The sequence below is a fragment of the Leptodactylus fuscus genome, chromosome 1, assembly GCF_031893055.1.
Source record: "Leptodactylus fuscus isolate aLepFus1 chromosome 1, aLepFus1.hap2, whole genome shotgun sequence".
Lineage (NCBI taxonomy): Eukaryota > Metazoa > Chordata > Amphibia > Anura > Leptodactylidae > Leptodactylus > Leptodactylus fuscus.
Genome location: NC_134265.1, coordinates 181,424,966 through 181,497,054, shown reverse-complemented (window position 1 = coordinate 181,497,054; position 72,089 = coordinate 181,424,966). Strand labels below are relative to the sequence as shown.

The 72,089-nt window shown below is 38.7% G+C and overlaps 2 protein-coding genes across 2 annotated transcripts; one reads left to right on the top strand and one right to left on the bottom strand.

Annotated features, from left to right (window-relative positions):
• Positions 1–39,441: 39,441 nt before the first annotated feature.
• EXOSC3 (exosome component 3) lies at positions 39,442–46,514 on the top strand. Its single transcript, XM_075263869.1, has 4 exons — positions 39,442–39,720; positions 41,698–41,847; positions 43,641–43,792; positions 46,295–46,514. The coding sequence occupies exons 1-4, from the start codon at positions 39,475–39,477 to the stop codon at positions 46,491–46,493; spliced, it is 747 nt and encodes a 248-aa protein (XP_075119970.1). The 5' UTR covers positions 39,442–39,474; the 3' UTR covers positions 46,494–46,514.
• A 6,991-nt stretch (positions 46,515–53,505) lies between these two features.
• On the bottom strand, positions 53,506–61,974 carry TRMT10B (tRNA methyltransferase 10B). The gene is made up of 8 exons (XM_075263859.1): positions 61,740–61,974; positions 60,316–60,430; positions 59,432–59,559; positions 58,876–59,028; positions 57,262–57,340; positions 56,609–56,676; positions 54,488–54,611; positions 53,506–53,640 (listed from the first exon to the last, which is right to left on the bottom strand). Exons 1-8 carry the CDS (start codon positions 61,935–61,937, stop codon positions 53,510–53,512), a joined length of 996 nt encoding a protein of 331 aa, XP_075119960.1. The 5' UTR covers positions 61,938–61,974; the 3' UTR covers positions 53,506–53,509.
• Between the last annotated feature and the right edge of the window lie 10,115 nt (positions 61,975–72,089).

Here is a 72,089-nt window from a genome sequence, read left to right as displayed (position 1 = left end):
ATCTGTTTCTATGGAATATATGCTCATTCCACTATAGACTACAGATATATCCTGTTCATTCCTGTTGTATCTAGCACAGGAAAAGTGTTATACATCTGTTTCTATGGAATATATGCTCATTCCACTATAGACTACAGATATATCCTGTTCATTCCTGGTGTATCTAGCACAGGAAAAGTGTTATACATCTGTGTCTATGGAATATATGCTCATTCCACTATAGACTACAGATATAACCTGTTCATTCCTGGTGTATCTAGCACAGGAAAAGTGTTATACATCTGTTTCTATGGAATATATGCTCATTCCACTATAAACTACAGATATATCCTGTTCATTCCTGTTGTATCTAGCACAGGAAAAGTGTTATACATCTGTTTCCATGGAATATATGTTCAGTCCACTATACACTACAGATATATCCTGTTCATTCCTGGTGTATCTAGCACAGGAAAAGTGTTATACATCTGTTTCTATGGAATATATGTTCATTCCATTAATCACTACAGATATATCCTGTTCATTCCTGGTGTATCAAGCGCAGGAAAAGTATTATACATCAGTTTCTATGGAATATATGTTCATTCCACTATACACTACAGATATATCCTGTTCACTCCTGGTGTATCTAGCACAGAAAAAGTGTTATACGTCTGTTTCTTTGGAATATATGTTCATTCCACTAGAGGCTACAGATATATCCTGTTCATTCCTGGTGTATCTAGCGCAGGAAAAGTGTTATACTTCTGTTTCTTTGGAATATATGTTCATTCCACTAGAGGCTACAGATATATCCTGTTCATTCCTGGTGTATCTAGCGCAGGAAAAGTGTTATACGTCTGTTTCTTTGGAATATATGTTCATTCCACTAGAGGCTACAGATATATCCTGTTCATTCCTGGTGTATCTAGCGCAGGAAAAGTGTTATACTTCTGTTTCTTTGGAATATATGTTCATTCCACTAGAGGCTACAGATATATCCTGTTCATTCCTGGTGTATCTAGCACAGGAAAAGTGTTATACATCTGTTTCTATGGAATATATGCTCATTCCACTAGAGACTACAGATATATCCTGTTCATTCCTGGAGTATCTAGCACAGGAAAAGTATTGTATCTAGCACAGGAAAAGTATTATACATCTGTTTCTATGGAATATATGCTCATTCCACTATAGACTACAGATATATCCTGTTCATTCCTGGCGTATCTAGCACAGGAAAAGTATTATACATCTGTTTCTGTGGAATATATGCTTATTCCACTATAGACTACAGATATATCCTGTTCATTCCTGGTGTATCTAGCACAGGAAAAGTATTATACATCTGTTTCTATGGAATATATGCTCATTCCACTATAGACTACAGATATATCCTGTCCATTCCTGGCGTATCTAGCACAGGAAAACTGTTATACATTTGTTTCTATGGAATATATGTTCATTCCACTATACACTACAGATATATCCTGTTCATTCCTGGTGTATCTAGCACTGGAAAAGTGTTATACATCTGTTTCTAAGGAATATATGTTCATTCCACTATACACTACAGATATATCCTGTTCATTCCTGGTGTATCTAGCACAGGAAAAGTGTTATACATCTGTTTCTATGGAATATATGCTCATTCCACTATAGACTACAGATATATCCTGTTCATTCCTGGTGTATCTAGCACAGAAAAAGTGTTATATATCTGTTTCTATGGAATATATGTTCATTCCACTAGAGACTACAGATATATCCTGTTCATTCCTGGTGTATCTAGCACAGGAAAAGTGTTATACATCTGTTTCTATGGAATATATGTTCATTCCACTATAGACTACAGATATATCCTGTTCATTCCTGGTGTATCTAGCACAGGAAAAGTGTTATACATCTGTTTCTATGGAATATATGTTCATTCCACTATAGACTACAGATATATCCTGTTCATTCCTGGTGTATCTAGCACAGGAAAAGTGTTATACATCTGTTTCTATGGAATATATGTTCATTCCACTAGAGACTACAGATATTTCCTGTTCACTCCTGGTGTTTCTCGCACTGGAAAAGTGTTATACATCTGTTTCTATGGAATATATGTTCATTCCACTATACACTACAGATATATCCTGTTCATTCCTGGTGTATCTAGCGCAGGAAAAGTATTATACATCTGTTTCTATGGAATATATGTTCATTCCACTAGAGACTACAGATATATCCTGTTCATTCCTGATGCATCTAGCACAGAAAAAGTATTATACATCTGTTTCTATGGAATATATGTTCATTCCACTAGAGACTACAGATATATCCTGTTCATTCCTGGTGTATCTAGCGCAGGAAAAGTATTATACATCTGTTTCTATGGAATATATATTCATTTCACTATAGACTACAGATATATCCTGTTCATTCCTGGTGTATCTAGCACAGGAAAAGTGTTATTCATCTGTTTCTATGGAATATATGCTCATTCCACTATAGACTACAGATATATCCTGTTCATTCCTGGCGTATCTAGCACAGGAAAAGTGTTATACATCTGTTTCTATGGAATATATGCTCATTCCACTAGAGACTACAGATATATCCTGTTCATTCCTGGTGTATCTAGCACAGGAAAAGTGTTATACATCTGTTTCTATAGAATATATGTTCATTCCACTATACACTACAGATATATCCTGTTCATTCCTGGTGTATCTAGCACAGGAAAAGTGTTATACATCTGTTTCTATGGAATATATGCTCATTCCACTATAGACTACAGATATATCCTGTTCATTCCTGTTGTATCTAGCACAGGAAAAGTGTTATACATCTGTTTCTATGGAATATATGCTCATTCCACTATAGACTACAGATATATCCTGTTCATTCCTGGTGTATCTAGCACAGGAAAAGTGTTATACATCTGTGTCTATGGAATATATGCTCATTCCACTATAGACTACAGATATAACCTGTTCATTCCTGGTGTATCTAGCACAGGAAAAGTGTTATACATCTGTTTCTATGGAATATATGCTCATTCCACTATAAACTACAGATATATCCTGTTCATTCCTGTTGTATCTAGCACAGGAAAAGTGTTATACATCTGTTTCCATGGAATATATGTTCAGTCCACTATACACTACAGATATATCCTGTTCATTCCTGGTGTATCTAGCACAGGAAAAGTGTTATACATCTGTTTCTATGGAATATATGTTCATTCCATTAATCACTACAGATATATCCTGTTCATTCCTGGTGTATCAAGCGCAGGAAAAGTATTATACATCAGTTTCTATGGAATATATGTTCATTCCACTATACACTACAGATATATCCTGTTCACTCCTGGTGTATCTAGCACAGAAAAAGTGTTATACGTCTGTTTCTTTGGAATATATGTTCATTCCACTAGAGGCTACAGATATATCCTGTTCATTCCTGGTGTATCTAGCGCAGGAAAAGTGTTATACATCTGTTTCTATGGAATATATGTTCATTTCACTATACACTACAGATATATCCTGTTCATTCCTGGTGTATCTAGCACAGGAAAAGTGTTATACATCTGTTTCTATGGAATATATGCTCATTCCACTAGAGACTACAGATATATCCTGTTCATTCCTGGAGTATCTAGCACAGGAAAAGTATTGTATCTAGCACAGGAAAAGTATTATACATCTGTTTCTATGGAATATATGCTCATTCCACTATAGACTACAGATATATCCTGTTCATTCCTGGCGTATCTAGCACAGGAAAAGTATTATACATCTGTTTCTGTGGAATATATGCTTATTCCACTATAGACTACAGATATATCCTGTTCATTCCTGGTGTATCTAGCACAGGAAAAGTATTATACATCTGTTTCTATGGAATATATGCTCATTCCACTATAGACTACAGATATATCCTGTCCATTCCTGGCGTATCTAGCACAGGAAAACTGTTATACATTTGTTTCTATGGAATATATGTTCATTCCACTATACACTACAGATATATCCTGTTCATTCCTGGTGTATCTAGCACTGGAAAAGTGTTATACATCTGTTTCTAAGGAATATATGTTCATTCCACTATACACTACAGATATATCCTGTTCATTCCTGGTGTATCTAGCACAGGAAAAGTGTTATACATCTGTTTCTATGGAATATATGCTCATTCCACTATAGACTACAGATATATCCTGTTCATTCCTGGTGTATCTAGCACAGAAAAAGTGTTATATATCTGTTTCTATGGAATATATGTTCATTCCACTAGAGACTACAGATATATCCTGTTCATTCCTGGTGTATCTAGCACAGGAAAAGTGTTATACATCTGTTTCTATGGAATATATGTTCATTCCACTATAGACTACAGATATATCCTGTTCATTCCTGGTGTATCTAGCACAGGAAAAGTGTTATACATCTGTTTCTATGGAATATATGTTCATTCCACTATAGACTACAGATATATCCTGTTCATTCCTGGTGTATCTAGCACAGGAAAAGTGTTATACATCTGTTTCTATGGAATATATGTTCATTCCACTAGAGACTACAGATATTTCCTGTTCACTCCTGGTGTTTCTCGCACTGGAAAAGTGTTATACATCTGTTTCTATGGAATATATGTTCATTCCACTATACACTACAGATATATCCTGTTCATTCCTGGTGTATCTAGCGCAGGAAAAGTATTATACATCTGTTTCTATGGAATATATGTTCATTCCACTAGAGACTACAGATATATCCTGTTCATTCCTGATGCATCTAGCACAGAAAAAGTATTATACATCTGTTTCTATGGAATATATGTTCATTCCACTAGAGACTACAGATATATCCTGTTCATTCCTGGTGTATCTAGCGCAGGAAAAGTATTATACATCTGTTTCTATGGAATATATATTCATTTCACTATAGACTACAGATATATCCTGTTCATTCCTGGTGTATCTAGCACAGGAAAAGTGTTATTCATCTGTTTCTATGGAATATATGCTCATTCCACTATAGACTACAGATATATCCTGTTCATTCCTGGCGTATCTAGCACAGGAAAAGTGTTATACATCTGTTTCTATGGAATATATGCTCATTCCACTAGAGACTACAGATATATCCTGTTCATTCCTGGTGTATCTAGCACAGGAAAAGTGTTATACATCTGTTTCTATAGAATATATGTTCATTCCACTATACACTACAGATATATCCTGTTCATTCCTGGTGTATCTAGCACAGGAAAAGTGTTATACATCTGTTTCTATGGAATATATGCTCATTCCACTATAGACTACAGATATATCCTGTTCATTCCTGTTGTATCTAGCACAGGAAAAGTGTTATACATCTGTTTCTATGGAATATATGCTCATTCCACTATAGACTACAGATATATCCTGTTCATTCCTGGTGTATCTAGCACAGGAAAAGTGTTATACATCTGTGTCTATGGAATATATGCTCATTCCACTATAGACTACAGATATAACCTGTTCATTCCTGGTGTATCTAGCACAGGAAAAGTGTTATACATCTGTTTCTATGGAATATATGCTCATTCCACTATAAACTACAGATATATCCTGTTCATTCCTGTTGTATCTAGCACAGGAAAAGTGTTATACATCTGTTTCCATGGAATATATGTTCAGTCCACTATACACTACAGATATATCCTGTTCATTCCTGGTGTATCTAGCACAGGAAAAGTGTTATACATCTGTTTCTATGGAATATATGTTCATTCCATTAATCACTACAGATATATCCTGTTCATTCCTGGTGTATCAAGCGCAGGAAAAGTATTATACATCAGTTTCTATGGAATATATGTTCATTCCACTATACACTACAGATATATCCTGTTCACTCCTGGTGTATCTAGCACAGAAAAAGTGTTATACGTCTGTTTCTTTGGAATATATGTTCATTCCACTAGAGGCTACAGATATATCCTGTTCATTCCTGGTGTATCTAGCGCAGGAAAAGTGTTATACTTCTGTTTCTTTGGAATATATGTTCATTCCACTAGAGGCTACAGATATATCCTGTTCATTCCTGGTGTATCTAGCGCAGGAAAAGTGTTATACGTCTGTTTCTTTGGAATATATGTTCATTCCACTAGAGGCTACAGATATATCCTGTTCATTCCTGGTGTATCTAGCGCAGGAAAAGTGTTATACTTCTGTTTCTTTGGAATATATGTTCATTCCACTAGAGGCTACAGATATATCCTGTTCATTCCTGGTGTATCTAGCGCAGGAAAAGTATTATACATCTGTTTCTATGGAATATATATACATTTCACTATAGACTACAGATATATCCTGTTCATTCCTGGTGTATCTAGCACAGGAAAAGTGTTATACATCTGTTTCTATGGAATATATGCTCATTCCACTATAGACTACAGATATATCCTGTTCATTCCTGGTGTATCTAGCACAGGAAAAGTGTTATACATCTGTGTCTATGGAATATATGCTCATTCCACTATAGACTACAGATATAACCTGTTCATTCCTGGTGTATCTAGCACAGGAAAAGTGTTATACATCTGTTTCTATGGAATATATGCTCATTCCACTATAAACTACAGATATATCCTGTTCATTCCTGTTGTATCTAGCACAGGAAAAGTGTTATACATCTGTTTCCATGGAATATATGTTCATTCCACTATACACTACAGATATATCCTGTTCATTCCTGGTGTATCTAGCACAGGAAAAGTGTTATACATCTGTTTCTATGGAATATATGCTCATTCGACTATAGACTACAGATATATCCTGTTCATTCCTGGTGTAACTAGCACAGGAAAAGTATTGTATCTAGCACAGGAAAAGTATTATACATCTGTTTCTATGGAATATAGGCTCATTCCACTATAGACTACAGATATATCCTGTTCATTCCTGGCGTATCTAGCACAGGAAAAGTATTATACATCTGTTTCTGTGGAATATATGCTCATTCCACTATAGACTACAGATATATCCTGTTCATTCCTGGCGTATCTAGCACAGGAAAAGTGTTATACATCTGTTTCTATGGAATATATGCTCATTCCACTATACACTACAGATATATCCTGTTCATTCCTGGTGTATCTAGCACAGGAAAAGTGTTATACATCTGTTTCTATGGAATATATGCTCATTCCACTATACACTACAGATATATCCTGTTCATTCCTGGTGTATCTAGCGCAGGAAAAGTATTATACATCTGTTTCTATGGAATATATGTTCATTCCACTATACACTACAGATATATCCTGTTCATTCCTGGTGTATCTAGCGCAGGAAAAGTATTATACATCTGTTTCTATGGAATATAAGTTCATTCCACTAGAGACTACAGATATATCCTGTTCATTCCTGATGCATCTAGCACAGGAAAAGTATTATACATCTGTTTCTATGGAATATATATTCATTTCACTATAGACTACAGATATATCCTGTTCATTCCTGGTGTATCTAGCACAGGAAAAGTGTTATTCATCTGTTTCTATGGAATATATGCTCATTCCACTATAGACTACAGATATATCCTGTTCATTCCTGGCGTATCTAGCACAGGAAAAGTGTTATACATCTGTTCCTATGGAATATATGCTCATTCCACTAGAGACTACAGATATATCCTGTTCATTCCTGGTGTATCTAGCACAGGAAAAGTGTTATACATCTGTTTCTATGGAATATATGTTCATTTCACTATACACTACAGATATATCCTGTTCATTCCTGGTGTATCTAGCACAGGAAAAGTGTTATACATCTGTTTCTATGGAATATATGCTCATTCCACTAGAGACTACAGATATATCCTGTTCATTCCTGGAGTATCTAGCACAGGAAAAGTATTGTATCTAGCACAGGAAAAGTATTATACATCTGTTTCTATGGAATATATGCTCATTCCACTATAGACTACAGATATATCCTGTTCATTCCTGGCGTATCTAGCACAGGAAAAGTATTATACATCTGTTTCTGTGGAATATATGCTTATTCCACTATAGACTACAGATATATCCTGTTCATTCCTGGTGTATCTAGCACAGGAAAAGTATTATACATCTGTTTCTATGGAATATATGCTCATTCCACTATAGACTACAGATATATCCTGTTCATTCCTGGCGTATCTAGCACAGGAAAACTGTTATACATTTGTTTCTATGGAATATATGTTCATTCCACTATACACTACAGATATATCCTGTTCATTCCTGGTGTATCTAGCACTGGAAAAGTGTTATACAACTGTTTCTAAGGAATATATGTTCATTCCACTATACACTACAGATATATCCTGTTCATTCCTGGTGTATCTAGCACAGGAAAAGTGTTATACATCTGTTTCTATGGAATATATGCTCATTCCACTATAGACTACAGATATATCCTGTTCACTCCTGGTGTATCTAGCACAGAAAAAGTGTTATATATCTGTTTCTATGGAATATATGTTCATTCCACTAGAGACTACAGATATATCCTGTTCATTCCTGGTGTATCTAGCACAGGAAAAGTGTTATACATCTGTTTCTATGGAATATATGTTCATTCCACTATAGACTACAGATATATCCTGTTCATTCCTGGTGTATCTAGCACAGGAAAAGTGTTATACATCTGTTTCTATGGAATATATGTTCATTCCACTATAGACTACAGATATATCCTGTTCATTCCTGGTGTATCTAGCACAGGAAAAGTGTTATACATCTGTTTCTATGGAATATATGCTCATTCCACTAGAGACTACAGATATTTCCTGTTCACTCTTGGTGTTTCTCGCACTGGAAAAGTGTTATACATCTGTTTCTATGGAATATATGTTCATTCCACTATACACTACAGATATATCCTGTTCATTCCTGGTGTATCTAGCGCAGGAAAAGTATTATACATCTGTTTCTATGGAATATATGTTCATTCCACTAGAGACTACAGATATATCCTGTTCATTCCTGATGCATCTAGCACAGAAAAAGTATTATACATCTGTTTCTATGGAATATATGTTCATTCCACTAGAGACTACAGATATATCCTGTTCATTCCTGGTGTATCTAGCGCAGGAAAAGTATTATACATCTGTTTCTATGGAATATATATTCATTTCACTATAGACTACAGATATATCCTGTTCATTCCTGGTGTATCTAGCACAGGAAAAGTGTTATTCATCTGTTTCTATGGAATATATGTTCATTCCACTATAGACTACAGATATATCCTGTTCATTCCTGGTGTATCTAGCACAGGAAAAGTATTATACATCTGTTTCTATGGAATATATGCTCATTCCACTATAGACTACAGATATATCCTGTTCATTCCTGGCGTATCTAGCACAGGAAAAGTGTTATACATCTGTTTCTATGGAATATATGCTCATTCCACTAGAGACTACAGATATATCCTGTTCATTCCTGGTGTATCTAGCACAGGAAAAGTGTTATACATCTGTTTCTATAGAATATATGTTCATTCCACTATACACTACAGATATATCCTGTTCATTCCTGGTGTATCTAGCACAGGAAAAGTGTTATACATCTGTTTCTATGGAATATATGCTCATTCCACTATAGACTACAGATATATCCTGTTCATTCCTGTTGTATCTAGCACAGGAAAAGTGTTATACATCTGTTTCTATGGAATATATGCTCATTCCACTATAGACTACAGATATATCCTGTTCATTCCTGGTGTATCTAGCACAGGAAAAGTGTTATACATCTGTGTCTATGGAATATATGCTCATTCCACTATAGACTACAGATATAACCTGTTCATTCCTGGTGTATCTAGCACAGGAAAAGTGTTATACATCTGTTTCTATGGAATATATGCTCATTCCACTATAAACTACAGATATATCCTGTTCATTCCTGTTGTATCTAGCACAGGAAAAGTGTTATACATCTGTTTCCATGGAATATATGTTCAGTCCACTATACACTACAGATATATCCTGTTCATTCCTGGTGTATCTAGCACAGGAAAAGTGTTATACATCTGTTTCTATGGAATATATGTTCATTCCATTAATCACTACAGATATATCCTGTTCATTCCTGGTGTATCAAGCGCAGGAAAAGTATTATACATCAGTTTCTATGGAATATATGTTCATTCCACTATACACTACAGATATATCCTGTTCACTCCTGGTGTATCTAGCACAGAAAAAGTGTTATACGTCTGTTTCTTTGGAATATATGTTCATTCCACTAGAGGCTACAGATATATCCTGTTCATTCCTGGTGTATCTAGCGCAGGAAAAGTGTTATACTTCTGTTTCTTTGGAATATATGTTCATTCCACTAGAGGCTACAGATATATCCTGTTCATTCCTGGTGTATCTAGCGCAGGAAAAGTGTTATACGTCTGTTTCTTTGGAATATATGTTCATTCCACTAGAGGCTACAGATATATCCTGTTCATTCCTGGTGTATCTAGCGCAGGAAAAGTGTTATACTTCTGTTTCTTTGGAATATATGTTCATTCCACTAGAGGCTACAGATATATCCTGTTCATTCCTGGTGTATCTAGCGCAGGAAAAGTATTATACATCTGTTTCTATGGAATATATATACATTTCACTATAGACTACAGATATATCCTGTTCATTCCTGGTGTATCTAGCACAGGAAAAGTGTTATACATCTGTTTCTATGGAATATATGCTCATTCCACTATAGACTACAGATATATCCTGTTCATTCCTGGTGTATCTAGCACAGGAAAAGTGTTATACATCTGTGTCTATGGAATATATGCTCATTCCACTATAGACTACAGATATAACCTGTTCATTCCTGGTGTATCTAGCACAGGAAAAGTGTTATACATCTGTTTCTATGGAATATATGCTCATTCCACTATAAACTACAGATATATCCTGTTCATTCCTGTTGTATCTAGCACAGGAAAAGTGTTATACATCTGTTTCCATGGAATATATGTTCATTCCACTATACACTACAGATATATCCTGTTCATTCCTGGTGTATCTAGCACAGGAAAAGTGTTATACATCTGTTTCTATGGAATATATGCTCATTCGACTATAGACTACAGATATATCCTGTTCATTCCTGGTGTAACTAGCACAGGAAAAGTATTGTATCTAGCACAGGAAAAGTATTATACATCTGTTTCTATGGAATATAGGCTCATTCCACTATAGACTACAGATATATCCTGTTCATTCCTGGCGTATCTAGCACAGGAAAAGTATTATACATTTGTTTCTGTGGAATATATGCTCATTCCACTATAGACTACAGATATATCCTGTTCATTCCTGGCGTATCTAGCACAGGAAAAGTGTTATACATCTGTTTCTATGGAATATATGCTCATTCCACTATACACTACAGATATATCCTGTTCATTCCTGGTGTATCTAGCACAGGAAAAGTGTTATACATCTGTTTCTATGGAATATATGCTCATTCCACTATACACTACAGATATATCCTGTTCATTCCTGGTGTATCTAGCGCAGGAAAAGTATTATACATCTGTTTCTATGGAATATATGTTCATTCCACTATACACTACAGATATATCCTGTTCATTCCTGGTGTATCTAGCGCAGGAAAAGTATTATACATCTGTTTCTATGGAATATATGTTCATTCCACTAGAGACTACAGATATATCCTGTTCATTCCTGATGCATCTAGCACAGGAAAAGTATTATACATCTGTTTCTATGGAATATATATTCATTTCACTATAGACTACAGATATATCCTGTTCATTCCTGGTGTATCTAGCACAGGAAAAGTGTTATTCATCTGTTTCTATGGAATATATGCTCATTCCACTATAGACTACAGATATATCCTGTTCATTCCTGGCGTATCTAGCACAGGAAAAGTGTTATACATCTGTTCCTATGGAATATATGCTCATTCCACTAGAGACTACAGATATATCCTGTTCATTCCTGGTGTATCTAGCACAGGAAAAGTGTTATACATCTGTTTCTATGGAATATATGTTCATTTCACTATACACTACAGATATATCCTGTTCATTCCTGGTGTATCTAGCACAGGAAAAGTGTTATACATCTGTTTCTATGGAATATATGCTCATTCCACTAGAGACTACAGATATATCCTGTTCATTCCTGGAGTATCTAGCACAGGAAAAGTATTGTATCTAGCACAGGAAAAGTATTATACATCTGTTTCTATGGAATATATGCTCATTCCACTATAGACTACAGATATATCCTGTTCATTCCTGGCGTATCTAGCACAGGAAAAGTATTATACATCTGTTTCTGTGGAATATATGCTTATTCCACTATAGACTACAGATATATCCTGTTCATTCCTGGTGTATCTAGCACAGGAAAAGTATTATACATCTGTTTCTATGGAATATATGCTCATTCCACTATAGACTACAGATATATCCTGTTCATTCCTGGCGTATCTAGCACAGGAAAACTGTTATACATTTGTTTCTATGGAATATATGTTCATTCCACTATACACTACAGATATATCCTGTTCATTCCTGGTGTATCTAGCACTGGAAAAGTGTTATACATCTGTTTCTAAGGAATATATGTTCATATCACTATACACTACAGATATATCCTGTTCATTCCTGGTGTATCTAGCACAGGAAAAGTGTTATACATCTGTTTCTATGGAATATATGCTCATTCCACTATAGACTACAGATATATCCTGTTCATTCCTGGTGTATCTAGCACAGAAAAAGTGTTATATATCTGTTTCTATGGAATATATGTTCATTCCACTAGAGACTACAGATATATCCTGTTCATTCCTGGTGTATCTAGCACAGGAAAAGTGTTATACATCTGTTTCTATGGAATATATGTTCATTCCACTATAGACTACAGATATATCCTGTTCATTCCTGGTGTATCTAGCACAGGAAAAGTGTTATACATCTGTTTCTATGGAATATATGTTCATTCCACTATAGACTACAGATATATCCTGTTCATTCCTGGTGTATCTAGCACAGGAAAAGTGTTATACATCTGTTTCTATGGAATATATGTTCATTCCACTAGAGACTACAGATATTTCCTGTTCACTCCTGGTGTTTCTCGCACTGGAAAAGTGTTATACATCTGTTTCTATGGAATATATGTTCATTCCACTATACACTACAGATATATCCTGTTCATTCCTGGTGTATCTAGCGCAGGAAAAGTATTATACATCTGTTTCTATGGAATATATGTTCATTCCACTAGAGACTACAGATATATCCTGTTCATTCCTGATGCATCTAGCACAGAAAAAGTATTATACATCTGTTTCTATGGAATATATGTTCATTCCACTAGAGACTACAGATATATCCTGTTCATTCCTGGTGTATCTAGCGCAGGAAAAGTATTATACATCTGTTTCTATGGAATATATATTCATTTCACTATAGACTACAGATATATCCTGTTCATTCCTGGTGTATCTAGCACAGGAAAAGTGTTATTCATCTGTTTCTATGGAATATATGTTCATTCCACTATAGACTACAGATATATCCTGTTCATTCCTGGTGTATCTAGCACAGGAAAAGTATTATACATCTGTTTCTATGGAATATATGCTCATTCCACTATAGACTACAGATATATCCTGTTCATTCCTGGCGTATCTAGCACAGGAAAAGTGTTATACATCTGTTTCTATGGAATATATGCTCATTCAACTAGAGACTACAGATATATCCTGTTCATTCCTGGTGTATCTAGCACAGGAAAAGTGTTATACATCTGTTTCTATAGAATATATGTTCATTCCACTATACACTACAGATATATCCTGTTCATTCCTGGTGTATCTAGCACAGGAAAAGTGTTATACATCTGTTTCTATGGAATATATGCTCATTCCACTATAGACTACAGATATATCCTGTTCATTCCTGTTGTATCTAGCACAGGAAAAGTGTTATACATCTGTTTCTATGGAATATATGCTCATTCCACTATAGACTACAGATATATCCTGTTCATTCCTGGTGTATCTAGCACAGGAAAAGTGTTATACATCTGTGTCTATGGAATATATGCTCATTCCACTATAGACTACAGATATAACCTGTTCATTCCTGGTGTATCTAGCACAGGAAAAGTGTTATACATCTGTTTCTATGGAATATATGCTCATTCCACTATAAACTACAGATATATCCTGTTCATTCCTGTTGTATCTAGCACAGGAAAAGTGTTATACATCTGTTTCCATGGAATATATGTTCAGTCCACTATACACTACAGATATATCCTGTTCATTCCTGGTGTATCTAGCACAGGAAAAGTGTTATACATCTGTTTCTATGGAATATATGTTCATTCCATTAATCACTACAGATATATCTGTTCATTCCTGGTGTATCAAGCGCAGGAAAAGTATTATACATCAGTTTCTATGGAATATATGTTCATTCCACTATACACTACAGATATATCCTGTTCACTCCTGGTGTATCTAGCACAGAAAAAGTGTTATACGTCTGTTTCTTTGGAATATATGTTCATTCCACTAGAGGCTACAGATATATCCTGTTCATTGCTGGTGTATCTAGCGCAGGAAAAGTGTTATACTTCTGTTTCTTTGGAATATATGTTCATTCCACTAGAGGCTACAGATATATCCTGTTCATTCCTGGTGTATCTAGCGCAGGAAAAGTGTTATACGTCTGTTTCTTTGGAATATATGTTCATTCCACTAGAGGCTACAGATATATCCTGTTCATTCCTGGTGTATCTAGCGCAGGAAAAGTGTTATACTTCTGTTTCTTTGGAATATATGTTCATTCCACTAGAGGCTACAGATATATCCTGTTCATTCCTGGTGTATCTAGCGCAGGAAAAGTATTATACATCTGTTTCTATGGAATATATATACATTTCACTATAGACTACAGATATATCCTGTTCATTCCTGGTGTATCTAGCACAGGAAAAGTGTTATACATCTGTTTCTATGGAATATATGTTCATTCCACTATACTCTACAGATATATCCTGTTCATTCCTGGTGTATCTTGCACAGGAAAAGTGTTATGCATCTGTTTCTTTGGAATATATGTTCATTCCACTAGAGGCTACAGATATATCCTGTTTATTCCTGGTGTATCTAGCACAGGAAAAGTGTTATACATCTGTTTCTATGGAATATATGCTCATTCTACTATAGACTACAGATATATCCTGTTCATTCCTGGTATATCTTGCACAGGAAAAGTGTTACACATCTGTTTCTTTGGAATATATGTTCATTCCACTAGAGGCTACAGATATATCCTGTTCATTCCTGGTGTATCTAGCGCAGGAAAAGTATTATACATCTGTTTCTATGGAATATATGCTCATTCCACTATAGACTACAGATATATCCTGTTCATTCCCGGCGTATCTAGCACAGGAAAAGTGTTATACATCTGTTTCTATGAAATATATATTCATTTCACTATAGACTACAGATATATCCTGTTCATTCCTGGTGTATCTAGCACAGGAAAAGTGTTTTACATCTGTTTCTATGGAATATATGTTCATTCCACTAGAGACTACAGATATTTCCTGTTCACTCCTGGTGTATCTCGCACTGGAAAAGTGTTATACATCTGTTTCTATGGAATATATGTTCATTCCACTATACACTACAGATATATCCTGTTCATTCCTGGTGTATCTAGCGCAGGAAAAGTATTATACATCTGTTTCTATGGAATATATGTTCAATCCACTAGAGACTACAGATATATCCTGTTCATTCCTGATGCATCTAGCACAGAAAAAGTATTATACATCTGTTTCTATGGAATATATGTTCATTCCACTAGAGACTAAAGATATATCCTGTTCATTCCTGGTGTATCTAGCGCAGGAAAAGTATTATACATCTGTTTCTATGGAATATATATTCATTTCACTATAGACTACAGATATATCCTGTTCATTCCTGGTGTATCTAGCACAGGAAAAGTGTTATACATCTGTTTCTATGGAATATATGTTCATTCCACTATACACTACAGATATATCCTGTTCATTCCTGGTGTATCTAGCACAGGAAAAGTGTTATACATCTGTTTCTATGGAATATATGCTCATTCCACTATAGACTACAGATATATCCTGTTCATTCCTGTTGTATCTAGCACAGGAAAAGTGTTATACATCTGTTTCTATGGAATATATGCTCATTCCACTATAGACTACAGATATATCCTGTTCATTCCTGGTGTATCTAGCACAGGAAAAGTGTTATACATCTGTGTCTATGGAATATATGCTCATTCCACTATAGACTACAGATATAACCTGTTCATTCCTGGTGTATCTAGCACAGGAAAAGTGTTATACATCTGTTTCTATGGAATATATGCTCATTCCACTATAAACTACAGATATATCCTGTTCATTCCTGTTGTATCTAGCACAGGAAAAGTGTTATACATCTGTTTCCATGGAATATATGTTCATTCCACTATACACTACAGATATATCCTGTTCATTCCTGGTGTATCTAGCACAGGAAAAGTGTTATACATCTGTTTCTATGGAATATATGCTCATTCGACTATAGACTACAGATATATCCTGTTCATTCCTGGTGTAACTAGCACAGGAAAAGTATTGTATCTAGCACAGGAAAAGTATTATACATCTGTTTCTATGGAATATAGGCTCATTCCACTATAGACTACAGATATATCCTGTTCATTCCTGGCGTATCTAGCACAGGAAAAGTATTATACATCTGTTTCTGTGGAATATATGCTCATTCCACTATAGACTACAGATATATCCTGTTCATTCCTGGCGTATCTAGCACAGGAAAAGTGTTATACATCTGTTTCTATGGAATATATGCTCATTCCACTATACACTACAGATATATCCTGTTCATTCCTGGTGTATCTAGCACAGGAAAAGTGTTATACATCTGTTTCTATGGAATATATGCTCATTCCACTATACACTACAGATATATCCTGTTCATTCCTGGTGTATCTAGCGCAGGAAAAGTATTATACATCTGTTTCTATGGAATATATGTTCATTCCACTATACACTACAGATATATCCTGTTCATTCCTGGTGTATCTAGCGCAGGAAAAGTATTATACATCTGTTTCTATGGAATATATGTTCATTCCACTAGAGACTACAGATATATCCTGTTCATTCCTGATGCATCTAGCACAGGAAAAGTATTATACATCTGTTTCTATGGAATATATATTCATTTCACTATAGACTACAGATATATCCTGTTCATTCCTGGTGTATCTAGCACAGGAAAAGTGTTATTCATCTGTTTCTATGGAATATATGCTCATTCCACTATAGACTACAGATATATCCTGTTCATTCCTGGCGTATCTAGCACAGCAAAAGTGTTATACATCTGTTCCTATGGAATATATGCTCATTCCACTAGAGACTACAGATATATCCTGTTCATTCCTGGTGTATCTAGCACAGGAAAAGTGTTATACATCTGTTTCTATGGAATATATGTTCATTTCACTATACACTACAGATATATCCTGTTCATTCCTGGTGTATCTAGCACAGGAAAAGTGTTATACATCTGTTTCTATGGAATATATGCTCATTCCACTAGAGACTACAGATATATCCTGTTCATTCCTGGAGTATCTAGCACAGGAAAAGTATTGTATCTAGCACAGGAAAAGTATTATACATCTGTTTCTATGGAATATATGCTCATTCCACTATAGACTACAGATATATCCTGTTCATTCCTGGCGTATCTAGCACAGGAAAAGTATTATACATCTGTTTTTGTGGAATATATGCTTATTCCACTATAGACTACAGATATATCCTGTTCATTCCTGGTGTATCTAGCACAGGAAATGTATTATACATCTGTTTCTATGGAATATATGCTCATTCCACTATAGACTACAGATATATCCTGTTCATTCCTGGCGTATCTAGCACAGGAAAACTGTTATACATTTGTTTCTATGGAATATATGTTCATTCCACTATACACTACAGATATATCCTGTTCATTCCTGGTGTATCTAGCACTGGAAAAGTGTTATACATCTGTTTCTAAGGAATATATGTTCATTCCACTATACACTACAGATATATCCTGTTCATTCCTGGTGTATCTAGCACAGGAAAAGTGTTATACATCTGTTTCTATGGAATATATGCTCATTCCACTATAGACTACAGATATATCCTGTTCATTCCTGGTGTATCTAGCACAGGAAAAGTGTTATATATCTGTTTCTATGGAATATATGTTCATTCCACTAGAGACTACAGATATATCCTGTTCATTCCTGGTGTATCTAGCACAGGAAAAGTATTGTATCTAGCACAGGAAAAGTATTATACATCTGTTTCTAAGGAATATATGTTCATTCCACTATACACTACAGATATATTCTGTTCATTCCTGGTGTATCTAGCACAGGAAAAGTGTTATACATCTGTTTCTATGGAATATATGTTCATTTCACTATACACTACAGATATATCCTGTTCATTCCTGGTGTATCTAGCACAGGAAAAGTGTTATACATCTGTTCCTATGGAATATATGCTCATTCCACTATAGACTACAGATATATCCTGTTCATTCCTGGTGTATCTAGCACAGGAAAAGTGTTATACATCTGTTTCTATGGAATATATGTTCATTCCACTAGAGACTACAGATATATCCTGTTCATTCCTGGTGTATCTAGCACCGGAAAAGTATTGTATCTAGCACAGGAAAAGTATTATACATCTGTTTCTATGGAATATATGCTCATTCCACTATAGACTACAGATATATCCTGTTCATTCCTGCCGTATCTAGCACAGGAAAAGTATTATACATCTGTCTCTGTGGAATATATGCTTATTCCACTATAGACTACAGATATATCCTGTTCATTCCTGGTGTATCTAGCACAGGAAAAGTATTATACATCTGTTTCTATGGAATATATGCTCATTCCACTATAGACTACAGATATATCCTGTTCATTCCTGGTGTATCTAGCACAGGAAAAGTGTTATACATCTGTTTCTATGGAATATATGTTCATTCCACTGTACTCTACAGATATATCCTGTTCATTCCTGGTGTATCTTGCACAGGAAAAGTGTTATGCATCTGTTTCTTTGGAATATATGTTCATTCCACTAGAGGCTACAGATATATCCTGTTTATTCCTGGTGTATCTAGCACAGGAAAAGTGTTATACATCTGTTTCTATGGAATATATGCTCATTCTACTATAGACTACAGATATATCCTGTTCATTCCTGGTATATCTTGCACAGGAAAAGTGTTACACATCTGTTTCTTTGGAATATATGTTCATTCCACTAGAGGCTACAGATATATCCTGTTCATTCCTGGTGTATCTAGCGCAGGAAAAGTATTATACATCTGTTTCTATGGAATATATGCTCATTCCACTATAGACTACAGATATATCCTGTTCATTCCTGGCGTATCTAGCACAGGAAAAGTGTTATACATCTGTTTCTATGAAATATATATTCATTTCACTATAGACTACAGATATATCCTGTTCATTCCTGGTGTATCTAGCACAGGAAAAGTGTTTTACATCTGTTTCTATGGAATATATGTTCATTCCACTAGAGACTACAGATATTTCCTGTTCACTCCTGGTGTATCTCGCACTGGAAAAGTGTTATACATCTGTTTCTATGGAATATATGTTCATTCCACTATACACTACAGATATATCCTGTTCATTCCTGGTGTATCTAGCGCAGGAAAAGTATTATACATCTGTTTCTATGGAATATATGTTCATTCCACTAGAGACTACAGATATATCCTGTTCATTCCTGATGCATCTAGCACAGAAAAAGTATTATACATCTGTTTCTATGGAATATATGTTCATTCCACTAGAGACTAAAGATATATCCTGTTCATTCCTGGTGTATCTAGCGCAGGAAAAGTATTATACATCTGTTTCTATGGAATATATATTCATTTCACTATAGACTACAGATATATCCTGTTCATTCCTGGTGTATCTAGCACAGGAAAAGTGTTATACATCTGTTTCTATGGAATATATGTTCATTCCACTATACACTACAGATATATCCTGTTCATTCCTGGTGTATCTAGCACAGGAAAAGTGTTATACATCTGTTTCTATGGAATATATGCTCATTCCACTATAGACTACAGATATATCCTGTTCATTCCTGTTGTATCTAGCACAGGAAAAGTGTTATACATCTGTTTCTATGGAATATATGCTCATTCCACTATAGACTACAGATATATCCTGTTCATTCCTGGTGTATCTAGCACAGGAAAAGTGTTATACATCTGTGTCTATGGAATATATGCTCATTCCACTATAGACTACAGATATAACCTGTTCATTCCTGGTGTATCTAGCACAGGAAAAGTGTTATACATCTGTTTCTATGGAATATATGCTCATTCCACTATAAACTACAGATATATCCTGTTCATTCCTGTTGTATCTAGCACAGGAAAAGTGTTATACATCTGTTTCCATGGAATATATGTTCATTCCACTATACACTACAGATATATCCTGTTCATTCCTGGTGTATCTAGCACAGGAAAAGTGTTATACATCTGTTTCTATGGAATATATGCTCATTCGACTATAGACTACAGATATATCCTGTTCATTCCTGGTGTAACTAGCACAGGAAAAGTATTGTATCTAGCACAGGAAAAGTATTATACATCTGTTTCTATGGAATATAGGCTCATTCCACTATAGACTACAGATATATCCTGTTCATTCCTGGCGTATCTAGCACAGGAAAAGTATTATACATCTGTTTCTGTGGAATATATGCTCATTCCACTATAGACTACAGATATATCCTGTTCATTCCTGGCGTATCTAGCACAGGAAAAGTGTTATACATCTGTTTCTATGGAATATATGCTCATTCCACTATACACTACAGATATATCCTGTTCATTCCTGGTGTATCTAGCACAGGAAAAGTGTTATACATCTGTTTCTATGGAATATATGCTCATTCCACTATACACTACAGATATATCCTGTTCATTCCTGGTGTATCTAGCGCAGGAAAAGTATTATACATCTGTTTCTATGGAATATATGTTCATTCCACTATACACTACAGATATATCCTGTTCATTCCTGGTGTATCTAGCGCAGGAAAAGTATTATACATCTGTTTCTATGGAATATATGTTCATTCCACTAGAGACTACAGATATATCCTGTTCATTCCTGATGCATCTAGCACAGGAAAAGTATTATACATCTGTTTCTATGGAATATATATTCATTTCACTATAGACTACAGATATATCCTGTTCATTCCTGGTGTATCTAGCACAGGAAAAGTGTTATTCATCTGTTTCTATGGAATATATGCTCATTCCACTATAGACTACAGATATATCCTGTTCATTCCTGGCGTATCTAGCACAGCAAAAGTGTTATACATCTGTTCCTATGGAATATATGCTCATTCCACTAGAGACTACAGATATATCCTGTTCATTCCTGGTGTATCTAGCACAGGAAAAGTGTTATACATCTGTTTCTATGGAATATATGTTCATTTCACTATACACTACAGATATATCCTGTTCATTCCTGGTGTATCTAGCACAGGAAAAGTGTTATACATCTGTTTCTATGGAATATATGCTCATTCCACTAGAGACTACAGATATATCCTGTTCATTCCTGGAGTATCTAGCACAGGAAAAGTATTGTATCTAGCACAGGAAAAGTATTATACATCTGTTTCTATGGAATATATGCTCATTCCACTATAGACTACAGATATATCCTGTTCATTCCTGGCGTATCTAGCACAGGAAAAGTATTATACATCTGTTTTTGTGGAATATATGCTTATTCCACTATAGACTACAGATATATCCTGTTCATTCCTGGTGTATCTAGCACAGGAAATGTATTATACATCTGTTTCTATGGAATATATGCTCATTCCACTATAGACTACAGATATATCCTGTTCATTCCTGGCGTATCTAGCACAGGAAAACTGTTATACATTTGTTTCTATGGAATATATGTTCATTCCACTATACACTACAGATATATCCTGTTCATTCCTGGTGTATCTAGCACTGGAAAAGTGTTATACATCTGTTTCTAAGGAATATATGTTCATTCCACTATACACTACAGATATATCCTGTTCATTCCTGGTGTATCTAGCACAGGAAAAGTGTTATACATCTGTTTCTATGGAATATATGCTCATTCCACTATAGACTACAGATATATCCTGTTCATTCCTGGTGTATCTAGCACAGGAAAAGTGTTATATATCTGTTTCTATGGAATATATGTTCATTCCACTAGAGACTACAGATATATCCTGTTCATTCCTGGTGTATCTAGCACAGGAAAAGTATTGTATCTAGCACAGGAAAAGTATTATACATCTGTTTCTAAGGAATATATGTTCATTCCACTATACACTACAGATATATTCTGTTCATTCCTGGTGTATCTAGCACAGGAAAAGTGTTATACATCTGTTTCTATGGAATATATGTTCATTTCACTATACACTACAGATATATCCTGTTCATTCCTGGTGTATCTAGCACAGGAAAAGTGTTATACATCTGTTCCTATGGAATATATGCTCATTCCACTATAGACTACAGATATATCCTGTTCATTCCTGGTGTATCTAGCACAGGAAAAGTGTTATACATCTGTTTCTATGGAATATATGTTCATTCCACTAGAGACTACAGATATATCCTGTTCATTCCTGGTGTATCTAGCACCGGAAAAGTATTGTATCTAGCACAGGAAAAGTATTATACATCTGTTTCTATGGAATATATGCTCATTCCACTATAGACTACAGATATATCCTGTTCATTCCTGCCGTATCTAGCACAGGAAAAGTATTATACATCTGTCTCTGTGGAATATATGCTTATTCCACTATAGACTACAGATATATCCTGTTCATTCCTGGTGTATCTAGCACAGGAAAAGTATTATACATCTGTTTCTATGGAATATATGCTCATTCCACTATAGACTACAGATATATCCTGTTCATTCCTGGTGTATCTAGCACAGGAAAAGTGTTATACATCTGTTTCTATGGAATATATGTTCATTCCACTGTACTCTACAGATATATCCTGTTCATTCCTGGTGTATCTTGCACAGGAAAAGTGTTATGCATCTGTTTCTTTGGAATATATGTTCATTCCACTAGAGGCTACAGATATATCCTGTTTATTCCTGGTGTATCTAGCACAGGAAAAGTGTTATACATCTGTTTCTATGGAATATATGCTCATTCTACTATAGACTACAGATATATCCTGTTCATTCCTGGTATATCTTGCACAGGAAAAGTGTTACACATCTGTTTCTTTGGAATATATGTTCATTCCACTAGAGGCTACAGATATATCCTGTTCATTCCTGGTGTATCTAGCGCAGGAAAAGTATTATACATCTGTTTCTATGGAATATATGCTCATTCCACTATAGACTACAGATATATCCTGTTCATTCCTGGCGTATCTAGCACAGGAAAAGTGTTATACATCTGTTTCTATGAAATATATATTCATTTCACTATAGACTACAGATATATCCTGTTCATTCCTGGTGTATCTAGCACAGGAAAAGTGTTTTACATCTGTTTCTATGGAATATATGTTCATTCCACTAGAGACTACAGATATTTCCTGTTCACTCCTGGTGTATCTCGCACTGGAAAAGTGTTATACATCTGTTTCTATGGAATATATGTTCATTCCACTATACACTACAGATATATCCTGTTCATTCCTGGTGTATCTAGCGCAGGAAAAGTATTATACATCTGTTTCTATGGAATATATGTTCATTCCACTAGAGACTACAGATATATCCTGTTCATTCCTGATGCATCTAGCACAGAAAAAGTATTATACATCTGTTTCTATGGAATATATGTTCATTCCACTAGAGACTAAAGATATATCCTGTTCATTCCTGGTGTATCTAGCGCAGGAAAAGTATTATACATCTGTTTCTATGGAATATATATTCATTTCACTATAGACTACAGATATATCCTGTTCATTCCTGGTGTATCTAGCACAGGAAAAGTGTTATACATCTGTTTCTATGGAATATATGTTCATTCCACTATACACTACAGATATATCCTGTTCATTCCTGGTGTATCTAGCACAGGAAAAGTGTTATACATCTGTTTCTATGGAATATATGCTCATTCCACTATAGACTACAGATATATCCTGTTCATTCCTGTTGTATCTAGCACAGGAAAAGTGTTATACATCTGTTTCTATGGAATATATGCTCATTCCACTATAGACTACAGATATATCCTGTTCATTCCTGGTGTATCTAGCACAGGAAAAGTGTTATACATCTGTGTCTATGGAATATATGCTCATTCCACTATAGACTACAGATATAACCTGTTCATTCCTGGTGTATCTAGCACAGGAAAAGTGTTATACATCTGTTTCTATGGAATATATGCTCATTCCACTATAAACTACAGATATATCCTGTTCATTCCTGTTGTATCTAGCACAGGAAAAGTGTTATACATCTGTTTCCATGGAATATATGTTCATTCCACTATACACTACAGATATATCCTGTTCATTCCTGGTGTATCTAGCACAGGAAAAGTGTTATACATCTGTTTCTATGGAATATATGCTCATTCGACTATAGACTACAGATATATCCTGTTCATTCCTGGTGTAACTAGCACAGGAAAAGTATTGTATCTAGCACAGGAAAAGTATTATACATCTGTTTCTATGGAATATAGGCTCATTCCACTATAGACTACAGATATATCCTGTTCATTCCTGGCGTATCTAGCACAGGAAAAGTATTATACATCTGTTTCTGTGGAATATATGCTCATTCCACTATAGACTACAGATATATCCTGTTCATTCCTGGCGTATCTAGCACAGGAAAAGTGTTATACATCTGTTTCTATGGAATATATGCTCATTCCACTATACACTACAGATATATCCTGTTCATTCCTGGTGTATCTAGCACAGGAAAAGTGTTATACATCTGTTTCTATGGAATATATGCTCATTCCACTATACACTACAGATATATCCTGTTCATTCCTGGTGTATCTAGCGCAGGAAAAGTATTATACATCTGTTTCTATGGAATATATGTTCATTCCACTATACACTACAGATATATCCTGTTCATTCCTGGTGTATCTAGCGCAGGAAAAGTATTATACATCTGTTTCTATGGAATATATGTTCATTCCACTAGAGACTACAGATATATCCTGTTCATTCCTGATGCATCTAGCACAGGAAAAGTATTATACATCTGTTTCTATGGAATATATATTCATTTCACTATAGACTACAGATATATCCTGTTCATTCCTGGTGTATCTAGCACAGGAAAAGTGTTATTCATCTGTTTCTATGGAATATATGCTCATTCCACTATAGACTACAGATATATCCTGTTCATTCCTGGCGTATCTAGCACAGCAAAAGTGTTATACATCTGTTCCTATGGAATATATGCTCATTCCACTAGAGACTACAGATATATCCTGTTCATTCCTGGTGTATCTAGCACAGGAAAAGTGTTATACATCTGTTTCTATGGAATATATGTTCATTTCACTATACACTACAGATATATCCTGTTCATTCCTGGTGTATCTAGCACAGGAAAAGTGTTATACATCTGTTTCTATGGAATATATGCTCATTCCACTAGAGACTACAGATATATCCTGTTCATTCCTGGAGTATCTAGCACAGGAAAAGTATTGTATCTAGCACAGGAAAAGTATTATACATCTGTTTCTATGGAATATATGCTCATTCCACTATAGACTACAGATATATCCTGTTCATTCCTGGCGTATCTAGCACAGGAAAAGTATTATACATCTGTTTTTGTGGAATATATGCTTATTCCACTATAGACTACAGATATATCCTGTTCATTCCTGGTGTATCTAGCACAGGAAATGTATTATACATCTGTTTCTATGGAATATATGCTCATTCCACTATAGACTACAGATATATCCTGTTCATTCCTGGCGTATCTAGCACAGGAAAACTGTTATACATTTGTTTCTATGGAATATATGTTCATTCCACTATACACTACAGATATATCCTGTTCATTCCTGGTGTATCTAGCACTGGAAAAGTGTTATACATCTGTTTCTAAGGAATATATGTTCATTCCACTATACACTACAGATATATCCTGTTCATTCCTGGTGTATCTAGCACAGGAAAAGTGTTATACATCTGTTTCTATGGAATATATGCTCATTCCACTATAGACTACAGATATATCCTGTTCATTCCTGGTGTATCTAGCACAGGAAAAGTGTTATATATCTGTTTCTATGGAATATATGTTCATTCCACTAGAGACTACAGATATATCCTGTTCATTCCTGGTGTATCTAGCACAGGAAAAGTATTGTATCTAGCACAGGAAAAGTATTATACATCTGTTTCTAAGGAATATATGTTCATTCCACTATACACTACAGATATATTCTGTTCATTCCTGGTGTATCTAGCACAGGAAAAGTGTTATACATCTGTTTCTATGGAATATATGTTCATTTCACTATACACTACAGATATATCCTGTTCATTCCTGGTGTATCTAGCACAGGAAAAGTGTTATACATCTGTTCCTATGGAATATATGCTCATTCCACTATAGACTACAGATATATCCTGTTCATTCCTGGTGTATCTAGCACAGGAAAAGTGTTATACATCTGTTTCTATGGAATATATGTTCATTCCACTAGAGACTACAGATATATCCTGTTCATTCCTGGTGTATCTAGCACCGGAAAAGTATTGTATCTAGCACAGGAAAAGTATTATACATCTGTTTCTATGGAATATATGCTCATTCCACTATAGACTACAGATATATCCTGTTCATTCCTGCCGTATCTAGCACAGGAAAAGTATTATACATCTGTCTCTGTGGAATATATGCTTATTCCACTATAGACTACAGATATATCCTGTTCATTCCTGGTGTATCTAGCACAGGAAAAGTATTATACATCTGTTTCTATGGAATATATGCTCATTCCACTATAGACTACAGATATATCCTGTTCATTCCTGGCGTATCTAGCACAGGAAAAGTGTTATACATCTGTTTCTATGGAATATATGCTCATTCCACTAGAGACTACAGATATATCCTGTTCATTCCTGGTGTATCTAGCACAGGAAAAGTGTTATACATCTGTTTCTATGGAATATATGTTCATTCCACTATACACTACAGATATATCCTGTTCATTCCTGGTGTATCTAGCACAGGAAAAGTGTTATACATCTGTTTCTATGGAATATATGCTCATTCCACTATAGACTACAGATATATCCTGTTCATTCCTGGTGTATCTAGCACAGGAAAAGTGTTATACATCTGTTTCTATGGAATATATGTTCATTCCACTATAGACTACAGATATATCCTGTTCATTCCTGGTGTATCTAGCACAGGAAAAGTGTTATACATCTGTTTCTATGGAATATATGTTCATTCCACTATAGACTACAGATATATCCTGTTCATTCCTGGTGTATCTAGCAGAGGAAAAGTGTTATACATCTGTTTCTATGGAATATATGTTCATTCCACTAGAGACTACAGATATTTCCTGTTCACTCCTGCTGTATCTCGCACTGGAAAAGTGTTATACATCTGTTTCTATGGAATATATGTTCATTCCACTATACACTACAGATATATCCTGTTCATTCCTGGTGTATCTAGCGCAGGAAAAGTATTATACATCTGTTTCTATGGAATATATGTTCATTCCACTAGAGACTACAGATATATCCTGTTCATTCCTGATGCATCTAGCACAGAAAAAGTATTATACATCTGTTTCTATGGAATATATGTTCATTCCACTAGAGACTACAGATATATCCTGTTCATTCCTGGTGTATCTAGCGCAGGAAAAGTATTATACATCTGTTTCTATGGAATATATATTCATTTCACTATAGACTACAGATATATCCTGTTCATTCCTGGTGTATCTAGCACAGGAAAAGTGTTATTCATCTGTTTCTATGGAATATATGTTCATTCCACTATAGACTACAGATATATCCTGTTCATTCCTGGTGTATCTAGCACAGGAAAAGTATTATACATCTGTTTCTATGGAATATATGCTCATTCCACTATAGACTACAGATATATCCTGTTCATTCCTGGCGTATCTAGCACAGGAAAAGTGTTATACATCTGTTTCTATAGAATATATGCTCATTCCACTAGAGACTACAGATATATCCTGTTCATTCCTGGTGTATCTAGCACAGGAAAAGTGTTATACATCTGTTTCTATGGAATATATGCTCATTCCACTATAGACTACAGATATATCCTGTTCATTCCTGTTGTATCTAGCACAGGAAAAGTGTTATACATCTGTTTCTATGGAATATATGCTCATTCCACTATAGACTACAGATATATCCTGTTCATTCCTGGTGTATCTAGCACAGGAAAAGTGTTATACATCTGTGTCTATGGAATATATGCTCATTCCACTATAGACTACAGATATAACCTGTTCATTCCTGGTGTATCTAGCACAGGAAAAGTGTTATACATCTGTTTCTATGGAATATCTGCTCATTCCACTATAAACTACAGATATATCCTGTTCATTCCTGTTGTATCTAGCACAGGAAAAGTGTTATACATCTGTTTCCATGGAATATATGTTCATTCCACTATACACTACAGATATATCCTGTTCATTCCTGGTGTATCTAGCACAGGAAAAGTGTTATACATCTGTTTCTATGGAATATATGCTCATTCCACTATAGACTACAGATATATCCGGTTCATTCCTGGTGTAACTAGCACAGGAAAAGTATTGTATCTAGCACAGGAAAAGTATTATACATCTGTTTCTATGGAATATAGGCTCATTCCACTATAGACTACAGATATATCCTGTTCATTCCTGGCGTATCTAGCACAGGAAAAGTATTATACATCTGTTTCTGTGGAATATATGCTCATTCCACTATAGACTACAGATATATCCTGTTCATTCCTGGCGTATCTAGCACAGGAAAAGTGTTATACATCTGTTTCTATGGAATATATGCTCATTCCACTATACACTACAGATATATCCTGTTCATTCCTGGTGTATCTAGCGCAGGAAAAGTATTATACATCTGTTTCTATGGAATATATGTTCATTCCACTATACACTACAGATATATCCTGTTCATTCCTGGTGTATCTAGCGCAGGAAAAGTATTATACATCTGTTTCTATGGAATATATGTTTATTCCACTAGAGACTACAGATATATCCTGTTCATTCCTGATGCATCTAGCACAGGAAAAGTATTATACATCTGTTTCTATGGAATATACATTCATTTCACTATAGACTACAGATATATCCTGTTCATTCCTGGTGTATCTAGCACAGGAAAAGTGTTATTCATCTGTTTCTATGGAATATATGCTCATTCCACTATAGACTACAGATATATCCTGTTCATTCCTGATGCATCTAGCACAGGAAAAGTGTTATACATCTTTTCCTATGGAATATATGCTCATTCCACTAGAGACTACAGATATATCCTGTTCATTCCTGGTGTATCTAGCACAGGAAAAGTGTTATACATCTGTTTCTATGGAATATATGTTCATTTCACTATACACTACAGATATATCCTGTTCATTCCTGGTGTATCTAGCACAGGAAAAGTGTTATACATCTGTTTCTATGGAATATATGCTCATTCCACTAGAGACTACAGATATATCCTGTTCATTCCTGGTGTATCTAGCACAGGAAAAGTGTTATACATCTGTTTCTATGGAATATATGTTCATTCCACTAGAGACTACAGATATATCCTGTTCATTCCTGGTGTATCTAGCACAGGAAAAGTATTGTATCTAGCACAGGAAAAGTATTATACATCTGTTTCTATGGAATATATGCTCATTCCACTATAGACTACAGATATATCCTGTTCATTCCTGGCGTATCTAGCACAGGAAAAGTATTATACATCTGTTTCTGTGGAATATATGCTTATTCCACTATAGACTACAGATATATCCTGTTCATTCCTGGTGTATCTAGCACAGGAAAAGTATTATACATCTGTTTCTATGGAATATATGCTCATTCCACTATAGACTACAGATATATCCTGTTCATTCCTGGCGTATCTAGCACAGGAAAAGTGTTATACATCTGTTTCTATGGAATATATGCTCATTCCACTAGAGACTACAGATATATCCTGTTCATTCCTGGTGTATCTAGCACAGGAAAAGTGTTATACATCTGTTTCTATGGAATATATGTTCATTCCACTATACACTACAGATATATCCTGTTCATTCCTGGTGTATGTAGCACAGGAAAAGTGTTATACATCTGTTTCTATGGAATATATGCTCATTCCACTATAGACTACAGATATATCCTGTTCATTCCTGTTGTATCTAGCACAGGAAAAGTGTTATACATCTGTTTCTATGGAATATATGCTCATTCCACTATAGACTACAGATATATCCTGTTCATTCCTGGTGTATCTAGCACAGGAAAAGTGTTATACATCTGTGTCTATGGAATATATGCTCATTCCACTATAGACTACAGATATAACCTGTTCATTCCTGGTGTATCTAGCACAGGAAAAGTGTTATACATCTGTTTCTATGGAATATATGCTCATTCCACTATAGACTAAAGATATATCCTGTTCATTCCTGTTGTATCTAGCACAGGAAAAGTGTTATACATCTGTTTCCATGGAATATATGTTTATTCCACTATACACTACAGATATATCCTGTTCATTCCTGGTGTATCTAGCACAGGAAAAGTGTTATACATCTGTTTCTATGGAATATATGCTCATTCCACTATAGACTACAGATATATCCTGTTCATTCCTGGTGTAACTAGCACAGGAAAAGTATTGTATCTAGCACAGGAAAAGTATTATACATCTGTTTCTATGGAATATATGCTCATTCCACTATAGACTACAGATATATCCTGTTCATTCCTGGCGTATCTAGCACAGGAAAAGTATTATACATCTGTTTCTGTGGAATATATGCTCATTCCACTATAGACTACAGATATATCCTGTTCATTCCTGGCGTATCTAGCACAGGAAAAGTGTTATACATCTGTTTCTATGGAATATATGCTCATTCCACTATACACTACAGATATATCCTGTTCATTCCTGGTGTATCTAGCACAGGAAAAGTGTTATACATCTGTTTCTATGGAATATATGCTCATTCCACTATACACTACAGATATATCCTGTTCATTCCTGGTGTATCTAGCGCAGGAAAAGTATTATACATCTGTTTCTATGGAATATATGTTCATTCCACTATACACTACAGATATATCCTGTTCATTCCTGGTGTATCTAGCGCAGGAAAAGTATTATACATCTGTTTCTATGGAATATATATTCATTTCACTATAGACTACAGATATATCCTGTTCATTCCTGGCGTATCTAGCACAGGAAAAGTGTTATACATCTGTTCCTATGGAATATATGCTCATTCCACTAGAGACTACAGATATATCCTGTTCATTCCTGGTGTATCTAGCACAGGAAAAGTGTTATACATCTGTTTCTATGGAATATATGTTCATTTCACTATACACTACAGATATATCCTGTTCATTCCTGGTGTATCTAGCACAGGAAAAGTGTTATACATCTGTTTCTATGGAATATATCCTCATTCCACTAGAGACTACAGATATATCCTGTTCATTCCTGGTGTATCTAGCACAGGAAAAGTATTGTATCTAGCACAGGAAAAGTATTATACATCTGTTTCTATGGAATATATGCTCATTCCACTATAGACTACAGATATATCCTGTTCATTCCTGGCGTATCTAGCACAGGAAAAGTATTATACATCTGTTTCTGTGGAATATATGCTTATTCCACTATAGACTACAGATATATCCTGTTCATTCCTGGTGTATCTAGCACAGGAAAAGTATTATACATCTGTTTCTATGGAATATATGCTCATTCCACTATAGACTACAGATATATCCTGTTCATTCCTGGCGTATCTAGCACAGGAAAAGTGTTATACATTTGTTTCTATGGAATATATGTTCATTCCACTATACACTACAGATATATCCTGTTCATTCCTGGTGTATCTAGCACTGGAAAAGTGTTATACATCTGTTTCTAAGGAATATATGTTCATTCCACTATACACTACAGATATATCCTGTTCATTCCTGGTGTATCTAGCACAGGAAAAGTGTTATACATCTGTTTCTATGGAATATATGCTCATTACACTATAGACTACAGATATATCCTGTTCATTCCTGGTGTATCTAGCACAGGAAAAGTGTTATATATCTGTTTCTATGGAATATATGTTCATTCCACTAGAGACTACAGATATATCCTGTTCATTCCTGGTGTATCTAGCACAGGAAAAGTATTGTATCTAGCACAGGAAAAGTATTATACATCTGTTTCTAAGGAATATATGTTCATTCCACTATACACTACAGATATATTCTGTTCATTCCTGGTGTATCTAGCACAGGAAAAGTGTTATACATCTGTTTCTATGGAATATATGTTCATTTCACTATACACTACAGATATATCCTGTTCATTCCTGGTGTATCTAGCACAGGAAAAGTGTTATACATCTGTTCCTATGGAATATATGCTCATTCCACTATAGACTACAGATATATCCTGTTCATTCCTGGTGTATCTAGCACAGGAAAAGTATTGTATCTAGCACAGGAAAAGTATTATACATCTGTTTCTATGGAATATATGCTCATTCCACTATAGACTACAGATATATCCTGTTCATTCCTGGCGTATCTAGCACAGGAAAAGTATTATACATCTGTTTCTGTGGAATATATGCTTATTCCACTATAGACTACAGATATATCCTGTTCATTCCTGGTGTATCTAGCACAGGAAAAGTGTTATACATCTGTTTCTATGGAATATATGCTCATTCCAGTATAGACTAAAGATATATCCTGTTCATTCCTGTTGTATCTAGCACAGGAAAAGTGTTATACATCTGTTTCCATGGAATATATGTTTATTCCACTATACACTACAGATATATCCTGTTCATTCCTGGTGTATCTAGCACAGGAAAAGTGTTATACATCTGTTTCTATGGAATATATGCTCATTCCACTATAGACTACAGATATATCCTGTTCATTCCTGGTGTAACTAGCACAGGAAAAGTATTGTATCTAGCACAGGAAAAGTATTATACATCTGTTTCTATGGAATATATGCTCATTCCACTATAGACTACAGATATATCCTGTTCATTCCTGGCGTATCTAGCACAGGAAAAGTATTATACATCTGTTTCTGTGGAATATATGCTCATTCCACTATAGACTACAGATATATCCTGTTCATTCCTGGCGTATCTAGCACAGGAAAAGTGTTATACATCTGTTTCTATGGAATATATGCTCATTCCACTATACACTACAGATATATCCTGTTCATTCCTGGTGTATCTAGCACAGGAAAAGTGTTATACATCTGTTTCTATGGAATATATGCTCATTCCACTATACACTACAGATATATCCTGTTCATTCCTGGTGTATCTAGCGCAGGAAAAGTATTATACATCTGTTTCTATGGAATATATGTTCATTCCACTATACACTACAGATATATCCTGTTCATTCCTGGTGTATCTAGCGCAGGAAAAGTATTATACATCTGTTTCTATGGAATATATATTCATTTCACTATAGACTACAGATATATCCTGTTCATTCCTGGCGTATCTAGCACAGGAAAAGTGTTATACATCTGTTCCTATGGAATATATGCTCATTCCACTAGAGACTACAGATATATCCTGTTCATTCCTGGTGTATCTAGCACAGGAAAAGTGTTATACATCTGTTTCTATGGAATATATGTTCATTTCACTATACACTACAGATATATCCTGTTCATTCCTGGTGTATCTAGCACAGGAAAAGTGTTATACATCTGTTTCTATGGAATATATCCTCATTCCACTAGAGACTACAGATATATCCTGTTCATTCCTGGTGTATCTAGCACAGGAAAAGTATTGTATCTAGCACAGGAAAAGTATTATACATCTGTTTCTATGGAATATATGCTCATTCCACTATAGACTACAGATATATCCTGTTCATTCCTGGCGTATCTAGCACAGGAAAAGTATTATACATCTGTTTCTGTGGAATATATGCTTATTCCACTATAGACTACAGATATATCCTGTTCATTCCTGGTGTATCTAGCACAGGAAAAGTATTATACATCTGTTTCTATGGAATATATGCTCATTCCACTATAGACTACAGATATATCCTGTTCATTCCTGGCGTATCTAGCACAGGAAAAGTGTTATACATTTGTTTCTATGGAATATATGTTCATTCCACTATACACTACAGATATATCCTGTTCATTCCTGGTGTATCTAGCACTGGAAAAGTGTTATACATCTGTTTCTAAGGAATATATGTTCATTCCACTATACACTACAGATATATCCTGTTCATTCCTGGTGTATCTAGCACAGGAAAAGTGTTATACATCTGTTTCTATGGAATATATGCTCATTACACTATAGACTACAGATATATCCTGTTCATTCCTGGTGTATCTAGCACAGGAAAAGTGTTATATATCTGTTTCTATGGAATATATGTTCATTCCACTAGAGACTACAGATATATCCTGTTCATTCCTGGTGTATCTAGCACAGGAAAAGTATTGTATCTAGCACAGGAAAAGTATTATACATCTGTTTCTAAGGAATATATGTTCATTCCACTATACACTACAGATATATTCTGTTCATTCCTGGTGTATCTAGCACAGGAAAAGTGTTATACATCTGTTTCTATGGAATATATGTTCATTTCACTATACACTACAGATATATCCTGTTCATTCCTGGTGTATCTAGCACAGGAAAAGTGTTATACATCTGTTCCTATGGAATATATGCTCATTCCACTATAGACTACAGATATATCCTGTTCATTCCTGGTGTATCTAGCACAGGAAAAGTGTTATACATCTGTTTCTATGGAATATATGTTCATTCCACTAGAGACTACAGATATATCCTGTTCATTCCTGGTGTATCTAGCACAGGAAAAGTATTGTATCTAGCACAGGAAAAGTATTATACATCTGTTTCTATGGAATATATGCTCATTCCACTATAGACTACAGATATATCCTGTTCATTCCTGGCGTATCTAGCACAGGAAAAGTATTATACATCTGTTTCTGTGGAATATATGCTTATTCCACTATAGACTACAGATATATCCTGTTCATTCCTGGTGTATCTAGCACAGGAAAAGTATTATACATCTGTTTCTATGGAATATATGCTCATTCCACTATAGACTACAGATATATCCTGTTCATTCCTGGCGTATCTAGCACAGGAAAAGTGTTATACATTTGTCTCTATGGAATATATGCTCATTGCACTAGAGACTACAGACATATCCTGTTCATTCCTGGTGTATCTAGCACAGGAAAAGTGTTATACATCTGTTTCTATGGAATATATGTTCATTTCACTATACACTACAGATATATCCTGTTCATGCCTGGTGTATCTAGCACAGGAAAAGTGTTATACATCTGTTTCTATGGAATATATGCTCATTCCACTAGAGACTACAGATATATCCTGTTGATTCCTGGTGTATCTAGCACAGGAAAAGTATTGTATCTAGCACAGGAAAAGTATTATACATCTGTTTCTATGGAATATATGCTCATTCCACTATAGACTACAGATATATCCTGTTCATTCCTGGCGTATCTAGCACAGGAAAAGTATTATACATCTGTTTCTGTGGAATATATGCTTATTCCACTATAGACTACAGATATATCCTGTTCATTCCTGGTGTATCTAGCACAGGAAAAGTATTATACATCTGTTTCTATGGAATATATGCTCATTCCACTATAGACTACAGATATATCCTGTTCATTCCTGTTGTATCTAGCACAGGAAAAGTGTTATATATCTGTTTCTATGGAATATATGTTCATTCCACTAGAGACTACAGATATATCCTGTTCATTCCTGGTGTATCTAGCACAGGAAAAGTATTGTATCTAGCACAGGAAAAGTATTATACATCTGTTTCTAAGGAATATATGTTCATTCCACTATACACTACAGATATATTCTGTTCATTCCTGGTGTATCTAGCACAGGAAAAGTGTTATACATCTGTTTCTATGGAATATATGTTCATTTCACTATACACTACAGATATATCCTGTTCATTCCTGGTGTATCTAGCACAGGAAAAGTGTTATACATCTGTTCCTATGGAATATATGCTCATTCCACTATAGACTACAGATATATCCTGTTCATTCCTGGTGTATCTAGCACAGGAAAAGTGTTATACATCTGTTTCTATGGAATATATGTTCATTCCACTAGAGACTACAGATATATCCTGTTCATTCCTGGTGTATCTAGCACAGGAAAAGTATTGTATCTAGCACAGGAAAAGTATTATACATCTGTTTCTATGGAATATATGCTCATTCCACTATAGACTACAGATATATCCTGTTCATTCCTGGTGTATCTAGCACAGGAAAAGTATTATACATCTGTTTCTATGGAATATATGCTCATTCCACTATAGACTACAGATATATCCTGTTCATTCCTGGCGTATCTAGCACAGGAAAAGTGTTATACATTTGTCTCTATGGAATATATGTTCATTCCACTATACACTACAGATATATCCTGTTCATTCCTGGTGTATCTAGCACTGGAAAAGTGTTATACATCTGTTTCTAAGGAATATATGTTCATTCCACTATACACTACAGCTATATCCTGTTCATTCCTGGTGTATCTAGCACAGGAAAAGTGTTATACATCTGTTTCTATGGAATATATGCTCATTCCACTATAGACTACAGATATATCCTGTTCATTCCTGTTGTATCTAGCACAGGAAAAGTGTTATACATCTGTTTCTATGGAATATATGCTCATTCCACTATAGATTACAGATATATCCTGTTCATTCCTGGTGTATCTAGCACAGGAAAAGTATTGTATCTAGCACAGGAAAAGTAATATACATCTGTTTCTATGGAATATATGTTCATTCCACTATAGACTACAGATATATCCTGTTCATTCCTGGTGTATCTAGCACAGGAAAAGTATTATACATTTGTTTCTATGGAATATATGTTCATTCCACTATACACTACAGATATATCCTGTTCATTCCTGGTGTATCTAGCACAGGAAAAGTGTTATACATCTGTTTCTATGGAATATATGCTCATTCCACTATAGACTACAGATATATCCTGTTCATTCCTGTTGTATCTAGCACAGGAAAAGTGTTATACATCTGTTTCTATGGAATATATGCTCATTCCACTATAGACTACAGATATATCCTGTTCATTCCTGGTGTATCTAGCGCAGGAAAAGTGTTATACATCTATTTCTATGGAATATATGTTCATTCCACTACACTCTACAGATATATCCTGTTCATTCCTGGTGTATCTAGCGCAGGATAAGTATTATACATCTGTTTCTATGGAATATACCGTATTTTACGGACTATAAGGCACACTGGACTATAAGGCACATTGCCCATGAGCGCCTTATAGTCCGTCTCGGTTCATATATAAGGCGCACCGGAGTATAAGCCGCAGTCCGGTGCGCATTATATGTTATTGAAAGCGGCGGCAGGCAGACTTTGCCAGCGGCCGCTTAACCCCCCGCGTGCCAGCCGCTTCTATTGGAAGCGCTCGGCAGGCGAGGAGGGGCTCTATCAGCAAAATCATGCTGATAGAGCCCAACCGTAAAAGTTAGATTAAACTACCCCCCGTTTTAAAATAAAAGCCTGAAACAGAATGTGAAACTTACCGAGCGGTGCAGGGTGGGCGGGCATTCAGGCCTCCTCTTCCTCCGATGTTCCGTCCTCCTCCTCCGCCGCTCGCTAACTGATAATGGCCTGGGCGCATGCGCAGTAGCCGTAGTAGAAGCATTATGATATTGCGCATGCGCCCAGGCCATTATCAGATCGCGAGCGCCGGAGGAAGTGGTCAGGACATCGGAGGAAGAGGAGGCCTGAATGCCCGCCCGCCCTGCACCGCTCGGTAAGTTTCACGTTCTGTTTCAGGCCGGCGTGACAGCAGGGCTGCCGGACACTTCCCATTCATTTCTATGGGAGCCGGCATGCCAGCGCTCCCCAGAGAAATGAATGGACTGCTTTTTTCCATTCATTTCTATGGGGAGCGCTCGCATGCCGGCTCCCATAGAAATGAATAGGAAGTGTCCGGCAGCCCTGCTGTAACGCCGGCGTTCCGTAGTGTGAATGCCCCCTTACGGTGCCTTTTATGTATGTATGGAAGTGGCACGCAGACTTTGCCGCCGCTTCCATCCATATATAAGGCGCACTGGACTATAAGCCGCACTTACGATTTCTGAGGAAATCGTAGGCTTTTATGTGCGCCTTATAGTCCGGAAAATACGGTATGTTCATTTTACTATTCACTACAGATATATCCTGTTCATTCCTGGTGTATCTAGCGCAGGAAAAGTATTATACATCTCTTTCTATGGAATATATGTTCATTCCACTAGAGACTACAGATATATCCTGTTCATTCCTGATGCATCTAGCACAGGAAAAGTATTATACATCTGTTTCTATGGAATATATGTTCATTCCACTAGAGACTACAGATATATCCTGTTCATTCCTGGTGTATCTGGCACAGGAAAAGTATTATACATCTGTTTCTATGGAATATATGCTCATTCCACTATAGACTACAGATATATCCTGTTCATTCCATTTCTTTTAAACCTAGAAAGCTCACTAAATCTTTATTTTACATCTTTCCCCATTGGTAATAATGTTCATTCTTTTTATTTATTCTTTTTCTTCATTCTTTTTAGTATGTCCCTACGGCTCTCCATCTGTTGCAAAACTACAACTCCCAGCATGCATACTTGCTCTGCTGTTCTTGGAACTCCCATGGAAGTGAATGGAGCATGCTGGGAGTTGTAGTTCCACAGCAGCTGGAGAGCCGAAGGTTCCCTATCCCTGCACTAGAGCAACACAGCTTGTGCCCTACTCCTCCCACACGTGACTGATCACATGGTCATGACGTCATCACAGGTCCTTTAGTTTCGCAGGTACTGGCAGCATGTTGTCTACGCCAGTTCAGGATGCTGTGGGGCAGATTGTATTGCCGGGTGATGTGCTCTTACTGCCAGGCCAGGATGCAGATGCCCCTCTGTCCCTATCAGCTGCCTCCTCAAGCACAAAGCGGATGCAGGTGTTGTGTGGGCCCGGCCTGACGCGCCAGGGAGAGGACCTGCAAGTAACCAAGTGTGGACTCCTCAGACATCGGGAGCCGGCAGTGTACTGGGTGGACTCACAACAGAAGAGGGTAATGCTCTCTGCGCCGCGTGCACTACATAGTCTGTGTGTAATCTGATTGCTTCTCCCCCCCCAAATACCACGTGTTTAGTATAGTGTTGTCACGTGACGTGAATGTCTCCCATTGAAACCTAGAATAGAGTGGTTTAAATCAGGTGTGTAGTGGATCCAGTAGGTGGCGCTGTCTCTGTGCCCCCAGCCACCCCATTATAGCTAGCATACAAGGTTCCTCAGCATTTTCAGGTTTTGCACTATGCCACTACAACCCTAACCCGCCGGGTTTGACGCCACCTACTGGACACACAGCATATTAGGTTTTACTCACTCCAGTCTCCCATCTACGTTGAAACCTCTGGGATGCTACTTTCACATAACCAGGCCTTGCAGAAGCATGAAGCTATACCCTTAACCCTTTTCTGCTGAAGCCATTTTTTTTTAATCCCCACTTTGAAAAAGTGCATACATTTTAGTTTTTCTGACCACAGAGCTGTATGTTGGCATTATTTTTTGTGGGAGAGATTATAGATCCTGCTGGTACAATTTAGTGTTCTGTAAGATGTACCGAGAAGCTGCTAAAAACCCAAACAAAAACATTCAGGCTGATGGAATTTCATAAAAATAAATAAAATTGCATTTGCCCCATTTTCTAATTGGGCTTTGCTTTTATATGTTACCTATATCCTGGTTGTTGTTATTACGTTTGCCATATGGGACAAAAATATTTTTATGTTTGTAGTTCAGGCATGAGGATGACTAATGCAAAGTTGTTTTTTTGTTTTTTTTTATACAACAGACCTTTTTGGGGATGGTTGCAATATCCAGGACCCTCACCAAGTTTGAGAACCAATTGGCCATATCGCAAATTTAGTGGTAAATCGGCCCCGAGACACACAGACAGCCAGAGTAGTTCATCTCTCCCTGGTGTCTACTGGTGTGCCCTGAGACATGGAGTATTGGGTCCTGGCATATCAGGGGTGGAGAGCCCTCTTACCATTGTGTTGTCAGAGGGTTAGGATTATGTAAGGCCCCATTCCCACGGAGTAACGCGCCGCTCATTTAGACACCTAAACACGTGTCAGAGCGAGGCGCTTCATAACAGATCCCAATGACTTCAATGGGTGCCGGCTTACGCACGCTACACATTGAAATAAATGGGTTATAAAGCCTCCCATGTGTAGCGCACATAAGCCGGCACCCATTGAAGTCAATGGGATCTGTTATGAAGCGCCTCGCTCTGACACGTGTTTAGGTGTCTAAATGAGCAGCGCGTTACTCCGTGGGAACGGGGCCTAATAGTGCTATTACCTTGAGTTATATAAGGTAAACTGGAGACTTGTAGGATTGTAGGTGATAGCCTTACTGGCACCACATATAAGAAAAGTCCATATCCATATAAAACAGGACTATAAGAATAAGCCACGCCAATATTTTGTTTAATTGTCAATACTGTGTGTTTTCCAAACCACCTTTTGTCAAAAAGCACATTTGGGGCAATTGCATGTCATAAAATACATATTGGCATGTTTTGTTTGGTGAATAAATTCTAGTTAATCCCTGAGGAGTGATAAAGAGGGGACTTTAACGCTCCAGTTCCATATGAAGCAATTTTAATATAATATGCTTTAGGGACACCTAATAAGTTTTATTTTACTTTACTTCCACTGCCTTTCTCACTTACCCTCCCCCTTCCTTGTTCTTGTGTATGCCGCAGTGGTTATATATGATTTTGTATGTTTAAAGGTGAAATCCTGCAGTATCGGCTGTATGTACCAGAAGTCACAATTTTTGCAAGACTGAGAGCCTCTATGTGAGTCTCTCATACTAACATCTGTAACATACTGTAACATCTTACCTGACCAAGACTTCTATGATAATGGAGGAAAGCAGAGATTAGGGTACAGTTAGACATAGAAGCATATACAGAACACACATCACACTGCAATAATAAGTCTAGAAAACCATATTAATGCGCCTCTGTTTTCTTCAGTATGTTCCGGTGAAGGGGGACCATGTTATTGGAATTGTCACTATGAAGTCTGGTGATATTTTCAAGCTTGACGTTGCAGGCAGTGATCAAGCCTCGCTATCTTTTTTGGCCTTTGAAGGTGCAACTAAAAAGAACAGACCAAATGTGAAGGTGAGTCTCCACCATGTAGCCTTATTAAAATGATGTTAATAAAACTTTTTTTCAGAAGTACAACCCAAAGGTTTCTGACCAGCGCCTATTGATTTGGAAAAGTACATGGTTACAATATACAAATCACCCACAGGTCTGTTAGTCAAGCCCATACACAAGCGATTACTGCTGACAGTAAAAAGCCAACACAGCCGATATTGGTTGTGACTAACGTTAATTGATGATTTGCTCTATAGGACGAATGTTTGTAGGTTTATATGTGATTGATCGTTTGTCAATCACTCAAAATCTGCTACTCCAGCAGTTTAAAATTTAATATGTATGGCTTCAGATTTTCTATCCTCCTATACAATACTTAAATTTCTGCAGCATTTGGGGAAAAAAGTAAAATCTGCATCCATTTGTCTTGTACTGTATTTTGCTTAATCTGCAGGTAAAATCTGCAGTAAATTCTCCACATCTGAGATTACTCTTACAGGGCAGGTGTTAGTGACCTATTCATGTTACCACCAACAGCCAGATAAACATACACCTTGAATTTCCTATTGACTTTCTGCTTGACTTCAGAGCACTGTTCAATAGCTTGGTTCCATGTGGGGATATTAGAGCGTACCTTTCAGACATGCAGTTTAAATATTCAATGGGAAATTGCTGACTGCCTTAACAACCAGTATTATGTGTTAAAGGTCATATAGGGTCTTTCTAGGACTTTGCTTTCAATTAGGATATCCTACCCAGAGCCAACATCTGTTAGAACTGCCCACTGAAAGTCCAAATTGTGCTCATTAAAATCACTGCATGACCATTGATCTCCGTGTCTTTGCATTGAGGAACTTTGGTGTCTGTTACAACCATTGATCTTAAGAGTTTTCTGCCTGCTAATATCTTGTTTATGGAAGTTCTCAGTTGTAAAAACCTTTTTGATCATCCTATGGCGGGAAGACAAGAGGATTGCAATGACAGAGAATGAGCCCAATTTAAATGTGATTATTTTTTTGAAACATCAATGTTTAAGAACAGCCTACATGTTAAACTGTAGCATTTAAGGAGGCGTTCACACTACCGTCGGTGTCCGACAGCTAGTGTCCGATGCTAATGTCTTGCGCGGACATTAGCATCGGACAGTAGCTGTGTCTGTTACATTTTGCATTGATTTAATGGGACATCGGGTGCGTTCTTCTATTACAGTCCGTGTCTGTCCTTAAGTGTCCGTTCACAAAGATGTCTGATTTTTCAAGCGGACAGCAAATCCCTACATGTAGGTGAAAAACATGGCTAGCACACAGTCACGTGCATGAGGCCTAACAATGGGTTAATGGAAAATATCCATCATGTGTTGAATCAGAAGCCCATGCTTAATAAAAAGGCCTAAACTCTACTCCCTGTCAGTCTATATTATTCCCCGTAATGCCTATTGTGAAGTATGTTTTTCTTAGACCGCCGAATTGTAGAATTCATTTATTCTTCTTCGCGAATATGTATGAATAAATTGATAAACTGTTTAATACTTTTGTTTTATATATTAAAAAAGAGGTGTTCCCCACCACAGTCTGAAATTTTATTTATGTAGTTGTCCGTTTATGCATGTGTTTGCAAAAGGAGTAAAAGAAGGATTCCCAATGCAGAGGTTTAAGAAAATCCCCTATTTGTACCACCCCACTAAAACCAATCATAAAAAAATAAAGTATTTTTTAAAACTGACATTTCAAGAAAGATAAAGGGCCTTTAAATGTTTTCTTTGTGAGCTTTGTCTCTAACAATAATTATATAACAAATATATTTTTGTGTTGCAGGTTGGAGATCTAGTCTATGGCCAGTTCATTGTTGCCAATAAAGACATGGAGCCAGAGTTGGCATGTATAGATGGCTCTGGGAAAGCTAATGGGATGGGAGTCATTGGACAAGATGGCTTCATGTTTAAAGTTTCCTTGGGACTTGTGAGAAAGTAAGTAACTCCACACTTATATTACACCTAGCACGCTAAGGCTTTGTACACACTGGCACTGTCATTGCTTTCATTTGTAGTAGAATCTATGTCTTTTTTTAAAGTGCCCCTGACAACCGCATTGACTTACAATGGAATGGCTTCAACAGAAAGTATTGTGTGCTTCTTGCTACCAAGTAAAGGAAACCCTGTTGAATTGAGAGTACAAGAATGCAACAAGCCAGTCTCTGTTCTGAATCCCCACATCTGCAGTACAAACTGTGGCAGTTAAGATTTATGCATAATTATACAAAGTGTGATACTTAAGACTATTTTTCTTTTAAAATTTAAGTCTCACAAAAATCACTTTCAAATTGACTTTCATCCGGCAGTTTATCGCGCTGTACAGTGTGAGTGGGGAGGAACGCCCCCTCCCCTCCTGATAATACTTGTCTATGGACGAGCACTGTGAGCAGAGGGAGGGGGCGTTCCTCCCCACTCACACTGTACAGCGCAATAGGTGCTGCTGTGAAGAAGAACGTACCTGACTGACTGTCAGGAACGCCCTTCTGACTGTAAAGAGCTATGGTACCGGGACCAAAAGATCTTTACCCGGGGCACAGATCGGGAAAGCCAACAGTGCACTGAATTCAGCACACTGTTGGCTTTCCAGCAGTATATAACTCTGCCTGTGCCCCAAACCATGAAAGGTCCTCTTTAAAAAAAAAAAAAAAAAAAAAAAAAAAGCAGTTACACCACGGACCCAGTTATAATCAATGGGGTCCATCGCTCATTGTTGGTCTTTTGTTTCAGCGGGTCCATATATCTGTGGTTCTGGATATAATAAATATCTTATAATATTTCACCATCTACAAATCCATGATGGTTCAGTAGACTATCGTAATCAATAATGTGTACAGAAAGTATATAACATCCAGCCTCTAAACAGGGAATCCATGTGGTTTTATGGACTGCAATGTTTACACTAGACTGTAGACAAAATGTCTGTACAGACATAATAGACTAATTGACTGAAGTTCTTATGACTCTATGGTGATCTGTGTTGCTGTAGTGGGTCTGTCAGAACATTATTGATGGTCACTTTACTGCTATCTAAATTAGCCCAAAGTGTAAAAATTAAGGAGCTAAATGATATGCGCTGCCATTTCAAGTTCTATTCCTTTCTCGCATGGCAACCGTGTTTCTCCGAAAATTTGACAGGGTCTTATGCTTTTCTCCGCAAAAAGGTCTAAGGCTTATTTTAGGGGTAGGTCTTATTTTTAAGGCACCGAAGCGAGACACCCGAAGGGTGGGGTTAACACCTGCACCTGGTCTCCGCTTCATGGGTTTCCATCTTCTGCCCGAGAAAGTGGACAGGAGCCCGAAACTGAGCAGTCAGAGTCCGCCCGTGAGTGTCTTCTGGTCTCTGCAGCAAATTTATTTTTATTTTTTTTTTCAACCAGATACAAAGTCCTGCATGTCTGCCTGTGTCCGGTTAAAAAAACAAAAAAACAAAACAGTTTTGCTGCGGAGACCAGAAGAGGCTCACGGGCGGACACTTTGCAAACCCATTCAAATGAATGGGTTTGAAGACTGACTGCCGGTTTGCGTCTCCTGTCCAGTTTTTCGGCCAGAAGACGGAAACCTGCAAAGCGGAGACTGGGCGCTGGTATGAACCCGCCCTAACTTACATTCACAATTGAGGCTGCAGTTTCAGTGGGTCTTTAACATACTTATTGGCACTTTCTCTCTCTACTCTGTGTGGTAGTGGCACTGTGCCCCCTCTATCTGCTCTCCTTTATGCCAAAGGGAAGGTGCTGTAAGAGAGTGTCTGCATCTGTGGGAGTAAGCAGGGGTGGCACCTGACATCTTGTCACATAGGTAGCGAAGCCCACAGCAGAGTAAACGGCTGTGAGTTGGGACCCAGGAACCAGCACCCCAGAGGCACAAGGTGGGACTTAGGAGCGGTTGATCAGTTATTTGCCCTGCGAGAGGTAGCGGGGAACTTTTCCTGGATGGTTGGGAGCTTACAATATGCCTATTGTCCATCTATGTGACAGAACCTGACAAACTAGGGCTTATTTTTGTTGTAGAGGTTATACTCCTTTCCCCCTTTTCCTTTTCATGGCCTACTTCTGTTCAGTGCTGTTGGGCAGACATCTGCTTCAGATTTCTATATATTTTCTAAGCAATCGTAGTAGGCAAAATCAAAGTGGAATTTGCCACTAATTTTGGGATGGAATCCATCTCAATGTTACTGACTAATTCTTCAAATTGAACAGTTTGCTGCTATGATGTAGCAGGCAGAGAATCTGTTAAGTTGTTTACTAGTTGGCACATTTTCTACAATTATTAAAGGTCATTGGTCTCTTAAATTGTGGCACATCTGATGCCAGCAAGCATTGTAGTAATAGTGGTGTAATACCTGCCAATCCCTATGAATCTGCCACTTTGACTTCATTTGCTATTGAAATTTTTATCTCCGATGAGTAACCGCTTTCTTCTTTTCTTTCTCCATTTCAGGCTTTTAACACCTCAGAATGACATTATGCAAGAACTTATGAATGTATTTCCAATGGAGTTAGTTATTGGCATGAATGGAAGAATATGGGTTAAAGCTAAAACCACCCAACAGACTTTAATAGTGGCTAATATTTTGGAAGCTTGTGAATATTTAACTGCAGCACAGAGGAAACAGGTCTTTTCAAAGTTCTCTGATTAATGTATAAATCAGCTCAACATTAATGTTCTAAATACATTTTTTTAATAAAGTAATATTTTTATTATTTTGACTGTACACTTAATTGTATTGACTTTCATAATTTTATGATTGGTATTTTTGGTTAATATTGCAAAGTTCAGGTAATTCACAGACCCCCAAGAAGCAATTGCAACTTGTGAAGAAAATAAGATATAGCTCACTAGTTGTAGGTAAAAAACGTAATTTTTGTAGCTGTTGCAAAATCTTTCTAGATGAATTAATTGGGGAACACAGCACCATGGGTATAAGACTGGCCACTAGGAGGCTCGACAATAGGAATACAAAAAAAGTGTTGGGTAATACCTTCTCCATAGACAGTAGGTTAATCAGATTGTACAAACAGCAGTTGGAGAAGACTAAAGCAAAGAAAGCATCAACATGGCCTGAGCACCCAAAGACCACAATCCAGAAATTAAAAAAAATAAAAAAAGCAGAGGGTGGGATATGTTCCCAAATGAATTCAATGAGAAAGGGATTTTACTGTAAGTACAAAAATCCAGTTTTCTCGCTAATATCATTGGGGGACACCGCGCCATGGGATGCCCTAAAGCAGTCTCTGAGGGTGGGAACAGAAGTTTCTGTTCCTGGGAACCTGGACTAAAAAGTAGAAGCAAAGCATGGACCTCAAGAGAGCTACCAGGAAGAACAAAGTCAGAAGGCAGGAGAGCTTCCCTGGAGGCTGCCAAACTTAAAAGGATTCTACCATTAAAGTACCTTTTTTTTTTCTAATGAACACGCCGGAATAGCCTTAAGAAAGGCTATTTGTCTCCTACCTTTAGACGTGGTCTCCACTGCGCCGTTCCGTAGAAATACCGGTTTTAACCGATATGCAAATGAGCTCTCCGCAGCAATGAGGGCGGGTCACAGCGCTGAAAGGCCAATGAGCGCATCCCCATTGCTGCCAGAGAGCTCTTTCCTGCGCCGCCTCCTTCTTCTGCAGCAACTCCGCCTCTTCTGGCTTCTCTTGCTCTTGTAGTTCGATACAGGAGCATAGAGAGGCCACCCCAAAATGGCCGCCGGCCAGCTCCTGTATTGAACTGCAAAGAAGAACAGAGAGAGTCCCAAGTCTGACAAAAATGAGGTATGTCCTCAAGGTAGATAAGCGTAGGGTTCTCACTTGAACTCCAATGAAGTGATGCTAAAAGAAAATGAGGAAGGTGGCATTGAAGTTCAGGACATAGAGTTAAGGGACAGTGTGCATCCTGGGATGCCAGAACTGGACCGTGGGATAACTGGAAAAGATCTCTGTACCTGAGAGGCTTGTGACAAATCTGTGTGGGAGAAAAGGCATACTTAGAGCAGGGAGGAAGCCTGAATTGCCTAGTCAAAAACAGATCTGTCTTAGCAGAGGCAGGAGGAACAGGAGAGTGCCTGAAGAAAAGAGGTCACTACTTGTAGGAACCAGGAGGATGAAGATTGATGGGATAATGAGTTATGGATTTGGTGGTGGGGGTTCCCTTAGTGCACAAACGGGCCTGGGGGATCATGGTTCCCTGGGGAAGAAAGATATAAAAGGGATTGTGCAGAAGAACTATAGCAAGACCTATGATGTACAGTAGGAAGCAGCACTAAAGCAAATGGGATGCGGAAAATGGAACAAAGGAATCAATGAAAGACAGGAATACACCTAACTCCAGAGATGCCACTGATAAGCAGATATTTCATCTGGCTTCTGGAGACAAAGCAGAAGGGCTTTTTTTTTTAGGTCCAGACTGGATCTAAGAGAGCCATCTCACTTGGGAGCTGAAAAAAACATTCCACCAGAAATTGACAGTCCCTGGTGAAGGGAGGAGTGGATGGCCTAGAAGAAGGTCAATGCACAAGACTTCCAGCCAAAAAAAAAAAAAAGAGATGAGCATTCCATCAAGGATCCAAAGTGTCGCCAAGCAGGTGGGCCGTAGCTCCTAGTAGTCCAGCTGTCACCCCTGCCACCCAATATCGCATCCCAAGCAAGCAAAGACCTACATGCAGTGGAGGGCTTGAAAGGGAGAAACCCAAGTTCTCAGTTCAGGCATGCCAAGAGTGCCTGGCCTGAGCGAAGTTCTTCTAGAGTCCTTGGTGAGCACCTGTCTGAACAGAATGAGAAGATACCAAGTTCCCTGACTGTGGGAAGGGGTCAGGAGGTGGCAATTGGTGTCTGGGAAGGTTTTGTGTAAGTAGGAAAAATGTTTCATCTGTGATCTCTCAAGGTCTATTGCGTCCTCCAGATGTTTTCAAGAGCATACTACCATCAAAGGGGCACCAGCTGCCCAGGAACAGATTTGGAAAGATTAATGCATGGTTTATCATAAAACTTAACTGCAGAATCTGGGAATAGTTGCAAGGCCAGAACAATTCCTTAAAAGGACGACCTGAAGACGTGGCAGCAGAGGAAAGCAGGGGGCCTTTAAGGAGCCTACCTAACCTAGGGGCTATGTCCTACTTCCTGTAGAACATCTGACAGTCTGAAGGTAGACGGGCACTGCTGTCAGTGTGCTGGAAAATGACTGGAGCTGACCTCAGTAGAATGAACTGAGAAGAGGTCAAAGAAATCCTGCTGGTTGCTCTGCAGAACTTTACTCCTTGTATTGCCCTCCCGGAAGCCTGCCAAAAGACTGGAAGGGGCTAAAAAGATCCAGGAAGCTTGGAGTTTGAGTTAGCTTAGTCAGGCAAAAGCCAGGGGACTAAAGTAGAAACTTGTAACCAAAAATGCGGCACCCCCAACATGGGGAATGCCTGGGGGCTCTAACAGGAAGGAATCATCCCTGGACAAGTGACTTCACTGAGACAGAAGTAGTAGTGGAGGAATAAGCCTTTTCCAAGCTAAAATATTAATGACCTATCCTAATGATAGATCACCATTAAATTGGTAGTGGTCAAGCACCTCCATGGATCAGCTGGTCTGAGAATGGAGCAGGAAGCAGGTAACTATGTTCTTTGTAGAGTGGCCAAACTGGGTTACTACAGATCACCTCCAATTTATTTCAACAGCAGCTAAGTTGCAGTAATCTTGTTTGACCACTACACTGAGCTGTCTACTTTCTTCTCCAATCTCTGTTTATCAGCTGTTCGGAACCGCTAATCAATGGTGATACTGGGTGTCAGACCACCATCAATCAATCTAATAATAAAGGGGTTTTCCAGCCCAAATACTTTTTTTTTTAATTTGATTACGTATACAAATCAGTATGTGAACTGTTGTCAGACACCTGGACCCTACACAGATCAGCTGTTGCAGCAGCCTCCAGGTGCCAGAACATGTTAGTGGACAGGAAGTATGTGCAACACCGATCTTATAAAAGTGGTATTATATAGAAGTGGTGCAGAAGTCCTGTCCACTGCATAGTGGTGGTTCTGGGGAATTGCAGAGCTGCTTCTACCGTGTTTCTCCAAAAATAAGCCCTAGCTAGATTTTACAGTTTTTTTTGGAGTATGTTTGAAATATAAGCCCTACTAGTTTAATCCCATCCCAACATCTGCCATGCAATTAGAGCGGACACTGGGTTCTTAAAGATGGTGGCAAACCCAGAGTTAATGCCATTGTTGGGTGTGCCAGCCTCAATACTAATGTAGATAATGTTCCATAGACTGCGATGATTGCAGGTTCAAGCTCCCTAGGAGGGTTTAATGGGAAGAAATATATATATCTATATATATATATATTTTTTTTTTTGTGCTGAGAAATCCCCCCTCGGCTTATACTCGAGTCAATATCAATGTATAGAATCTCCCATAAAATAGTGGGAAAAAAAAAAAAAGCTTTAAAATAAATAAAATGTAAGTTCTAAATCCCTCCTTTACCTAGAATACATGCAAAAGTAGAAAATGACTGTGAAACACATACACATTAGGTATCCCTGTGCCTGACAGTGCCCAGTCTACTGAATATAGGGGATCTGCAGTGCTCCTGTTCTGTCGGGAAGGGGTTAATAGCAGCACTGCAGATACCCTATATTCAGCCAGACTAAGTTCCAAGTGGGGGGGCAAAAAAAACAGTCCTCAAGCTCGGGCAAGGGGCAGACAGACAACCAAAACACCCCCTCCCCTTCCCCAGCATCTACTGCACCCAAAAACTCCGACCATTTTAATTTTTGAAATTTTCCAGTAGCTGCTGCATTTCCCCCCTCGGCTTATACTCGAGTCAATAAGTTTTCCCAGTTTTTTTGTGGCAAAATTAAGGGCCTCGGCTTATATTCGGGTCGGCTTATACTCGAGTATATACGGTAGATAGATGAAAACAAAATGATAAATGTTCAAGCCACCCAACTTTCACTAGAATACTTATAAAACTAAAATATTACTGTGAAACACATAAACATTAGGTATCCCTGTGTCTGATACAGGGAGGGGGGAGGGAAGTGCCGAACTGCCGTTTTTTCAATGTTTTACCTCGGAAAAAAAATTAAATAAGCAATAAAATGTGTGATTGCTGTTCATGGAAAAAAATTAGACCTACCCCTGAAAATAAGCCCTAGCTCTTTTTTCCAGAGAAAAAACAAATATATATATATATATATATATATATATATATATATATATATATATATATATATAAGACGGAGAAACACGGTATTACTTCTATAGAACTGGTGATGCACACACTTCCTGTCAACTAGCAGTTTCCAGCACCTGGATGCTGCTGCAAGCAGCTAATCTCTGTAAGACCAAGGAGGATAGCTCATCAGGATGAAAAAATGAGTTTAGGCCTTAAAGAGGACCTTTCATGGTCCGGAGCACAGGCAGTTCTATATACTGCTGGAAAGCCTTGCCTTTCAAGTTTGCGTTTCACTTTTATTTGCACCTGTAGGTGAAACTGATTCATTATCACTAAGGCCGGTTGCAGACGACTGTGTTGCAACCGACCGGCTCTGAATTAAAGGGGCTCTATCAGCAAAATCCTGCTGCTAGAGCCCCACATATGCGTGCATAGCCTTTAAAAAGGCTATTCAGGCACCGTAAATGTTAAATTAAACTACCCCCCCGTTTTAAAATAATAACTTAAAAAAGAATGTTCTCTACTTACGGAACGTGCACCCTGGGCGGGCATTCAGGGTGCGCCGTCTTCTTCCCCACCTCTTCTTCCTCTGACGTCTTCGGATCCCGTCCTCCTCCGGCGCTTGCTCGCAGACACTGATAAAAAAAAATAGCCCGGGTGCATGCGCAGTAGCACGCGGCTTCTACTACGGCTACTGCGCATGCGCCCGGGCTATTTTTTTTTATCAGTGTCCGCGAGCAAGCGCCGGAGGAGGACGGGACCGGAGGACGTCGGAGGAAGAAGAGGCGGGCAAGAAGATGAAGACACACCCTGAATGCCCGCCCAGGGTGCACGTTCCGTAAGTAGAGAACATTCTTTTTTAAGTTATTATTTTAAAACGGGGGGGTAGTTTAATATAACATTTACGGTGCCTGAATAGCCTTTTTAAAGGCTATTCACGCATATGTGGGGCTCTATCTGCAGGATTTTGCTGATAGAGCCCCTTTAAAAGCACAGGGGAACATGGGGATATCCCCTGTGTGCTGCCCGTGCATGGGCCGTGCTTCTGCGGCTCCTTTAATTAAATTTTATTTTACTTATTTGTAGGGTTGTGTTTGGGGAACATTTTTGTAATTTTCTTTCTTAAAGAGAACCTTTCACCGATTTGGGCACAGGCAGTTCTATATACTGCTGGAAAGCAGACAGTGCACTGAATTCAGCACACTGTCTGCTTTCCCGATCTGTGCCCCGTGTAAAGAGATAGCGGTGCCGGTATCGTAGCTCTGTACAGTCAGAAGGGCGTTCCTGACAGTCAGTCAGGTACGTCCTTCTTCACAGCAGCACCTATCACGCTATATAGTGTGAGCCGGGAGGAACGCCCCCTCCCTCTGCTCACAGTGCTCGTCCATAGACGAGTATTATCAGGAGAGGGAGGGGGCGGTCCTCCCCGGTCTCAGAGCACAGAGCTATTGGCGCTGCTTTGAAGAAGATGTACCTGACTCATGAAAGGTCCTTTTTAACCCTTGGACGAAGTATCATTGATGCCCCAAAATTTTTTTAATGGCTTTGCATATCCCAACTATTTTACCATGTTTTTTTCAGGACAAGTAAGGCTTGAAATAACTAGTCTTATTTGTTAAATAAGTTGAATAGTAGAAGGATGGTATGAAATGTGAAAAATTAGAATTTTGCTGCTTTTACCTAAAGAAAAATTGTGTATAGATAGATAGATAAATTATTGCATGTAAACATATGACAATTTGCTTTCCTAGTTCTGATCACAGGGGCTACACGTCAATATAGTTTTTCAACAAAAATAGGTTTTATATTCATCACGGCTTATTTTCTGGACCCCTGGTCATGTGTAAATTACCCAGTAGTTTACTATAATAGAGGGCTGTAAACTCTTGTCTAACTGGGCTCCTTGCTGAGACTGAGCAAACATCCAGGAAGTAGGTGAAGGAGGGGCAGGCAAGAGAGCAAGTTCTGCTACCACAAAGTAAAAGGGAAGCAGTGCGATGCGGTTTTGGAAATTGCAGCATGTCAAATATACCTGCAGAAACACCAGCGGTTTCCCCATAGGTATAATTGAAACAAAGTCCGCAGAGAAAACTTCTGCGAACTTTATCTAAAGCTCCGCGGGAAGAACCTCAATGCGTTGCTGCCGCAGTTTTTTTCTGCAGCTTTTTTGCTGCAGGACGTCACGTGGGGCCTTAGCTTTACATTGGTTTTAAATGTGTTACTAATTTTGTGGAACAACAAACCATTTAGGGACATAAATCAATTATTTTTGCATCGCCATCTTCTGAGATATGTGACAATCTTATTTTTCAGTTGACAGAGTTATTTGATGCCTTCTTTAGCAGGGTGTTCTGTAAAAAACAGCTCAGTTGTCAGACTGAGCAGGCGGGAGGCTCATCTCCTATGGGTTAAAGCAAAATGAAACAAGCATTGATAAAAAAAAAAATATTTATCTTCAAAATAAATGATATTAAATAAATAGGAAAAGAAAACATTAGAAAAGTTATTTGAAAGAGGATTTCTTTTCTGGTATAATTTCGTCTTGAAGAACAAAGCCCTTTCCTGGTGACACTCCAGCTTTCAGAGCTTCTGGCCAGCTTTGTGTTTCATGGTAAGTGCGTAAAATATCGAAGACTGTGAAACAGAAAAATGTTATATATCAACAGTAAGAATATCCTATACAAATCAGAAAACAAGGCCGCATGCAGGTAATAAACCTTTTAATTATACAAACAATAACATTTATTTGCTGAAACAGGACAACCAGTATCACAATTACTAATCTAAACCTTTCCATGGTTAGAATCCCTAAAACTAACCCTGTTCATGCTCCCACATCACAGGATACGAAGCCTTTTCGGACTGTAACTTTATATATCCAGGCACCATCTGCACTGGTGACAGCTCATACATTATAATTTATATGTGTGATGAAAATAACCTTCATCACAAAATCAGCTGGACCATTGTATAAGCAATGCTAGCTCGTATGCTGTTTCTGTCACCCCCTCTACCTCATAGAGTGTAAACTGTTGCAAGCAGGGCCCTTGGTCCCATTGTGTGCTTTGCATATTTTAACTGAATCACGTTCTGTATGAAATGAGAATAAGTTGTCTGAAAAGTTAGTGACCATTTAAGATAATGGTGGTCTCATGTCTCCCTAGAAACCACTATAAAAATGGGAAGTTATGATTTCTATTGTAAGTGACACTAATGCTGAATTTTACTGTAAGTAGCCACCTTGGGGTAATCTGAAGACCATAAGAGCTTTTTTTTTTTTTTAATTGAGATTGTGAGCCCCATATAGGGATCACAATGTACATTTTTTCCCTATCAGTATGTCTTTGGAGTATGGGAGGAAATCCACACAAACACGGGGAGAACATACAAACTCCTTGCAGATGTTGTCCTTGGCCAGGAGTCCAGCAGTGTTAACCACTGCACCACTGTGTTGCCCCTAGAAAGATCTTTTGTCACTCACCTTGATTTATAGCCAGTATCTCGGAGTGGAAGTTTTTCTCATTATCTTTCTTAACCATGTATTCCTTTATCGGAAGCCGAGCAGTTTGAAGGTCATTGTCTTTAGCTTTTTGAAAAGTTACTTTCTAAAAAATTGTAAAGTAAACATAAAAATATGCATTACACATAGTTATAACATAAATGCTGCAGACTAGCCACAGTCACAGCTTCAAGTTTATGTTAATTTTTCATTATTGCTGTGGACAGAAAGACCAGTTTCTAGTTGGATCATAGGCTTCTTTAATGTAAGTACACTGCTCAAATAACACATCCTAGATCTGAATGAATGAAATATTCTCATTGAATACTTTGTTCTGTACAAAGTTGAATGTCATGACAGCAAAATCACACAAAAATCATCAATGGAAATCAAATATATTAACCAATGGAGGCCTGGATTTGGAGTCCCCCCCAAATTAAAGTGGAAAACACACTACAGTCTGATCCAACTTTGATGTAATGTCCTTAAAACATGTCAAAATGAGGCTCAGTAGTGTGTGTGGCCTCCATGTGCCTGCAGCGGCGTCTAGGAGGTTCACTCTTAACCCTGCAAGGACATATACACCCTTGCAGTGTTAAATAGGTACACGATTTCAGGGAAGAGGGTAGACAGCCGTTACTAAAACCGGACCTCATATAGCAAAGGCGGGGGTGGTTTATTACTGTCCCTAACTAACCCAAGCGCTGTGAGCACAGCTATGGGAGGTACCATTATGAGTGTCTACTTCCAGTCCCGCGATCATGTGATAATTCAGGATTGGGGATTGCATGAACTGCTGGGTCATACAGCACGCAGATCAGCTTTGCCGAAAGTAATAGGAGGCTGCATTCCACCTGTAGCGGGGGCTATTTCCCGAAAGTTAAAATACCCCCGCCCCTCCAAAGGTCTATTATGACCCTATGGGGGGCACAATGTGTTAAAATAAATGCATAAAAATACATAAAAACATCACTACCACTCCCACATTACAGTTCTAGTCCCGCCCCAGATGACACAATAATGTCACGTATGTAAAAATTACTGTAAAGGAGAGAAAAAACCATTTAGATTAGTTTTTTTTGTAGCACTTTGTGCTTTCTTTAAAAAAAAAAAAAAAAAAAAACCCCATAAAAAACAGACATGTGTATCCTCCTTTTTGTTACTGATCTAGGAGAAGTAATTTAAACTTTTTTTTCTTTTTACTTTATTGTTTTTTAATGTAATTGCATTGAAATGTATTGTAAAATCCCAATACTATAGGCCCTGGTTGTCATAGCGACTGATCGCTGTCCTGAATCTCATTCGAGGGAACAGCAATCACAGGTAAATGGTGCCTCATTCGGGTTTGACCAGGACATCTGAAGAGTTAATGCAGGCAATCAGTGTGGGAACTGATTGCGGGCATTTTTTTTCCATCTCCAATGTATAATAATAAAGTGGTGACTATGCCAGGCGATCAGCTTCTGAGCGGCCACCTTGTTTTAAAGGGGTTGTCCCATAACAAGGATCCTATCTATACTGCTAGTTTATGTGGATTTAAGACTTTTGGACTTGCTCTCGGGGGAAGGGGGGGGGGGTTGGGGGGAGGGGCTGGGAGCAGCTCTGAGCTGTTTGAGAAGCTCCACTACTTAAATGACACAGATAGGGGAGGTGAGAGCTCTGGAATTTCTGAGCTCTTATCAGTCGGTTTAATTGAATTTGGCTGATAAGGGCTGAGATAAGGAGTCCGTTACCTCCGTATGTAATCCAAACTGACTCAAATCCAGCTCTGCTACATCAGCTTCACACTGTGGTAATTCATTTATAACCAATCCCGTGCAAGTGAAATCCCGTCCACCTATGTGCCGAGAAAAGCAGGAAGTGAAGAGAGCACAACAGCCTGTAGGTTGGTGAACAAGTGTCATGGGAATACCCCTTTAAGTCCTGGCATCCACCATCTCAGGAAATAATTAACAGAAAGTAGAATCATAATAAAGGAAAAATAAACCAAAAATGAAAAAAATGTTATAGCCCTTGAAACTGCATTCATGAAAAAAAACCTCTAAAATGTATCTGGTCCTGAACCAGCAAAATGGCCTGGTCCTGAAATTGTTATTTACATACCTTCTGAACACTTTCATCCACAAGTCCTCCAAGAACATACACTTTTGTAGGATCAACATCTTCTAAGACTTGAAAGAAAATTAGAATCAGACTTAGTTTCCATTTTTTGTGATTATTTGAAAACAAAAAAATAATCAGGAAATACATGTAATACGGTAGGTAACAACGATTTAGCATTAAGAAATATTAGACAATTCCATTGCCAGGAGTTGATTGGTCTCACGAAAAGATATTTCTACATGAAGTTCTAATTTTAGCAAGAGCCATATGGTTTATAGGCCTCCTTCAATTTCTCAGTGGGAGAAACTGGTGAATGGTGTCCATCCAGATCATGGCAGCCATGAAAAATTCATCCAGGTGTGGGGGGCAATGTGTTCATCCCCTTTAACAATGGTACTCTCTGGCGTCCTTTTGACTGTGTTTGTCATGTTAAAATGCTACCTGCCAGCGCATGGTGATTCTAGCCTTCGAGATAAGTGATCAATTCTATTCATATGCTGTTTGAGTATTAAAAAGTCCAAATCAAAATCAAAATAAATAAAAAAAATTAAGTTTAACCCCTTGCCAAAATTCACAGTATCAGTATGGAAAATGCTGTGACTTTAAATATGGGAGCTGAGTGGGTGCGATAGATAGAAGTTCATCCTACTTACCATGGTCAGAGTCAGGAGTGAGATAAACTATTGTCTCCAATGGAAACAGATCAAGAAAGCTATTGTCTGTGGACTCAACCTGAAAATATAAAATCCAAAGCTTTATTACTTTATAAAAAGTATTTCAGCCAGTCTCAAAAAAGTGACTAATAGCATATTTTCAGTGAACAATGGTAAGCACAACTATATACATCCTATTGTTTTACAGTAGGAGAATTTTGGATGATAATAAGGAGACCTCTGACCATACAAATAGAAAAAGCAGCAGAAAAGGTGACTTCTACTATATAGTTAAGGGATAAAGTAAATTCCTCATCTACGAAAACACTTTGAAACCAATATTCATAAATTATTGTTCTACACAATAGAAAGGTGGAAAGAGCTCTCTCCGTTAATACAATAGACACAAACTATGTACCCAGTATAATCTTTCAGTGCTCATAGTAGTCTAAACGGTGCAACATTTATAAGCCATTCTGACTACTAAGAGTACAGACCTGTAGCAGCAATATGATGCCTTGTGTAGGGCAGCATATTAAACTGTCAGACTCCTTTAATGTTTACCAAGTGCTGGACATAAAAAGTATTATAGTTGCTGCTCATCACTTAATGATAGCCTTCACTGATACACATAGTATAACAAACTATTAGGCCATGTTTACATCACGGACACAGCTTCATTGGCAGACACTTGCTGCACCTGACAGACCGTACTGTTTTTTTTTTGTTTTTTTTTTTAATGTAGATTGTTAGCCCCACATAGGGCTCACAATGTACATTTTTCCCTATCAGTATGTCTTTTTGGAATATGGGAGAACATACAAACTCCTTGAGGATGGTTTTAGCGGGATTTGAACACCAGGACTCCAGCACTGCAAGGCTGCAGTGCTAACCACTGAACCACCGTGTGGCCTCCCCCAACAGACCGTACTGTTGTGATTGATTTTACTGAACAGTATATGTCACTGTAATGAGAAAAATAGCACTGAATACTGCACTATTTTTCCATAAAAACTGACAATATCTGTGATAGTGCCTAGAGGATGAGTGAGTAGTATTCGATCGAATACCTCCCCGCCATAGGTATCCGTGTAAGCGGTCGAACAACAAGGGATTAAACACATTGAATATTAGATGCGTTTAACCCCTTGGTGTTCGGCCGCTTACACCAATACCTATGGCGGGGAGGTATTTGATCGAATACTACTCACTCATCTCTAAGGGTTCATTCACACGGAGTAACGTGCCGCGTGATGTGGCACGTATACGGCGTGTAAGACTTTGCGCGCCGTAAAAGCTCCCATTGATTTCAATGGGAGCCTGGCGCGCAAAGTCTCACACGTCATATACGTGCCACATCACGCGGCACGTTACTCCGTGTGAATGGACCCTAATAGTGACTCCTAAAAGGGCTTCTAACCCAGACGTGAGCAAAGGATAAATAGCATGTAGCATTAGGTCAGGATAGGTTTTCATCTTGCAAATAAATGATCCCAATCACTGACAGCAAGAACAGACCTCAAAGAACAGTGAAGATGATTAAGTTTAATGCAAGCCTAGAAAATTCCAACAAGTGCTGATCTAAACAGTTATAATTCAATAAAAGGAACTTACAAGATAATTGACAAATCCGTCATTCATTCTCACACATTCATCATATAAAAGACTGTGTTCTACAAAACCTGTCAGGAACAGCCAAAATGGTTTTGCAGCTTTCTTGTTTGACCCATAAAGCCTTCTGATCTGAGCAGCAAGACGACTTATCTCCTGGAAGTTCAAAAAATTACAAATAAACATAAGAGTAGATTTTTTCCACAAATTACATCAAATAGCACAAGGTCGTTGCCTAAAACTAATAGAAATGCTGGTGACATGTCTACAGTAAGCACCCTGTAATACGGAAAATGATGATGTGATCTGTAAAGCTCCTGGAGGTTTAGTGTGGTCGTCTCTAGGTGATGTACATTAAGGCACAGATTAGTAAACTGCTTGCAGAGATTATCTATTAGATGGTCCATCTAAATTCCTAGTGAAAAACTAAAGATTTTACTAGTGGCTTGATGCAAGGAATACTGAGTTCTCTGAATCTGGGTTTGCTTTCTGATCTGCTGGTGGTAAAAATATGGCGCAAATGAAAAACTGTATGAAAACAATGCAAAACTGGTGTTACCTTCTTGCTCATGTGATCCGTCATACTCAGGTCAAGGCAAAGTCTAGGACCAGAATTCTTTGCTTCTAAGAGACGTTCTTTGGTTAAAGCTTTTAAAAACTTTTTGCTGTGCTGCTGTTGGTCAGAACCTGGAAAAAAAAAAAACTGAATCACAAGAAACTGTTTGGTGCAGCCAGGATATGGCCATGCCTGTCACAGAACTGATTTTCATCTGTGGTCATGCACATGGGTTGCGATGGCATACCAAATTGTGTGCTCTAGCATAAGCAGCCATGACCCATAAAAAAGATATGCTCACTAAACCACTAGCTGCCCCTACAACAACATATAATCTCAACAAAAGACTGCACTGGTGATACACCCCATTTAATAACGGGTAAAGGAGTTGTATGGCCCCAAATTGTACTTCCTTACGGATGACCTATCCACATGATCATGGGTGGTGAAAGCCGGTAATGGTCAGGTTAAGCATGCAGCGCCACTCCTATACAAGTAGTAGTTCTGCTGCACTGCTACTATTATTTCATGCACATGGAAGCTGCTAGAACAGACAATGTGTGCAGGATCTGGGTGTCAGACCCTGACAGTTCACACATTGATGACAGGGCCGGGCAACTGCTTTAACGCTTTACAATACAAACACAAACGGCAAAAACGTAGACATAGGTATGTATGGTCTCTAATTGCACACATGCAGCATATTCACCAAATGTGCACTGCAACTGATGTACTTCTTCACAAAATGCGGGTTATATATTTACATGGCCAAAATTTCTACCTTACTGTCCTATATCTTGATCTACAGGTTATACAGAATTCTTAGAAAACACCAAGAACATAGTAGCCCACAAATGTATAATAGGATCATGGATGATGTATATTACCTGCACTGGCATCCACACAATGCTTGGCTTTTCTTCTGTCTTTTTCCTGTCTTCTTTTACTTTTTTTGGCTGCCACTATTTTTTCCCAGTGTCTCTGTTTTCGTATTACATTTCTCTGAGAATTGCAACAAATGATATTACTATATATTTCTAAATAAGCAAACCAGTCCTGCTATTATGGCCCTTGCAAACCACCTGGATTGCACTGCAACACAGGGATAACTAATGTGTGTCACAGTATTTTTTTTTTTTACTTTTACACTTTACTTTTGTTCTAGGAAGAGGGCTATTTGAAAGAGGACCTTTCACCACTTGGGGCACATGCGGTTTTATATACCGCTAGAAAACCGACAGTGCGCTGAATTCAGCCCCAGGTGAAGAACTATCGGTCCCGGTATCATAGCTCTTCACCGTCAGAAGGGCGTTCCTGACAGTCAGTCAAGAATGGCTTTCTCCACAGCAGCGCCTACATAGCTGTACTGTGAGAACGCCTCCTCCCTCTCCTCACAGTACTTTTCCATAGAAGGGTACTGGGGGGGGGCGTTCCTCCCCGCTATAGACGCTGCTGTGAGGAAGGGCATTCCTGACTGACTGTCAGGAACGCCCTTCTGATGGTGAAGAGCTACGGTACTGGTACCGATAGATCTTCACCTGGGGCACAGATTGTGAAAGCAGACAGTGCACTGAATTCAGCACACTGTCTGCTTTCTAGCGGTATATAAAACCGCATGTGCCCCAAGTGATGAAAGGTCACTGTATTTATTAGACCCCCCTCGTAGTCTTGAAACCCAGGGGGTCTGATCACTAATGCAATGCAAGTGCTGTAATACTGTGGTGGATGTCGAGAAGGGATTAAAGAAAAAAAAAAAAACTATACACCTTCTCAACCCCCACAGATCCAGAACAGAAGTATTAGCTTTTCCTGTCAGTCTTTGTTTACAAGCAGCCAGTACATGAACACTGCAGCCAATCTTCACCATACTACTAGCATTACTGCTCATTGCTGAACCATAATACCAGCAAGTACAGCATGTGACCACCAGCGACTTTAGGCTGAGGTCACATGTAGTAAAGTGAAGCGTGTTCTGGCGTGATTTCAATGGGAGTTACGAGTGTATACGCCGCGTAATTTTGCAGCCGCAAAAATACGGCCTCAAAATTACGCAGCGTATATGCTCGTAACTCCCATTGAAATCAATGGGATCTTTTTGAGCGCGCAAAATCTGACACGCCGTATACGTGTCAGATCACGCTCCACTTTACTACGTGTGAACTGCACTCTGTGTAGTCACTGGGAAAGGTAGTTGAACCTAGTCCCATCCACTTGAATGGGACAGGGCTTGCAGCCATTTTCTAAACGTCTTTGCTTGTGATTTGTGAAAACATCATTGAGAATGCGAAGGCTATGGAGGCTGGACACTTACCGAGCAACAAGCTTGGTTTTCCGGAGTTCTTAACGCAGGTTCATCAGTATCCAAATCAATATTAAGTAAAGGAAGATGATCTAATAAAAAGTTAATTTCTTCCGAAGACTCCTTTCTGCTGTCTGCTCCATCACCCTCCATTTCAACTGGAGAATTTACTGTCTCATGGCAAATACTGTCATCAGCAAGTGTCATCATGTCACCTCTGTTGGACTTTTTATAGATACTTTGTAAATAGTCTGTTAAAAATAAACATTTAGATACATTCATTATTATTGATGAGCAATGTCAAATAATAAGGGCTCGTTCACACAGGGCAAGAGGGTTTGTTTCCGCTCACAGAAAAAAGAAGTGAGCTGCCCTTTCTGCAGGCGGATTCCGCGGCTGATTCAGCGGCGTCCGCCTCGCGGCAGCACCCTCCGGACTAGGCCCATTCATTTGAAGCCGCGACAGTCCCGGCAGGTGCATTTTGGTCCTATGTGACGCGGCTTCCTCCGTCAGAATCAGGACCAAAATATATGGTCCCTAGCCCCATGTGAACTAAGCCTTAATGTATATACTATATTTCTACAGTCTGCATACATATACACTCACATTCCAAGGTTTTATGGACCTGTTTTACTCTTTTATAAAAAATAAGGCAACATCACAGTGATCTTATCATGGTGGGTTTACTACTCTGAGGCTAGGTTTGTATTTGTCGTGGGACCCAAATGACGGAGAGCCCAACCACAAAAACAGAGGTTGCCTGCAGACCTCATAGACTATAATAAGGTCCACCGGGTGTAGGTCATTTTTTACTGAAACTGGTGGAAAGAAAAGTCCTACGTGCAGCCCTTTCCTCTCTTCTAATTGTCGGTGTAAACTGGTACAAAGTCTCTTACGGAGATTCAGAAGTGAACGAAGCCTGAGCTGACAAATGAGCAGAAGGCACGTCTAGGCAAGGAAATTGTAGCATCACAAGATGCACAACCAAAGATCACCTTGAGACACCTGCACCAAAGCAAGTTAATGGTTGAACCGTTTTTGCCATGACTGCGTCCGAGTCACGTCAAGTTGGTGCTAAACATTTTGTTGGCTGGGGCTACATGTAGCAAAACACAGCTAAAAAAAACATTGTGGAAAAAATACAGTGGAAAAAGCAATCTTGCATGCATTCCCTTATAAGTCTATGGGGAAAACATAAAATTGTCACTGGGAAAATAACCATATGACGTTTTTCACGTTCCTGAGTCTCCTGGTATTGCACATGTGACCGTCAGTACAGGACGTGGCCATCTCCATCAGTCCCATACAAGAGAAAGGCACTGAGGTCGCGCATGTGCACTACAGCTCCATTCATACAGACAACTCCTTATTCCATACTGAGTGTGATAGCCATTTAGATGCGGTAGGTCACAAGCTACACTAACCGCAGCACCGCACACCCGGTATCACAGTATAACGCATCAGATCTATCCTATGTGAACTCACACCAAGACTGCACATCACACCTACACTCACATGATCACGTCCGGACTAGAGAGTCTCCTAGTAGCTATGAGGTCATGGGAAGGGGCGAGGCCTCGGGGAGGAGGGGGCGAGGCCTGGGGGAGGAGGGGGCGAGGCCACGGGGAGGAGGGGCGAGGCCACGGGGAGGAGGGGCGGGGTCTCCTGGTATCAGCTCTGTTTTCAATACAGGAAGTAGCGCATGAGTAGTCAGGTCTAGAAATGAGCTGTTCTTGCTGGGTGTGATGTCACGGAAGGGGCGGAGTCTCCCGAGTTACAGCTTCGTGTTCAGTAAGGGCAGACCACGTGTTACTGCACCTGCTCCATTCTAATGTGCGCCGTAGCCGGGGAAGTGAAGGGTTTAGGGAATGAGTGTTGTGAGGGATGAACGGGCACTAGCGATATGCTTTATCCGGGCCTGAAGGAAACACATGGTGCTCTTCTCTTTACACGATGGGAGTTGTAGTGTTATTTACATGCAGCTGAAGGGCGGTGAAGTAGCCATGGTAGTTGGCACAGTGTACGTAGAAATAGTGATATGTCCTTGACATGCTGGTGGGTTTAGTAGTGATGTTCTTCAGTCCCTCCAAAATCACTACTGCTCCATTCAGCCTCTCCAACCTATATTGCTATGTTAAAGAGTTCCATGGGACTTCATGCAAAAGGGGATGAAGGAAGAGTGATGTTTACATGGGACTGTATGTGGGAGGGAGCTTTACATGGGACTGTATGTGGGAGGGAGGGAGCTTTACATGGGACTGTATGTGGGAGGGAAGGAGCTTTACATGGGACTGTATGTGGAAGGGAGTGAACTTTACATGGGACTGTATGTGGGAGGGAAGGAGCTTTACATGGGACTGTATGCGGGAGGGAGGGAGCTTTACATGGGACTGTATGCGGGAGGGAGGGAGCTTTACATGGGACTGTATGTGGGAGGGAGCTTTACATGGGATGTATGTGGGAGGGAGGGAGCTTTACATGGGACTGTATGTGGAAGGGAGTGGACTTTACATGGGACTGTATGTGGGAGGGAGGGAGCTTTACATGGGACTGTATGTGGGAGGGAGCTTTACATGGGACTGTATGTGGGAGGGAGGGAGCTTTACATGGGACTGTATGTGGGAGGGAGGGAGCTTTACATGGGACTGTATGTGGGAGGGAGGGAGCTTTACATGGGACTGTATGTGGGAGGGAGCTTTACATGGGACTGTATGTGGGAGGGAGGGAGCTTTACATGGGACTGTATGTGGAAGGGACTGGACTTTACATGGGACTGTATGTGGGAGGGAGCTTTACATGGGACTGTATGTGGGAGGGAAGGAGCTTTACATGGGACTGTATGTGGGAGGGAGGGAGCTTTACATGGGACTGTATGTGGGAGGGAGGGAGCTTTACATGGGACTGTATGTGGGAGGGAGGGAGCTTTACATGGGACTGTATGTGGGAAGGAGGGAGCTTTACATGGGACTGTATGTGGGAAGGAGGGAGCTTTACATGGGACTGTATGTGGGAGGGAGGAAGCTTTACATGGGACTGTATGTGGGAGGGAGGAAGCTTTACATGGGACTGTATGTGGGAGGGAGGAAGCTTTACATGGGACTGTATGTGGGAGGGAGGAAGCTTTACATGGGACTGTATGTGGGAGGGAGGTAGCTTTACATGGGACTGTATGTGGGAGGGAGGTAGCTTTACATGGGACTGTATGTGGGAGGGAGGTAGCTTTACATGGGACTGTATGTGGGAGGGAGCTTTACATGGGACTGTATGAGGGAGGGAGCTTTACATGGGACTGTGTGGGAGGGAGGGAGCTTTACATGGTGCTGAGTGTTGGAGAGGACTGAAGAGAGTTCTGTTTACATGGGACTGAATGATGTAGGTCTGTGGAGTCTGTAGTCCAAGTCATTGACTATTTTTCCACAGCCTGATTTAGACACCTTTATAAATAGCTGACATTTATGGCCAGTTTTTTTTTTTATTTTTTTTTTTAACTCCCTGCCTCCAAACCCCATAACTTTTTCATTATTTTTCACTTCACGGAGCCATATGAGGACTAAGGCTGGGTTCACACAGAGTTTTTTGGCGAGGATTTTGATTAGGAAAAAATCCGCTTCAGGAATTAGGAAATGGTTTTTTTGAAGCAGTTTTTTTACATGAGGTGTTTTTTTTTTCCTCCAGTACAGTGTATGGAGTTTTTGAAGCGGTTTTGAAAATTATGCTAATGGAGAAAAAAAACTAGCAGAACACATTGAAATCAATGGGAGGCTTTTTTTTCAGCGCCAAATTTAAGTGCTCTTTTCCTCCGTGTGAATGGACCCATCAAAGTCCATTGGGAGGCATTTTTTGGATCCGGTCCAAAAAACTCAGTGTGAACCCAGCCTTATGGTATGTTCATATGACGGAAAGCTTTTCTGCCGTGTGAACTCTCCGCTTGGGTAGCCACGATGGAATGCTGATGCAGTACATTGACAGTCCGTCGCTGCATCCCGCTCCTCATTTAGGCCCGAAAGAATGGGCCTAATTGGGAGTGAGTCACAATCCGTCTGCAAAATAACTGTGTGAACTAGCCCTTAATGTTTACAAGACAAATTGTTCTTCATAATGGTAACCTTTATTATATACAATGTACTGGGAAGCTGGGGAAAAAAATTAGAATGGGGGGAATTGGAGAGAGAGTGCATTTGTGTGATTTTCGCACAGGCTTTTTACGGTAACCTTTGCAGTCAAAATGACATGTCATCTGTATTCTATGTTTTGGTACAATTCTGGGGATACCAAATTTATATAGCTTTAACCTTTTAAAAATTTCTAACACCTGTTCAGTTTTCTTATATTTCTGTGTATGGGGATACATAGGGCATCTTTTTGTGAGGGACCAGATGTACTTTTTAGTAATACCACTTTGGGTAATGTCTATCGCTTGGAACACGTCTTATTATAATTTTCTCAGAGATGAAAAACAGCGGTTTGGCACTTCTTCGTTTATGAGCAGACAGACATGCACACTTTATGGCCGACAGGCGTGCACAGTCGGCACTTTTGAATGAAGATGCAATGGGGAGTGCAAGAGGGGGTCCAGAGAAGAAGACAGAGGCTGTCTCTGGAGAGTTCTCAAGCAGCACAAGGGGCCCCCCAGTGCTGTTTGAGGGCAGGGGACTGCCCCCAGTGCTATGAGAGAACGCATTTGCATAACAACAAAAATCTTGGAATATCTACCAAATGGCGGTGTGGAGAAGACTTATAAAGGTAGGAGAAGAATAGCCTTTCTTAAGGGAGCGCGAGAGAAGAGGCAGTCTGGAGTCGAGGCATCTCTGGATAGTTTTCAGACAGTACAGGAAACGCCCCAGTGCTGACTGAAAACTCATTTACATATGGACGAAAGAAGAAATTTCTCAGGAACGGCAGCACGGATCAGAATAATAAAGGTAAGAGAAGAATAGCCTTTCTTAAGGCTACTTCTAGGTGTATTTAGTTAAAAAAGGGAATTCTAATGATAGAATACCTTTAAAGTCTTACTGATCAGTCTATATGTACTTCATTTTGTACATCTATAGGAGGGTCATTCTGTAGCTTTGTCTGTATTTCTGTATACTATAGCGGTCAGTCTATACTGTCTGTATTTCTGTATACTATACTGGTCACTTTATATTGCTCAGTGGATAAGCATTTCTTCAAATTCCTGTACCATAAATGGTCATGTTACAAGCGGTCTATTTAGCCCCACAGCCTCCCCCAAAGGTACTATAGAAGCTATTGTTGTTAGTCTCAGCATAAACCATGAACGAATAGGTGCTTGCCATGATGGGTATATATCAGTGCATGATATGTAATATGGCTCCCCATACAGTGAGCTATTACATCATTTGTAACCACAGCTAAGTATTATCTCTTTTCATTTATTAAACACTTATTATTACGGTATGTTATTATATTCTGGTGCGATTATAGTCATTCTTTGACCATCTTTAAGTTAACTTGTTTTAGCAAAAAACCTTTTTATCTACAGTCAGGGCTGGCGTCAGCACAGGTTTTTTTTTTTTTTAAAAAAAAATAGGCCGTTACCTGCTGGAGTAACCTCAGATGGTAACAAGCCCTATTTACTTACTTACCGATCCCCGCTGCGAGAGTGGGGATTGGTAAGTAAAGCTGGGATAGCCAAAACTACTATTATTCTCTTCAGACCCCGAAGTATGATGATGATTGGAGGCCCAGAGGAGGTAAGCCAACATAATATACAGTATTCCTTATCTCTCCTGGGCTCCAATTATCCGTGTTGGCTTCAACCTTCTTCAATTACCTCACGTGGGTCAGGCCGGCGTGGCAATGCATAATGATGCAGGTGTAACTCATATTTCTGACGTCTTCGAAGAGGGCTGAAGACTGCTGGGAGTGACGCCAGAGCCTGGGAGAGGTAAGAATTATGTTTTTTTTTTTATGTTTGCCACCTCCCCGGGGCCTCTGATCATTTCACTCGGGGTTCTGAAACACCCCCGAGTATAATAGTTTGTGGCTCGTGAACCTCAAAAATTTCTGCAGAACCTAAAATTTCTTCAATAATTATAAGGATCACCTTAGGGAACACTACAGGACATTATACTTTGTGCAGGGGCCGATATGGGACATTATACCACGTGGAGGGGCCGCTATGTGGCATTATACTGTGTGAAGGGGCCGCTGTAGGATATTATAGTGTGTTTAACTGGAGTGTTATACTGTGTGATAACCAGGAAAGGGAGCATTATGCCATGGGTTGCTCCAAAGGCCCACAAAAACCTGGAGCCGGCCCTGCTACAGTACTCCAATACTGTCATCCCATCCACACATTGCAGAAAAAAATCTGCAGTGGAAATGCTTGGATTTCAAAAACTGTTGAGTTTTTGTAAATCGCAACATGTCAATTATACAGTATCCATGGAAATACTGGCGTTTTTTTGTATAGGTATAATAGAAGGAGAAAGTCTTTGGACTTTCTGTGAAAAAGGCTGCAGAAAAAAATACTCGATGCGCCATAGCTGCGATTTAATCTGCAGTGCTTTTTTGCTGCGGCCCTCTAAGTAGGGCCTTAGCCTTATAATTTATTTCTAACTATTCTTTTCTCTTATCAATTGCCATTCAACACTAGTCAATGCAGTAGCTGAAGGCTGAGCAGATAAGTTACATAGCAACAACACACTAACTTTGAAAAGATATTGTGAGCATTCTTTTTAATACATGATCCATTGTTTTGGTTTTTTCTAATAATAATTTAAATAATATGTAATTTAGATGACTTTCTCTGCAGACTTTCTGCTTACATTATAGCTATAGGGAAACCCCCTGCATTTCTCTAGGTATAAGTGACATGTTGTGATTTCCATAACTGCAACTGTTTTGGAAATCGCTGCGTGTCCGCGGTGCATATTTTTCTGCAAAACTTTGCAGGGACTGTAAAATGCCACGTTTATGCCACATGGGGTCCCGGCCTAAAGAGTATATCCGCGTGTACAAACTTTCTGCTGCAGATTTTGCAATGCGTTCAAAATCCACATGTAATAATTAGCACGTAATGTATAACTGTAATAAACAGTAATGCATACAGAATTATCATTGAATTTGTCTAGTGCATTGCAATGGTGTAAAGGACACTGGACATCTGTAGCATAAGTGACAAATGTGAATTTTTAACTACATCACTGGTTAATTCACAGCATGGAGATTGTTTGCTGTAAGGGGTGCAACAGTAGCAGTTGCTATCTGGCACTAGACCGTGTGGCTATCTGCCACATAAAATGTACCAGTATTGTAAATGGCACAAGGTAGATATGAGCTTAATTTCAGATTTTGCAGTGGGGTCCAGGCTCTTTAAAGAGGACCTTTCATCAGATTGGGCACAGGCAGTTTTATATACTGCTGGAAAGCTAACAGTGCGCTGAATTCAGTGCACTGTCGGCTTTCCCGATCTGTGCCCGGTGTAAAGCGCTATCGGTCCCGGGACCGTAGCACTTTAGTGTCAGAAGGGCGTTTCTGACTGTTAGCCAGGAACGTCCTTCTGCCTCGCGGCGCCTATCGCGCTGTGCTCTAAGACTGGGGAGGAACGCCCCCTCCCTCTGCTCACACAGCTCGTCCATAGACGAACATTATCAGGAGAGGGAGGGGGGCGTTCCTCCCCGCTCCACAGTACAGCGCGATAGGCGCCGCGAGGCAGAAGGACGTTCCTGGCTAATGGTCAGAAACGCCCTTCTGACTGTAAAGCGCTACGGTCCCGGGACCGATAGCGCTTTACACCGGGCACGGATCGGGAAGGCCGACAGTGCGCTGAATTCAGCACACTGTCAGCTTTCCAGCAGTATATAAAACTGCATGAGCCCGATTTGATGAGAGGTCCTCTTTAAGTTACACCTGCATGATATGCAATGAATAGGCCGCATTCCGACATCTGATCAATGGGGTACCTAGTGTCAGTCCTTGTCCAATCTGGTATTGATGACTTATCCTACATATAGACCATCAAAATTAAAAATCTGGGAATCCCCTTTAAACCACTTATGACATCCACCTTAATAATATGGCAGATGTTGAGTATTTAAATATGCTCCAGAGCAATAGTTGGCAACCCTCAGTATAATACAGTAGAGATTCGACGTTAATGCCCCTATTGCCTGCACTGATTGCGGGCAGTAAGACCCCTGGTGCCTTGATCAAAGCTGACAAGCACCATTTTCTCAGTGGCATGTGGGCGCCGCCATTTTGCGGAGGAACGTTCCCTGGAATCATATCCAGGCTAGCGATCCTTTGCCATGACAGCCAGGAGCATATTGAAGAGTCTCAGGCTTGTTTGGCATTATGTTCTCTTACAGGCTGCTCTAGGAAGCCTGTAATAGAATGCCAACATTTTGCAATGCATTGCATTAGTGATCAGACCCCCCTGAGGCTCAAGACCCCCTAAGGGGGTGTAATAATTACAATAAAAAAATTGTTTATTTTTTAGCAAAAAAGTAATTCCCTATTACATGTGTCAGAATATAGTACTCCAAGACATTTTAAAAAAAATATTTTTGCAAAGTTAGGAATTTTTTAAGGGGTTAAAATGTAGCTAAAACTATATACAGTACAGTGCCTTGCGAAAGTATTCGGCCCCCTTCAACTTTTCAACCTTTTGCCACATTTCAGGCTTCAAACATAAAGATATCAAATCAACAACAAGTGGGACACACTTGTGAAGTGGAAGGAAGTTTATTGGATATTTTAAACTTTAACAAGTAACTGAAAAGTGGGGCAGGCAAAATTATTCTGCCCCCTTGCATTAATACTTTGTAGCGCCACCATTTGCTGCGATTACAGCTACAAGTCGCTTGGGGTATGTCTCTATCAGTTTTGCACATCGAGAGACTGAAATTCTTGCCCATTCTTCCTTGTAAAACAGCTGGAGCTCAGTGAGGTTGGTTGGAGAGCGTTTGTGAACAGCAGTTTTCAGCTCTTTCCACAGATTCTCGATTGGATTCAGATCTGGACTTTGACTTGGCCATTCTAACACCTGGATACGTTTATTTGTGAACCATTCCATTGTATATTTTGCTTTATGTTTTGGATCATTGTCTTGTTGGAAGTTAAATCTCCGTCCCAGTCTCAGGTCTTTTGCAGACTCCAACAGGTTTTCTTCTAGAATGGTCCTGTATTTGGCTCCATCCATCTTCCCATCAATTTTAACCATCTTCCCTGTCCCTGCTGAAGAAAAGTAGGCCCAAACCATGATGCTGATACCACCATGTTTGACAGTGGGGATGGTGTGTTCAGGGTGATGAGCTGTGTTTTTCAAAGGAGAGCTGTGTTGCTTTTACACCAAACAAACCGTTTTGCATTGTGGCCAAAAAGTTCCATTTTGGTTTCATCTGACCAGAGCACCTTCTTCCACATGTTTGGTGTCTCCCAGGTGGCTTGTGGCAAACTTTAAACAAGACTTTTTATGGATATCTTTGAGAAATGGCTTTCTTCTTGCCACTCTTCCATAAAGGCCAGATTTGTGCAGTGTATCACTGATTGTAGTCCTATGGACAGACTCTCCCACCTCATCTGTAGATCTCTGCAGTTCATCCAGAGTGATCATGGACCTCTTGGCTGCATCTCTGATCAGTCTTCTCCTTGTTTGAGATCAAAGTTTAGAGGGACAGCCAGGTCTTGGTAGATTTGCAGTGGTCTGATACTCCTTCCATTTTAATATGATTACTTGCACAGTGCTCCTTGGGATGTTTAAATCTTGGGAAATCTTTTTATATCCAAATCCGGCTTTAAACCTCTCCACAACAGTATCTTGGACCTGCCTGGTGTGTTCCTTGGTCTTCATGATGCTCTCTGTGCTTTATACAGAACCCTGAGACTATCACAGAGCAGGTGCATTTATACGGAGACTTGGTTACTCACAGGTGGATTCTATTTATCATCAGTCATGTAGGACAACATTGGATCATTCAGAGATCTTCACTGAACTGAATGGAGTGAGTTTGCTGCACTGAAAGTAAAGGGGCCGAATAATATTGCACACCCCACTTTTCAGTTTTTTATTTGTTTAAAAAAGTTTCAAATATCCAATAAATTTCGTTTAACTTTACAATTGTGTCCAACTTGTTGTTGATTCTTTCCCCCCCCCCCCAAAAAAAAAAAAAATAAAATTAAAATTTGATATCTTTGTTTGAAGCCTAAGATGTGGCAAAAGGTTGAAAAGTTCAAGGGGGCCAAATACTTTCACAAGGCACTGTAAATTTGGTATCCTTGAAATTGTGCTGAACCATAGAATACAGTTGACATGCCATTTTGGGTGCACAGTGAATGTCGTAAAAAAATTAGTCACACAAATGCAGTTTTTCTCCAATTTCATTCCATTTTTTTTTT

What these genes read in the sequence shown, in the direction of transcription:
- EXOSC3 (XM_075263869.1), top strand. Translation starts at nt 39,475, where the DNA reads ATGTTGTCTACGCCAGTTCAGGATGCTGTGGGGCAGATTGTATTGCCG. An exon ending in TGGACTCACAACAGAAGAGG is followed by an intron (nt 39,721 to 41,697) that starts GTAATGCTCTCT and finishes TGTTTTCTTCAG; the next exon opens with TATGTTCCGGTGAAGGGGGA. An exon ending in TCCTTGGGACTTGTGAGAAA is followed by an intron (nt 43,793 to 46,294) that starts GTAAGTAACTCC and finishes TCTCCATTTCAG; the next exon opens with GCTTTTAACACCTCAGAATG.
- TRMT10B (XM_075263859.1), bottom strand. Translation starts at nt 61,937, where the DNA reads ATGATGACACTTGCTGATGACAGTATTTGCCATGAGACAGTAAATTCT. An exon ending in AAAACCAAGCTTGTTGCTCG is followed by an intron (nt 60,431 to 61,739) that starts GTAAGTGTCCAG and finishes TGCAATTCTCAG; the next exon opens with AGAAATGTAATACGAAAACA. An exon ending in CGGATCACATGAGCAAGAAG is followed by an intron (nt 59,029 to 59,431) that starts GTAACACCAGTT and finishes TTGAACTTCCAG; the next exon opens with GAGATAAGTCGTCTTGCTGC.